At 48.1% G+C, this 72089-nt stretch overlaps 1 protein-coding gene and 2 long non-coding RNA genes across 3 annotated transcripts; 1 reads left to right on the forward strand and 2 right to left on the reverse strand.

Annotated features, from left to right (window-relative positions):
* Nucleotides 1–27025: 27025 nt before the first annotated feature.
* Nucleotides 27026–28576, reverse strand: LOC123987868. The gene is made up of 5 exons (XR_006829509.1): nucleotides 28292–28576; nucleotides 28006–28204; nucleotides 27519–27766; nucleotides 27189–27426; nucleotides 27026–27098 (listed from the first exon to the last, which is right to left on the reverse strand). It is a non-coding gene; the product is annotated as an uncharacterized LOC123987868 (long non-coding RNA).
* A 2703-nt stretch (nucleotides 28577–31279) lies between these two features.
* On the reverse strand, nucleotides 31280–32001 carry LOC123987869. Its single transcript, XR_006829510.1, has 3 exons — nucleotides 31976–32001; nucleotides 31434–31599; nucleotides 31280–31365 (listed from the first exon to the last, which is right to left on the reverse strand). It is a non-coding gene; the product is annotated as an uncharacterized LOC123987869 (long non-coding RNA).
* Nucleotides 32002–48503: 16502 nt separating this feature from the next.
* LOC123988053 lies at nucleotides 48504–50147 on the forward strand. Its single transcript, XM_046286787.1, has one exon. It carries the CDS (start codon nucleotides 48504–48506, stop codon nucleotides 50145–50147), a length of 1644 nt encoding a protein of 547 aa, XP_046142743.1.
* The last annotated feature ends 21942 nt before the right edge of the window (nucleotides 50148–72089 follow it).

Consider the following 72089-nt stretch of genomic DNA (forward strand, 5'->3'; position numbering starts at 1 on the left):
CGAGGTGGGGGTCGCCATCGTGTGAAGAGCGATCCGGGCGCTGGGTCTGGCGCTGGCTCCTCACAAGACCGAGGCCATGTGGTTCTTCGAGCCTCGGCGTGGGGTAGCCCCTAAGGCCCAGCTCTGGCTAGAGGTCGACGGGTGCCGGATCGTGATCGGCCGGGGTCTTCGATACCTAGCTCTGTATCTCGACAGCCACTGGCGGTTCGATGTTCACTTCGACCGCCTGGCTCCCCGATTGGAACAGGTGGCGACCAATCTTGGCCGCCTGTTGCCCAACCTCGGGGGGCCGAGAGTGAGGGTTCACCGCCTATACGTGGTAATCGTCCGGTCCATAGCCCTATACGGGGCTCCAGTATGGGCCGGCGATCTGGCGGTCAGCAGGCACAGCTGCATTCTGCTGCCGCGGGTGGAGCGCCGGCTGGCCATCAGGATCGTGCGGGGCTACTGCACGATCTCCTACGAGGGGGCGATGGTCCTGGCGGGTTTCATCCCACTCCGGTACCAGGCGGAGGTCGAATCCAGTACATACTGGTATTCGCGAGCCCTCCGCCAGACCGGGGGGGACCCGCCGGGGCCGACAGTCGAGGAACACCGGAGCCAGGCCCGACTGGTTGCGGCGGAAGGGTGGCAGAGATCCCTAACAGAGGGGGCTGCCGCCGGAACCCGCGCCGTCGGGCGGTCCTGCCGATGATATCGGAGTTGCGGGACCGCGGCCACGGCGCCCTGTCGTTCCGGGTCACGCAGGTGCTCTCCGGACACGGGGTGTTCGGAGAGCTCCTGTGCCGGAGGAACAGGGAATGGACCCCCCACTACTGGCTCTGCGGGGCAGCGCGGGACGCCGCACTGCACACGCTGGCGTAGTGCCCGGAGTTTGCGGTGGCCCGCCACGCCCTGACGGCAGAAATAGGGGAGGATATAGGGGCCCGCGTGCCCTCCCGCCTCCTGGGGATATTTTACGGGGGGTGTTTCTTGTGGGGGTGGGAGGGGTCGCGGTGTACCCTCCCGCCCCGAACGAAATGAGCCCGGACCCCGGCCGGACCCGGGGGCGGGTGGGTGGAGACCCCGTTCTCAATCGGGGGCCCTTCTCCGTCCGTCTCTGGGGGGCTGGGTGACTCCAGGCGGAGAGTGGCGTCTCCCTCCCGCGCTGGGAGTGGCGCTGGCCCCCGCAGGGGGGGTGAAGCGGAGTCGAGGGTGTACCCCTGGAGGGTGGCCGGCCACGGCTCACCGCAGCCCACAGGGGGACGACTCGGCGGGCCGCAGGCGCCCTGTTTGCGAGCTATGGAAAAATGTTAAAAGACCTTTTGTGTAGGAAATTAAATTTCCTACTATTTATGATGTATGACGTTGTTTGATCAGATGCGTAGTTTTTGAGATATATCAAGATATTTAAAAGCTCCGAAGCCGCACCAACATTATAACGATGAAGAAACATATAACGGCGTCGGGCGGTTCGGTGCGCACGGCGCTGCGCACCGCGGTCGGTTTCCCCGTGCCAGGGTTTGTAAGGGAACAGGTCGGTAAATAATGAGGCGGTGATATGTTAGAAGGATATAAATTTATTCAAAGTATACTGAAGCTCCTGGTGGACTACGTGGATACAGGGCGGCGGTCCTAGCCTCACCGCGCTGGAAGCCGGGCGGTGGTCTCCGGTTCGGATACTACAATCAAAATATCGTCTGGAGATTAGACGCGTGGAGCCATATTACTTAAGACTAGGATTCAGGTCTTACGTACTACGGTCGGAACCCTATCCGTCACAGAAATTACGCGGAAATTATGCCTAACGCTCTTACAAACTACTGCGGTCGCTACCGCCTTACAAGCTAAATGAGTACGGACGCACGCTGGTGTACACGGAGCGCGAACGCGAACAATCTAGCGAAGGCTCCGAGGCACTATCGAGTGCCGAGGAAGTCAGGAAGAGGAAAGACCCGATTGGGCCGACGGTATTTTATTCAATCGCGCTGCGGTGTTTCGCGCTGCGGTGTAGTTGTTGCCCGTTTGCCTCAAGCGGCTCGTCTTCTCGTACGCCGAGGTAGAACTGAGCAGCGAACGAGACGACGACCAATCCTGGCCAGCCTGGGTAGCGCCACGAAGCTGGACGGAATCGGCTGCCAAAGGCAGAATACGGTGCCGTGTAGGCTAGCGTTCGGAATCCCCGCGGAAGCACCAGCGGAGATTATGAACGCGCACTAGCTTGGTCACCCCGGGTCAACCACGGGTCTGACGAGGCTAGGCACCTACGGCCGCTGGACCTACAGGAGCTGCCAGGTCGTAGAGTAGTGAAATGCTACGGCCCGTTGACCAGAGGTCTCTTCGCCAGGAAACCCATGGCGTCGAGAGCTCTGGTGCTCCGGTCCGGACCTCCTAGGAGGTCCCCTCGGGGCCGAAGCCCCGAAGCAACTCATCGGTCATCGCATCGATCGGTCCTACTTATAGTCTAATCGCACGGGAGTGGGGATGCAGCCGCGGTGGGGGCCCGCGATGCGCGACGCCGATGTGCGGCTGTCGTCGCACCCCCCTCCTCCTCCGGGGAGACCAGGCGTATTCGGCTCAGTATAGACGCACCGGACTACGTTGCCCCGGTGGTCTGTGTTAATGGTCCATCGGCGGCCGTTCCTGGTGAACCGATGACGTCTGACACCCTTGTATAGTCTGACCGTGGTTCCGTCCGCCAGGGTGAAGGGAGTGGTGTACGTAGGATCCTTCGGATCCACGGTACAGGCGGGGAGCAGCGTCGGTGCTTGTATCGGTGTGGGGGATTCCCGGATGGTCGTCTTCTTGCGTGAGCACGGCTCCCAGGCCTTCCGTGCTCGCGTCTGTCTCGAGTACGAACATTTTGTTCCAGTCCGGCATCGCCAGGACTGGTGAGTCGACGAGTCGTTTCTTTAGCTCGTCGAATGCTCGCTGTTGTTATTCGCCCCATGACCAACGCACGTCTTTGCTGAGGAGGGACGTCAGCGGGGCCGCCTCTTTTGAGACTTCCGGTACAAAACGTCTGTACCAGGATAGGAGGCCTAGAAATCTCCTCAGGTCTTCGATATTTGCTGGCGGCGGTAGTTCAGCAACGGCGGATACTTTCTCTGGGTCGGTTCGCAGGCCTTCGTTGTCCACGATGTGTCCAAGATATTTTAGACTGTTTCGTGCAATGTGGCACTTTTCCCAATTCGGGCGTAGTTTTGCCGCCCGAAGTCGCCGGAAAACCTCGGTCAGGACCCGTACGTGTTCCTCGAACGTGGAAGTGACTACGACGATGTCGTCTAAGTAAGCGAAGGCGTGCGGCGCCAGTTCTGCTGGAATTACTCGGTCCAGGAGTCTCTGGAACGTTGACGGTGCCGAGTGAAGTCCGAATGGCATGACGACGAATTCCATCAGTCGTCGCCCTGGTACGGTGAATGCGGTTAGCGGCCGGCTTTCTGGTGACAACGGAACTTGCCAATAACCGTTTTTCAGGTCGATCGCGGAGAGGTATCTTGCTCCACGTAATTTATCCAGTGTCGCGTTGACGTGCGGCAGTAGATACGCGTCTTTACGCGTGACCTGGTTCAGTTTCCGAAAGTCCAGGCAGAAACGATATTTCCCGTCTTTTTTCTTCACCATGACGATGGATGAACTCCATGGGCTGCTGGATGGTTGAATTACTCCGTCTTCAAGCATCTTTTCGATTTCCTCGTCGATCAGTATCTGCATGGCCGGGTTGCGTGGTCGGTACCGCTGCTTTATTGGTGTTGTTTCCTCGAGCCGGATCTCGTGCTCGATTAACGGGGTGAGCCATCGTATCCCCTCGAACGCTCTTTTTTCGCGCCCCAGGAATTGGTCTAGCTGCTCCTGGTCGGCTGGAGTGAGCTGTACTAGGCCAATTGGCGCTTTTACCGTGCACTGGACAGGTAGACTTGTCGGCTGGTTCTGGTGGTCTGTCCTGTCCACGCGTTGTTCTCCTAGCCATACTTGCAGGCCCATCCTGCGTAATAGGTCCATGCCGATTAGCATAGGATAGGCTAAATTTGGCATAACGTAAAATTCATGTTTTCTACGCATGCCATTGTAAAGTCCCTGCCCCCTATAGCTGGCATAGATTTTCATCTCCTGACCATTGGCTAAGGAGGAAGATGGTCTGGTGGTCTTCTTTCTCCCATCCGGCCTGTTTGCAAGCCTCGGCCGTCTCGTCGCTATTGTACGACGCGGCGGCCCCTGTGTCGAGTAAAGCTTCTACGTTACTTTTGCCTACTCGGACGGTGATAATTATCCGGTCGTTTGCAACGGCCATTAGCCGTTGATCCTTGGTGATCTTGCAGTGGATGGTGTTCTGGTCCTCTTCTGGCTGGCTCTTCTTTCCTTCCGGTTTCTTCTTCTTTTTCTTCTTTCGGCGTGTGATGTTATCACGCGGGTCGGGTTCTTCTGGGCTGGTCAGCCGGTTTACTGGGGCCTGGGTTTTCCGGCCCCTCTGGCGTTTTCCTGCCTCGGACATAGGCAGGTTCGCGTCATTTCGCTTACTTTGCCGCAGTAGGAGCAGAATCGGACAGCCGAGTTCGGGCATTTGAATCGGTCGTGTCCTGATTGCCCACAACGCCAGCAGTGCGTTTCTCGACTATAATTGGCCGCAATTTTGCTGCCGCGGGGTTGGTTGGAAGGTCCCGCGGCTGGTTCGCTTGATCTTGCAGCGCGTCTCTCTTCGGCCTTTGGTGTGCTGGCTCGTTGTATGGCGATGAGCTCGGCCACATTTTCTGCTCGGGTTATCAGGTAACTGATGTCCTTGAGCTCAAATCGGTTGATGTAGAGCTGCAATTCTGGCTTTAGATTAAAGAAGATGGCATCGAGGAGTTCCTCCTCGGTGTACTCTCCTCTGCGGCGCATTAACGTCGTTATTTCGTTAATGAAGGTCCTTATCGGTTCGTCTGGACCTTGTTTGCGGGCGGCGATTTGCTGGTCCAATCGCCACTTTTCTCCGGCTGGTACGAAGAATTTTCGTAGCTGTTCCTGGAGTTCCGGCCACGAACAAACTTTGTTCGCTGTATTCCTGTACCATATTTGGGCTTGCCCTCGTAACAATTGGGTGAAGCCGGTACGCATCTGGTGGTCGGTAAGGCCGTACGCAGCTTGTAGTTCTTCCAACTGCTTCAGGAACGGGTACGGGTCTCGTCCGTCAAACTGGCAGTTCCATTTACTCATTATCTCCATCGTTTTTGACCGGTCTTCGTGGTTTCTGGCGGCTGGTTCTGGTGGAGGGAATGACCCTGCTGGAGACGCCGTCATCTCGGCGTTCGTGTTTTCCCCGCGGTTCGGTGTTGATGTGGCCGCGGTTTGACGGCTTCCGAGGTGTGTGTTTGGAGCCACTCACGGGCCATCTCCGCGTGGAATTCTCCATAGTCTCGGGTACGGTCGAGTTCTTCCTTATATCCCGGCTCATCGTTCGGTTTGTCTGAAAACTCGTCCTGGTTTTCTCGGACGTAGTCTGCCAGACGCGTCCGGAGCTGGACCCATGTTTCCAGGGTTGGCTGCTGTAGTCTGCGTAGCTCCCTGACTACCTGGTCCTTCTTTAGGCGATACACTCAGGCGACGCCTGCCATGTCGGTTCGCTTCCTCGGAATCGATTTGGCCAACTGTTAACAGCCACTGGATCTGGCTGGATTGACTGTTTGCAGTTGCCTTGTCGAATTAGTCGGCAAATTCGGGAAGGTAGGCCGTCCGTGGTATATCCCTCTGGTCTGGTCTTTTTCAGCTCGGTCTTCTAGCTGGATTCGTTTCCGGCTGGTGTTCTAGTTCTGGTTTCTCGTTCTGGATTCTCGTTCTGGATTCTCGTTGCTTCGCTGTGTGTTCGCTTCGATTGCTCGGTAGCTTCTGTTCTGATATCCGTTTGCTCGTTCCTTATATACTAAGTCTTAATTCTAGTGGCTCCACCGTCCTGATTCCGAACTGTTCGGGCGCCATGTAACGGGGTCGTACGGTTCGGTGCGCACGGCGTTGCGCACCGCGGTCGGTTTCCCCGTGCCAGGGTTCGCAAGGGAACAGGTCGGTAAATAATGAGGCGGTGATATGTTAGAAAAATATAAATTTATTCAAAGAATACTGAAGCTACTGGTGGACTACGTGGATACAGGGCGGCGGTCCTAGCCTCGCCGCGCTGGAAGCCGGGCGGTGGTCTCCGGCCTCGGATACTACAATCAAAATATCGTCTGGTGATTAGACGCGTGGAGCCATATTACTTAAGACTAGAGTACAGGTCTTATGTACTACGGTCGGAACCCGGTCCGTCACAGAAATTACGCGGAACTTATGCCTAACGCTCTTACAAACTACTGCGGTCGCTACCGCCTTACAGGCTAAATGAGTACGGACGCACGCTGGTGTACGCGGAGCGCGGGCGCAAGGAGAGCGCGAACGCAAACAATCTAGCGAAGGCGCCGAGGCACTATCGAGTACCGAGGAAGTCAGGAAGAGGAAAGACCCGACTGGGCCGACGGCATTTTATTCAATCGCGCTGCGGTGTTTCGCGCTGCGGTGGAGTTGTTGCCCGTTTGCTTCACGCGGCTCGTCTTCTCGTATGCCGAGGTAGAACCGAGCAGCGAACGAGACGACGACCAATCCTGGCCAGCCTGGATAGCGCCGCGAAGCTGGACGGAATCGGCTGCCAAAGGCAGAATACGGTGCCGTGTAGGCTAGCGTTCGGAATCCCAACGTTACCACCGGTCCCGTACAGGGGCCTTCTTTCTGTTGTTTCGGGTCCTCCGCGGGCCCTACAGGTCCCTCCCTAAAGAGGGCCCTTCGCATTCCCACGTGGACCTCGAAACCTAATCTTTTTATGAGGCTATGTGAGGCTGGGTCAATTCCCAGTACTAGGGTGACCGAATTCGGCCCCTCCCTCCTGCTCCAGATCCTCCAGAGCTCGGTGCGGAGGCCTGGGGTTTGACCCTCAATGAGTCTCAGAATAGGCTCCGTTTTTGTCGGAGGGCCGGGGATGACGGTCAGCATCCTCCTCAATTTGGGAAGCCGCTGATCATCAATGACCTGGAGGTTTGCTCACTCCCAAGGCTTTATTGCGGCTACAGTTGTTTTTAGCCACTCTATTGATTTTGCATCCGCGCAGGTGACTAGCAGAATGCCCCCGCCGAACCGGCACTCGTCAAAACGCGGCATGGTGTCCCCTTTGGGGATCCCGCACAGCGCTTCCACGATCGCCCGCTCGACGTTGGAGCCCTGCTCTTCTGAGAGTGTTGCCTCTGGATAGTTGGCCGGCGCTATGGCCAGCCTCCTCTCCGTCGTCAACGCCTCCTTGTAGCTTACCGGCGACGGGAACACCTTCTGTCGCCGTTTCGCTAGAGGTTGGGTGTTTGGGGATATGGACGGCCGGGACCTTTTGAGCCCCTTTCCGTCCGCTCCCTTATGGCCTCCCTTTGACGTTCCCGCGATAGGTTGCCCGATTGCCGAGCCTCCCTTCGCGGTCGCCGTCGCTGGGGCCTTTCCAGCCTCGTATTTCTTGTCCGTGCGGACAGTCCCGTCAGAGTTCCCTTCGCGAGCTGCACGCTCCCTCCGGGCCCTCTTCCTGGCTGCCCTACAGCGTTTCATCTTCCGCTATGCTTCCGGGTCCAGAATAGGGATTTCTCCCTGTACGTCCCCGGTTACATTGGAGGAGAGCTCTTCATCGAGCGTGAGCGAGTCTAGGGCTGGCAAGGCTATAGCTTCGCCCGCCTCAGACGCTCTCCTGCTTGTGTGGCTCGTCAGCGGTGCTTCGGGGGTGGTGCCCAAAATTGGGCCCCTTAACCCTTCCGTCACACCGCTTCCGGGCGCGTATTCGTTAGAGTCCGTGACTGTTTCTGTCACGTCTCTGTCTGTTTGTTTTTGTGTTGGTGTTGTTTTTGTTTGTTTAGTAATGTCCATATAGATCCCACGAGTGGTCGGGAAATAAAAGTCCGCCCCTGCAGAGCCCGCTTACAGGGGTAAGGCTAAATACCATGGGGGTGCGCCTGGTACCCCAAGGGCATCGTTCGAAACACCATTACCCCGGTGCCATCCAGCTCTCGGCACGATAGCTTACACCTTAGTTTGGGGAGCTGGTCCGCGACGGGGCTTTAGTTCTCCGCCGAGGGTTTTTAGGCCTTCAGGGATCCCTTATAGCACCCGCTGGCCAGGGCGCTCCATAGACGCTCCTTTCCCGTATCCCGGTCACCTGAGGCGAGCCGTTCTGCGGTGCTCGGGGTCCACTTCACGCACCTGGTCGTCCTCCTATCCGCCACCCGGAGACGCGCTCGGTTGGCGCTCAGCCTGGATCCACCGGTGGTCGTCCTGGTTCCCCGCGCCCCTTTCGGGGGTTAGGGCACTCCGAGAATGTTAAACATACTATAATTTAATGCATACTATAATTAAGAATTTAACGGAATTATAAATTAATCGCTATCAGTTAGTGATTCATTATCACTAGAATCACTGTCCCCAATATCATGTTCACTACTGTTAAATCTGTCAGAATCAGTTAATAGGGAAAAGACTTCAGTTGATAGCTTCGAATTTGACTTAATTGTTTTTTTTCAATGATTATTTGCAAAAGGGTCAGAGGAAACCAATAGCATCTGAAATATATCTCTCATTGTGGACTCCCGTGAAAATTTTCTACTATTTCCTTCTCTATACTTTTTTATTTCTTTATGTCTACACTCCTGTGCCTCCTCGGAGAGCTGACCAATTGGTAGCAAAGTATTTTTAATAACGTCAGAGCCATGCACAAGCAATTTATGGACGGTTGGTGGGAGGAGATACCAAGGATATAATTGTACAAATTTTTTTAATGTGTCTGTGGCATATTTTTCGAATTTATCTGCATTTACTTCATATCCACATGAAATAGCTTGTAACAATATACAAAAACGGGTTATTAAATTTTGATCTATGACTGTTATGGCACTTGATTGCACTGGATTTTCAAAAAATCGACGAGCCATATTCCCGTCATTTGAAGTACCATAACCAGGCTTCACAATATCAATTAGCAGACCCATTTCATTCCAAAATCTCTTCTGTATTTTGTCCTTTCGTTTTGCTACTTTTTCTTTGTTCTCTGATTTTATTGTTTTTTGTTTGATTTCTAAACGATATGAAATTTTTAACAAGCACTCAAAGCATCGAATTCTCGTGTGCAGAGGGGATAGTCCGAACCTGTAAGTTGTTGGATCGATCACGACCGAGGATGTAGCTGAGTTAATCGATTTATTCATATCACGTGGTCCACATCCGCATATAAAACATTTTTGGGTAGACATATTCATCAAACTGTTACAAATTTGACCATCAACCATAGTAAAAACGAGAATTGGTTTTATTTCGATTGGTTTCGCTGCTATCATTAATTTTGTGGAAGTTAATGTTTTTATTGCATCTTCTATTTTTTTTGTTTCAGCTTTTATTAGTTCAGATTTTTCAGATTGTAATAGTAATTTTATTGGCCTGCAAAATCTAGTGCTCGATGGTGTCGTGTTTTGCCATAATATTAGTTTATTACCATCTTCTTTATAATACATTTGTAATGGTACCAATGAGACAACCAACATCCAGCTGTCTTCTTGTGTTGGAAAATGATGTCAACAACATACAATTTGTAACGCGTTTATTTTCTAAGATACACAAATAAATGAATTCAAGTAATTACGATTACATGCGACAAAACCGCCGACGCGAAGGAGGAGGGACGTACCTGGGTCCCCCCGTCCTCCGGCCCTTCGTGGGTCTTTCGTGACGTAACCTACATACACAAGTACGCGGCTCTCCGATAATGACCATAAAAGGTAACAAATAGCAATGTACAAAATTTAATTGGAGGTCGCAGAGCCGCTGAAACAAATACGTGTTACCCGCGATGAGTCACCGGGCACAGAAGCTATAAAGGTTGCGCGACAAAGCGGCACGTATAGATACAATCAGTATACCTCTGTAACGACCGCGGCAGTCAATAAAGTTAATTTTACCTTTCGACCAAAGAAGTTCGTAGTCATTCCACCCGATTATTCCCGCATGATATTGTGGCTGAATCAGCATTCGTCTTAAGTTAACTCAAAATTAAACATCTTGTTTTTCATTGGATTCTTTGAATCGTTGTTTATACTTACTCATGCCAGAGGTACCATCACATCCCCATTTGAATATAATTTCAATATCACCCATAGTGTCTTTTGCGTGGTGTAATACTGGTTCTTGTACCTTACAAATTCGTTTAATGGTATGGTCAATGATAGATTGTAACGGCACCTCAGCAGAAATTTCCGTAACTTTAATTTCGTCCGGATAGCATTCCTTTTTTGCTTCGAGAACAAAAGCATACGAAGGAAACGCTTTAAAACCATGCATTTTTAAACGTAGTTGTACCGCCTCATATGCCCGTTTCGTCATTTTCCCATGTAAAAATGCAGCTAGCGCTTCTTCCTTATTAAGTTTTTCTGGTTTAGCCAGTGAAGTTTGAAAATTCTTTTTCATTCGTTTTACCCTTCGCCCTTCAGGAGATCTACATGCTGCTGTTTTCACTAGAAAAGCAGCATCACGCTTTCCTTCCGATGTTAAACTTACTTGTGCAGCATACACAATTTCGTCATTACTATATGTTTCTAATAATGATTGTATTCGGCGTTTTTTGGTTTTTTCACTTCCTTCATGAAATATTTTTCTAGGGCGACCAGGACCTTTAGATGTTGAAGGCTGCTGTTCTGTCTCACTTTTCTGTAATTCAGGAAAGTATGTGAGACCTTCCAACCACAACGAATTCTTTTTTATAAATTTTTCTTTCACGCGATGGCTCTCCGTCCATTTTTGGGACATAATATAAGCTAATTTTCTAATACGGTCCATTATAACGGTTTCCATATTCTCTCGAACGTCATTAATATTAAAATAATTTAAAACATGATAAACAAGTTGTGAAATTTTCGCCTCTTTCTTCGATTCGTTCAGCCATACATCGAACAAGTGTTTCCGCGAAATTGCGTATGCACCTGAAATTGATAATTTTTTCAGTAAGGTGCAGATTGTAGCAGCTAATTTTTCTTGGGCATTGTTAAGTAATTCATATGGAAACAATATAAAACAGTTATACAACTTGAGCATGCTTGAGTCGAGATATAACCTTATATTACATTTCACTGAGTAAAAAAAAAGGTTGCAATTGCGGTTCATTTAATTTACATCTTTCTATAAGTTTTAAGGTGAAAAAAGGAAATGCGCATTAATTTTACATTTACTTACCTTCCATTTTGCTACGTGTAATAAAAAAATTCACTTTATATAACTATTTCAATTAATAACACGTTTGTGTTGTTGCGTGTTTATTACCATGGAGCAATTTGCCTACAGCATACACTGCAGTTTCAGACATTTGGATGGTAATAATGGGTGAAACAAAGGAAAGACTGAGATATTATTATTGAAATTATTTATTTCAGTATATATGTTAATACATCAATTCATTCAAATCCATTTTGAATTAATTCAGAAATATCATTTTTGTCCATCTAGAATTAGAAATTTTACCACTGTGCGGCGCGGCGCTGAAGAGGCGGCACAGCCTCGGACCTAGGACGCCGGACGCGATAACCCAGGCACGGCCGGGGATGCCGTCCAAGCCCGGGGCGTTGTTCTTGGCCCCGAGCCTTCTGACGGCATCGTCCAGCTCCTCCCCTGTGACCCCCAGGTCGGCTGACCAGGCGACGGGCTCCGCCGGCCCTTGCTGGTGGCGCGGGTGCGACGTTCCCCCGGAACAGGGGAAGAGGGTGTCTATTACCCGCGTCAGCAGCTGGGGGTCCAGGCTCTCCGAGACCGGGGGCGCCCGTGCGCGGAGCTTGCCCATGACCATCCGGTAAGGGCGCCCTCACGGGTCCTCGTCCAGAGAGCCCTGGAGCTCCTCCCACGCCTGGGATTTAGCGTCCCTGATGGCCTGCCTCAGGGCTACCACGAAGACCTGGTATGTGCCCCTCAGCAGATCCTCCCTCGCCGGGTGGCGGACTTGAGCCCTTCGGGCGCGCTGCCACTGGCGCCGGGCGTGCTGACACTCGGATCGGAGATCCGCAATGTCGCCCGACCACCAGTACACCGCCCTCCGGGGGGCAGGCGCGGAGCCCGGGGCATGGAGGTGTCGCATATTGCGGTCATCGCCTCCCGGAACCACTTGGACTTCCCCTCAACGTCCGCGACCGGCCCGGCAAGGGCTGCGGCCATCAGCATGTCCTTGTCCAGCCTCTTCAGCACCCAGCGACGCAGTGGCGGGCCACGCGGAAGGGAGTAGCTGAAGGTGATGTATAGATGATCACTCAGCGTCTCCCTCGCCGTCACCCTCCAATTTTGCACCATGCGCCCGGCCACAGGGGACGCTCAGCCCAAATCCACAATGGATTCTCCCTGAAACCTTTTTTTTTCACGTAGGGGAAATCTTCGAAAGACGCCCCCAGCCCTCCTGGGGAGGAGAAGAGGGTAGTGCCGGATTTTTACCGGCTAAAATCCCCACGGTGGCCTACGCTGTGTGTTTGGGAGGGCCCCGGGACCTCTGCGTTGACGCCGCCTTGCTCAGGGGAGGTTCTAGCTTTGCCAAACTTTCTATGTGCCAAACTCCGCCGCCATCGGGGGCCACACCCGGTGACGGCACTCCTCGGGCCGCGTGCAATAGGGACCGAGGTCCCAGCCCCGGCCCCCTACGGCCCTGCGGCGCCGCATACGTTTCGCGGGGCCGCGCGATCTGTGTTGGGGGAGGGGCGTTCGCCCCTCCTCGGTGCTCCTCTTCCGGGGGGTGACTGGTGTCCCCCCACAGAACTCCTCTTCAGGGGGAGAGGGTGCTCCCTCCATCCCCTTCACCCCGTTGGGGGCGGTGGGCCTGGTATGTAACATCTTCACGGCCCACCGTCACGGATGACCGTCTCGCAGTAATCGGTCACCGCCCTCCACTGATTCTCGCCGGCGAGCATCTCTTTGACAAGTGCCGCCGGCGGGAGATCACCACCAACTTCGCACCGCAGGGCGTGACGGGCCCGCGCAAACGCTAGGCAGTGCTCCAGGGTAAGTTGCGCGGTGTCCCGCCCCGCCCCGCATTGATGGCATGCTGCCGTCCCCTCCGCCCGGATCCAGTGCAGGAACTCACCGAAACAACCGTGTCCGGTGAGCACCTGTGTGGTCCTAAACGTGAGCCTTCCGTGGCCGCGGTCCCTCCATTTCTTGAGCACTGGAAGGACCGCCCCGGCTACGCGCTGGGCGGTGGCGCCTCTCTCGACGAGCTCGCGCCCCCACCGACGCAGGGCTCTCTGCCGGGCCTGGCGCCTAATCCTAGCAACAGGTTCGGTCATCTCTTATGGCGGGATCCCGTCCAGACGAAGGGCACGCAGACGCCAGAAGACTTTGGCGTCACCCTCCGCCTGCAACTTGAAGGGGACAACCCGCGCCAGGGTCATCGCCGCTTCGTAGCGGACCGTGCGGTAACCTCTGATTACCCTGATGGCTATCCTCCGCTCAGCCCGGCGCAGCCAGCAACTGCTGCGCCGGGAATCCATCAGGGAGTTCGCCCATATGGGCGCACCATAGAGGGCCATGCTCCGCACGATCCCCACGTGGAGACGGCGAACCTTCTCGTTGCTTGCCCTGTCTAGTCTAGGGGCCAGACGACCGAAGTGCTCCTCGAAGCGCCAGTGGCTGTCCAGGTGGGTGCCCAAGTACCTGTGGACCTTCCCCAGCTGGACGTCGACTCCACTCACATTGACCACCGACTGGGGCGGTGGCGCAACACCACGCCGAGGCGAGTAAAACCACATCTCCTCGGTTTGGTGGGGAGCTAGCTGAAGCCCCAACCGCCGGATCCCCGCGGCAACGGCAGCGATGCCAATCTCGGCGAGGCGGCCAGTCCTGTTCCACCCCCGACCGACGGCCAACACGTGCGTATCATCTGCGAAGTACGTGAGGCTCACACCGGTTGGGAGCTCGACCCGCAAGACCGGGTCGTACCCCAGGTTCCAAAGTGTGGGACCTTTCGCAGAACCCTGCGGTACGCCACAATCCACGTCCCTCTCGTGCATCTGGCCATCCCGGCCCCTGTACACAATCTTCCTGTCCCGGAGGTAGTCGCCGACGATCCTCCTCATGTAGGGGGCGCCTTGTGGCGTATCAGCGCCCCCCTTATCGTCCAGTGAGGTAGGGTGTTGAAGGCGTTGACGATGTCTAGACTAATGCCTAACGCCACCCTGTCCCAGGACGTGGCCGAGTCGCAGCGGGAGCGCATCGACTGGATTGCGTCGATAGTGCTGCTCCCCCGCCTGAAGCCATATTGAGACTCGGCCAAGTCGGGACCCTCCTGGGACAGGTGCTGGACGAGGCGGGATACCAGAATCCGCTTGAACAACTTCCCCACCTCGTCCAACAGCACGATGGGCCGGTAGGCCGAGGGACTGTCGGCGGGTCGCCCATCCTTCCGGATGAGGATTAGCCGCCCCGTCTTCCACTGTTCTGGGAAGACTCCATCCTTAATGCTGGCGCTGAAGAGGCGTCTCAATCTCGGACCGCGGACGCGTAGAGCCTTCACCCAGGCACGGCCGGGGACGCCATCGGGGCCCGGGGCTGGGTTTCGGGCTCCTATCCGTTTAATCGCCCCGGCCAGCTCCTCTTCCGTGACCCCCAGTTCGTCGGACCAATCCACCTCCTCGTGGTCCGGCGGCGGGCGGGTGTGTTCCCTCTCTCGTGGGAACAAAGTGTCGACTACCCGTCCCAAAAACTGGGGGTCGAGGCTCTCCGTCACCGGGGGCGCCCAGGGCTTAAGCTTGCCCATCACCATTTTGTATGGGTGCCCCCATGGGTCCTTCTGGAGAGAGCCTAGGAGCTCGTCCCATGCCCGGGATTTAGACTCCCTGATGGCTGCCTGTAGGGCAGTCTCCAAAACTGGGTACTGCCCGTACAGATCCTTCTCCCTCGCTGGGTCGCGGAATGTCCTTCTTCTGCGGGCCCTTTGTCACTGGCGACGGGCTGCGAGACAATCTCGTCTCAGATCACCAATTTCGCCCGTCCACCAGTAGGCGGCCCGCCTGGGGAGGTTCTTGGCCCGGGGCATGGCGGCGTCGCACACCGCCTTCATGGCTCCCCGGAACCACTCTACCTCCTCCCCAATGTCCGCGACCGGCCCGGTAGTTGATGCCAGCGAGGCCAGAGCGAGGGCTGCAGCCATCAGCACGTCCTCGTCCATCCTCTTCAGCGCCCATCGTAGCGGTGGTGGTCCACAGGGGCGGCAGGCGGTGGTGGTAAGGAAGAGGCGGATGTATAGATGGTCACCAAGTGTGACCGCCTCTTCTACCACCCTCCATCTCTGCACCGTAGGCGCGGCCAGAGGAGTAGCGAAAGACAGATCGACTATAGACTCCCCCTGGGACGCACGCAGGTGCTAATGGACCCCACATTGAGCAGGTGGAGTCCTAGCCCCGCCGCCCAATTTACGACCGCCCTGCCTCTCGCGTCTGTCCTCGGGGAGCCCCAAAGTGACGCATGGGCATTAAAGTCCCCGAGGGCTAGCACTGGACGGGGGGAACAACGGGAGGCACAGTCCCCCACCCGGTTCAGGTACTGTTCATATTGCGCGAGAGGCCATCTGGGCGGGGCATAGAGCCCCGCCACCGCTATTTCAGTGGGGTGGGGTTTGGGGGTACTGCGGTGCCAATAATCGCCACGGAGCGTCCTCTTCCCCGAACCAATCTGGTCTGTCGAGGACTCGGTACGGCTCAGCGGCCACCGCCATCCCAGCCTTCCACTCGGCCAGGGTTTGGAACAACACGTCCTGAGCCCTGGCCGAGTGGTTCAAGTTGGCCTGAGGTATAGGGCCCTTGGGCTCCATACCTAGGCTTTACGAGCCGCCTCCGCGGCATTTTCACTCGCCGACTTGGCGGGGGGATTTTTCTTGCCGCCCTTTTTCGACTCCGCAGGGTTGATCCTTGATGCCTGTTCCTTGGGGGCTGTTCCTGCCCCTTCAACGGCACCCTTCTTCTTCCGCTGGGAGGAGGAGGGGGCATAACCTTTTGCTCCCAATCGATGCCCCGCGGGCCGCCCAAGGTCCGCACAGAGGGGGCACAGCGGGGTGGCGCTACACTTGCTGGCCACGTGGCCCGACTCTCCGCACGCATAGCAGCGGTCGGACCTATCAGCTTTGCAGGAGCATCGCTGCCTAACATGCCCTCTTTCCAGGCAGCGATAGCACTGCAATGGCCGCGGTGGTAGCGCCTGTATTCTGGCCGAGGACCACTTGACCAGAACCCTCTCAGAGGGGGATAACTTTTTGAGTGCCGCTAGAGGGCATCTCGCCCAGACAGTCCCCATCCGTTGGGGGCAGGTGCGAATCTCCCCCATTTTAATTTCTTCAGCGGAGCAACCCCCCGCAGCGGCCAATGCGGCCGCCACCTCCGCCGGGGTGACCGAGACGTCGAGACCATTTTTATGGGGCCGGCAACCCTCACCTCGGTGCACCTGGCGGACACCTGGCGGAGTCGGTCAGCCAACTTGGCAGCTTTCTCCGTCCTGTCCTCCCCAGGTAACTCGAGGACCAAGCCACCGGTCCGAGCTCTTCTGGGCATCAACGCCGTGATGCCCAGCTCCTCCAACTTGACCCGCTCCCGGGCCATGAGCATGGCCTCGGCGTACGAAACCTTAGCCTCGGCAGCTAGGTTGATGGTGACCGCCGCAGTACGAGGAGGGCGGAAGGCCTTCTGCCTGGCAGGTTGGGCCCCTTGCCCCTTAACCGCCGGGGCCGCCCCTGTCTTCTGCCCCTTCTGGGCAACCACCTTGGAGCTCTGGGTGGGGGGAGCCTTGGCCGCTGCCGCCTTCTTCTCTGCAGCTTTAGCGCGGCGGCCGACCACCGTCACCCAGGTCCCATCCGCCGTCCTCCGATGTTCTTCGACAGTCCGGGCCATTCTAGCCTCCACAAATGGTGCCGGTTGATCGGGTGTTGATGAGGGCCCCGGCAACGGCTCCGTGGCAGGCAAGGTCCTATTCCGCACCCGCCTCTCAGCTTCCTTCCTCGATGCAGTGGGGATGGTTGCAGCCGCAGCTCCCCCGTTAACATGCTCCGCCCTCTTAGGCGGGGGCGGGATGGCTGCAATAGCGGCTTTGAACTCCGCCCGGAGACCCGACGGGCCCTTTTCGAGGAGAGCCGCAAATACCCTCATCAGGTCGGGCTCGAGGTCACCAACCTACCCCTCCTCTTTTCCAGGTGCAGCAGCTGGGATTGGGACTTGCACCACGGGACATTCAGGCGGGCAAGACGGTAAGTCGGAAGCTTCGACTGTGTCCTTCCTCCTTTTCCTGCCCGCCTCTTCGCCAGACAACGGCGAGCCGGGCCTCGCCGACCTTTTGCATGGTCCGGGTCATTCAGGCGCCGGGGCCTTCAGGCAGCCCACTGTGGCAGCGACCCTGCACGTAATGTCTGCCAGGCTATTTTGCAGGATGTTGATTGGGCCTCCTGGACAGCCACTTGTTCCTCCCGCAGCTTCAGCTGTTCGCGAAGCTCCTTCACCTCTTTAACGGCCCTGGCAGGTGCAGCCCTGATACCCGCTTCCGTATGGATGGCCTTAAGGTAGCGGGAGGCCATCCTCAGCTTGCGAGCAAATGTCCCTTTCAGCCCCTTGGAGACGCCCGCGACCTTGTCGATGTTGCGACAGAACTCCAAGGACTGCGCAATAAGGTCGCGCGTGGGGACTTGACATCCTCCGCCAGGTCCTCAGGGTCCGGGAGGGACCTGCTACCCCGACTCGGTTCTATAGGGTCCTCGTTAGGATCGAGCACCCTCCTCTCCTCCAGTAGGTCAAGTTCCCGGCGCTGGACATCCAGGACTCTCTGCTTAGCCGCCGCGAGCCACACGTACTAGCCCGTGGTCGGCGGGCGACCCCTCTTGCTCGTGCGCTGTGCCTCCAGAGATACTGCCGAGGAGAGTGACCCGTCCGAGTCCAAGTCCTCCTCACTCTCTCTGGATGCGGGGGCATCAGAGGCCGCCGGGGAAACTCCGGCCCCTCCTCGTACCGGCCTCGGGGGGGGGGCACTCCACATCCGCCCTAGTTAATCGGACGGATAGGCGGCGCGCATCCGTTACCGTGCTAGTGCTGGGCTGCGCCATATCCTCCGCGCCCGTTTCCCGGCTCGCGTCCTGTTGAACAGCCGCAGTCGTCGTCGGTACATCCCGTCCAGTGTTTGTTGTTGTTGTCGGCGTTTTTAGTTTCACGTCATCCATAGTGTTCCCAAGAGTGGGTCGGTCTGTGGGTCCACCCGGGCAAAGCCGCCTTACCCGCGTACACCCGGGGGGTCGCCAGTTACCCCGGCGTTGGCCGCTAGAGACTGATGCACCCATCAGCCACCCCTGGCGCTGACTCCAGGGTCGCCCTCATCACCGTGTACCGCAGCTTGGGGCTAGAGATTTTTTACAGCGGTTGTCAGCCTCGCGGGCCGGCCAATGAAGGCAAGCCCTCCGTTCCAGCGAAACGTGACCACTGGGTTACGATGTAATTGCTTGGGCACTCCGGGTCCGCTACACGCACCCGACCGCCACGCAGCCTGGCCCATGGAGAACTGTACGACGCTGCAGCCACCTTGTCGCCTCTCCGACCCAGGCCTTACCGGCAAGGGAGGCCCTGCCAGGATCCGTAGATATCACCGGCATTGCCCCGGGTCATCTGCGAGGCTACTTCGACAGCAGCAAACGCCCCCCTTTCAGTCGCCTTGTACGACAGGCAGGGGTTACCGTGTCTGTATTCTATCCCCCAGTCACAGGGGAGGTTTTGATGGGTTTTCCTTCCCTTAGTGTTTGGTCCGCGGAAGCTATTTTATTTCATTCCTACCCTCCATGCACTCCGAAAAGTGCATGGCGAGCATTCCCCTATCCGCCACCTGGGGACGCGCCACGTCGGGGTATCACCTCCCCGCCCAGCCAGTACACTTGGCCAGGTCCGTGGGTCCCCCTGAAACCTTTTTTTTTTTTTTTTTTTTTTGGTTCAGTTGGAATAGGAAATGCGTTTGCGCACGCGCGGGTTGGGTCCCCTTTTCGTCTATTCGGCTAGAGGTGACCCGGGCAGTGTGGAACTCATGTCCGCCCTGAAGGGGCAGCCTGGCGCCCGTGAGGTGAGGGCAAACCCAACGAGGCAACGCCAGAAGGTGGCAATCTGGCAACCCAACCCTTAAGGGTTGAGTTTAGCCCAAGATTAGGCCACAGCCCTGAAGGTGCGACCTAGACGGGCAGCCCAGAGTGGGCACTCCCGAGGCTGGACATACTACCCACTAAAACCTCTCCCCTTACGTGGCCCGCCGGCACCTTTTCACTCGTTAGAATTCATAAAGGAATACCAGCGTATAGCCACAACGACGCTTCGGCACTTCAACGCATTTCGCGTTATTGCGGCCGCCCGCAAAAACGCCATGCGCTAGGCACGTGGGGCATCTGCGGATCCACGCCGTTGCACCTCCGATCCAGCGGTAGGACATTTTCAACCTGTACGGTAAGGCACAGGATTTTTCTTCGGCCACGACCAGGAACCGAAGTAAGCCCATTCCGGGTGGTCGCGCCATGTGTTTACCTGCCAGGGCAGGAGCTTGCTCTTCGACACGGCCAGGAACCGGGACATCGTATCTCCACGGCTGACCTTGTCCATCTTCGTCCACCATGGTTGGTTGATAATGATGATGTGGCTTATCCTATATGTCATCACGCCCACCTTACCTTCCACGAGGACAGGCCATTTTTCGTCAGCAACGATCGGCACCGGGGGGACATCTTCCCGGCGTGACGCGCCACCTCTTCGCCTACCTAGCACTATTGCCAGGACATGGGTTCCTCTTCGGCCACGACCAGGAACCGGAGCTCCTGCTCAACGGGTGATCGCGCCATGTGTTCACCTGTTTTAACAGGGCTTGCTCTTCAGCACAGCCCGGTTGACTGTGCCACATCTTGGTAGGCTGCAATCCTCGATGACTTGTCCCATACATACTTTACACACACACACACGCTCATGACAAGCGTAGCGCTTCGAGTAGCGCTTCGAATGCCCCAAATATGCAACGATAAATAATGAATAAATAATGAGTTGTTACGAGCCGGAGGGGGCGGCTGCGTAGCCGGGGCTTAATTTAGGTAAATGGTAATTGTTAATGGCTTGACCAGTGTTGTTATTAACACTGGGAGCCTAAGGAAGTAGACGTGGAGACGAACCTACGTATGGCTAACGTAGGGAGCTCCAGGAGGTTGGCTATGGTGGACGAACCTACGTATGGCTAACGTAGGGAGCCTCAGGAGAGTGATATGCGGACGAACCTACGTATGGCTAACGTAGGGAGCCGCAGGAAACGTTAGTATTAGGTCTCGTAACTTGATTGATGTACCTCGAGCGGTAAAGGTACACCTTAGTGGGATTCTGGACAGTAAATATAATTGTACAATAGTATGTAAATTAAACTAGTATGAGTTTATTCTCTATTCCGGACCTTACAATTGTTGTGTGTAATTGTCGCGGTATTCAATGAATTGAACTCTAGGTTGCACGTTTGAAATGAGTTGAATAAATAAAGTTAGTTTCGATTCCGCGAAGCAAGAATCTAATCCTTCTCGGTTTTCACGAACACGAGCAAACGGGGGCGGATTACAACGATTATAATAATGCTTAACAGCCGACAACGTACTGTATAGTTACTGTGAGTGCTTGAAAGGGACTTGAATACCCGATCTCGCAGAGTTTCCTCGTTGCAGAGATTATCCGAAAAGAACGTACTGACGTGTATCGAACTGATTCTAGACTTCAACTAGACCCGAGGTGCCCTTGTCGCCACCCTTTTTATACTCAAAAACTAGAGTAAAAAGGGTGGTGGGGACTGACTCTACGTGACCCGTAGGACCGCGCCCTTGCTTTGCGTTGGTCTCGAATTTTCTAGAAGACGGTTGGTGTCGGGTGCACACATCCGATTCCATATAAGGAAATTTCTTGAGAAGGGTTTGTAACACCATATAAGGAAATTTCCAAGACGGATACGTAACAGAGTAAAGAATAAATGAATAAATAAATGAATAAATGAATGAGTGAATGAATAAATAAATAATGAATAATGAATAGGAATTAATAAGCACATGAAGCCCATGAATAGAATAGAGGAGCCCATTCATTCAATAACAGCTGTCATAATAAGCATACTAAACATACTAAACATACTAAAACTGGTTAAATCAAATCACAAATACAACGGGAAATAAATATATATATATGCATCTAATGCATCTAATGCAATAGAGCAGTTAACGAATAGTTAACAGTAAAAGAAACAGTAAGCAATATGAGAACGTGAGAAACTGTGAAGTAAACATAAGTAGTATTGCACGCAAGCAGGCAAGCGAGCATATGTGAACTGGACATAAGCAAATGACCAACAAAACCTCCAAAACCTAAAACGTCAAACATACATACACACAGCCGAGCAGCCAAATAGCAGAAGAGGAATATTTAACATTCAACACTAGAACACAATATAATCACATAAAATTAAACTCAAGATAAACCATAAATTTGAGATGAAATAAACCAAGGATGTGAACCGTAAAGTAAAATAAAGTCGCCAGACAGATAGCAAATAGCAAGCCAGCCATGAGAGAAGAGAAGCAAACATAACATAACATAAAATGCTATTAATTATTATCAGAGGTAAAGGTAAATAAGGTACAGTATAAAATATAGAATACAGGGTAAAACCAGAAAGTAAGCTGGGAAGAAAATAAATAGGTGAGCCTAATGTAATACTAATAATTGAAACCATTCATTGAAACTATTAAGTTACTTAAATTTACTTGCAGGAACATTTACGCGACCACAACATCAACGTGGTTGGCAAGCGAACATGATGGAGTACAATCAATGATCAAATGAAGGCAATAAAAAACAATTAGCAATTATTGCGAGCAAATCATCAATAGAGATAAGTAGCAACATATACCTCATAATGAGAATAATAGGAAGAGACAGAACAGTTAACATTAGAAATTAACCATAGTATTAAATGTAAAATGTAACATAATCCTAGTCTATTTGCAGGAAGCCCTAACGCCAGCCAATAGAAGTGGAGGTAGAGTGTAATTAACGGATAACAGGACAAGAGAATACCCATCTGATATAATATGGGGAGCACATGAGACCTAAATCGGCATAAACCATAAGGCAGATCAAACAATTCAAATAGTTATAAGTTGAGTAGATCAGAATGTTACTGGATTATAATACCGCTCCGATAAGTATGGTATTAATATTAATACTGATACAGGTAAGTCGATGCAATACAGCGCGTGGTGAAAACTAATCAATAATAAACCCCACATACAACCATATTACTACTAAATCATAATATAAAGATACAAGAAAACTAAACTACACTACAATAGATCAAAATTACTATGAACATTTGTGTACATATAATATGTAACGAAAACACTCCAAATATAATCAATTTTATAAGTATACCGATGTAGATAATTAATTAAACTCCTCATACCATAGTCAGTTTAAATGATGCAGTTCCATTAAACCCCCTTTAATACCAATTAATAGAAAATGCATATAGGTGCTAAACCGAGCCATACACTTCTATAAGAAAGTCATATGAGATCCATGGTCAAGAAATTCAAAGAATTTAAGGAACCATAACGCATATATGTATGTATAGAAAACCATAAAGACATTGTATCATGCAGGACGGACTACTGCAGCGTATGCCTCCCTGAGCACCAGCCGTATTAACCAATACTGAACTAACACTTTCCAAATCAGAATTAAAATCAGAATCAGGATTGTAATTAATGTACAAAAGATTGCATAAAGTACCGTAAGTATTCAAAATACACAGATTCACAACTGTCACAGCTGCACTAGAATTGAATTAAACATAGTATGCAAAACATTATCCTGAGGGGGGGTACGAAGAGCTACAAAAGAGCAGTGAATAATATTATAGGAACATGGAACGTAAAACGTAACACTCAATTGAAGAAGAAGTCACTGAAACATGTCAAGTGACCAAGAATAAAAATAAGAAAAGAATAAGGATAGTGAACTACAAACCAATAAACCAATAAACCAATGTCGTTACACGTCATTCATATCAAAATTGCTAAAGGATATATGATACATCTTATAGTCTGCAATTAATTGACAATGCCTGGGAGCCCAAACAACCCCCGAAAGCTTTGAAACAATGCATGATACTACAAGAGGAACTAAGGAGCTAAGAACTAAGAAACAAGACACCACAATCAGAATCAAACCCACCCTTAAAATATGCAAAGGGATTATAAACACAATATACGCATATGATATAAACCCATTAATCTATCCAATCCAGATAGACTCTTCTAAATTCCATAATACAAGACCCATTAAACTCAGTCAAATAAATATAACCGCAAATATAATCGCATATATAATCATCACAGATATAACCACAGCTATAATCACAGCAGGTATAATAAAGCAGACACATATTAATAATCTGTATCAAGTAATTTAATTCAATGCAATTCGATATGCCATATGCCATTGTTAATTACTCTGTACATTTACTTACTCAATTATAATAATATAATGGAATAGAAAGTTAGGAAGTTATATAATAATAATGCAATACAATACAATTTAATACAGAATACTGGTTAAGTATAGCCTAACATAGCTAACTAATATAGCTGAATAACTGGACACAATCCAAGGTCTAAAATAATAATATTATAATATAACATATAATATATTCAATGCCTAAAATGGTCACAGATTGAACGCAGGCTGAACGCAATTGAACGTAGATTGAACGTAGCTTGGATGTAATAACATTAATAACATAAATAAAATAATACCATATGATCATGGTATAATACAATACAATAACAATACTATAATACAATATTATAACATAATACAATATAACCTAATATAATATAACATAATACAGCATATAATATATAATAGTAAGTAATATAAATGCACCGAATGCATAAAATGCACAAAACGGAGCTAATGACACCACATTAACAAATACACTGCAATTACACTACAATACAATACCTCCGAGCGTAGCACATTAGTACGCGCACTGTCACAGCAATCACATCCGCACGAATATATACAAAATTTAAATTAGAAAATTCAAACTTCAATAATTTCAATAAATTCAATTCAATTAATTAATTAATTCAGTTCAATTGACACTTATCACTTAACACTTCGTATCACATCACATCATAGATAACCATGTCAACGTCAACTAAGATAGGAAACCGGGCGAAGTAAAATAAAGAGCGCGACCATAAACCATAAAGAACATAGATACTGTTGCGAACCTCGCTTGTATGTATGTGTGTGATATCGTGTGAATTTAGCCGCAAGCTTGTAATCACTAGCACTGTGTTGCGAACCTCGCTTGTATGTATGTGTGTGATATCGTGTGAATTTAGCCACAAGCTTGTAATCACTAGCACTGAATGAAATGTAATATGGCGACGATGGCATAAGAGTATGACTGCAGCATGTCTGCATAATGTTATATCAATGCTCATAAATTAGGAGCCAAAATTCAAAGGAATGTACAGACAAAAGATAAGATACTGTAAAACTCTCAACACGGGTGATCGTGCTGGGAGAGAGTTGGAAATCCGGAGAAATAAGACTGTCACACTTGAAATTTCTAAAGAGCTAATTTATTGCGGGCTGTATCTAATTCGTTACTCGTAACGAAAATCATGTTGGTTGTTGAAACTGTCGAAGTCTCTTCGACATCCTGTTTATTTACAGAGGGTCGTAAATTCTCTTAAGGGTTGCCTTGGCTCGCTAGCGCGAGACCTTTTGTTGTCTTACGTTTTCTCTGGATCCCACGCTTTCTCTTAGCACGTGTGCACAGAATCGTTCTCGAGTCTTGGCGGAGCACCACCATCTTCCGCTCGCTCAGGGGTGGACCGAAGCCAGGGAGAGGGACCGCCTCCGCACAGGGATGGGCCCCACCACCATTGGACCAGGGATGATCTTGAGGGAGGATTCAGGATCCAGCGAGGAGGGGATGGCAGCCAACTTCGATCGAGGATCTTCACCGCCAAGCTCAGAACGATTCAAAGCTTCAACCCGCTTGCATACATTCTCCATAAAAAGATAAAGTTTAAAAATAAAGAAACATAAACTATTATTCTTCCTTCAAAATAAAGTGTACTTTATTAAAACCCGCGCCGCGAGCAGAGTGCTTTAGCACTCCACGGGCACCTTACCCACGTAACATTTATACAAAAATCCCTAGACACCTGAAATCCACGCGCAACAAATTGGTGACAGCGGTGGGATGTTTAAAAAAGGGATAATTCAAAAAGGGATAAACTTTTAAAAGTGATAAATTCAAAACGGCATAATTTTAAAAAGGTGTATTCAGTGTAGTAATTGCAAATAACGCAAAACAAGACAAAGTGACTGTGTTAGACTTGTGTACGCTTTAATAACTTTGCCGGCTCGCGGGCGTGTGTTAAATAAATAACTGAACGTTTTACGGACTGCTTCATTCAGCTTTTATAATATAAGTGAACATTGTTAACATTAGTGCAACTTCTCCCTCTTGAGTTTTGGCACGGTTTCCTCAAGAGCATAGGGTGAATACCGGAGACAGGTGATTTCGGCTGCCGTGCAAGCCATCCACCGGAATCACATGCACCTTGTTCACATCATCATTGGACCTCTCCTCGACTTGGAAACAGAGGTAGATTAAAATAATCCGGAGACCTGAGGGATCTTCTCACGAAGCCGAGGACAGTCAGAAGCAGCGGACCACGGATGAATTGGATGAGAGCGTCTATTCCGGAGCAGATCATCATCAAATCACAGAACCAGAGGATCTCCCCGTGATTCAAGGCCAACCGAGATAACGGATTACCGACGGAAGAAATTTGGTGTTTGAAAATAGAAAACTCGTTAAGTGAAACCTAAACGTGATTTATTGCGAAGCGTTAGCCGATCGCCTTACCAAACTGTAAGTCTATCTTATAAGTAATTGGACTATAGAGTATTATTTTTATAATTACCGTTAGAAATAATTTGACAAAATGCCGCCGTATAAGTTAAAGTACATGCGCGCCAAAAGGAGTCGCAAAATCGGCCTGCGGGAAAATACATTTTTGGTAGAGGAGTTAAACATAGATTCATCAAATGCAGAATCTTCTTCATCTCCCGGGGCATCTTCTACCGATCTGCAATCGAAAGAATTAGGATTAGTTCCAATTCGACAACTACCCCAGGGGATTGATACAGTTATGACGGATAGTACTTCTATCCCCTTTAATAGCACAATAACTGATGTACCTTTGTCCTCAACTGTGGTTGCTGCTGCTGTTTCTAAAAATACTCCAATCTCTATAGAGTCATCTAGTACGCTTCCAGAGTCATATCTTCGTCTCTCTTTAGTGAAGGATTTGATACCTCAGTTTGATGGAAAATCTTGTTCTCTGACTGAATTCATTAAGGAGTGTCAATTAATTAATTCCAAAGTAAAGCCTGAGGATAGAGCTGGTCTTCTGTTTTTAATTCGTGGTAAAATCGGGGGACATGCAAAATTAGTACTTTCAAATCGCCGGGAACCAAGTACATTAGCTGAATTAATTGGATTACTTAAAAGGGCATACGTGCGTTCGTTTAATATGCATAGTATTAACGAGGAATTCATGGGATTAAAACAGGGAACTAACGATTCGGTAGAGGTTTTTGGATCGCGAGTAAGCAAAATATTAAATACCGGAATAGAAGTAGCCAAGGACACATACAATTCTGAACAATTAAGCGGAGTTGTTGATTTATTGAACAATACAGCTATAGCTACATTCATTAACGGCCTTCGGAACGGAATGTTAAGAATAATGCTTAAAGACAAAAATAGTAAAGAAGTACCGGACCTTGAAGCTGTTATTGACATTGCGCGCAGATTAGAATCGGTAACGGTCGAAGGATCTTCACAGCCTCTTGTCGGGAACGCGAATGTCCGTAAAATAGATTTTGATGACCGCCGATGTTTTCGGTGTAATAAAGTGGGACATCTGCAAAGTCATTGTCCTCAAATTCAGGAAACACGACGAAATCCTTTAAGACAAGAACAAATTAGATGTCGATATTGCAAAAAAACCGGTCATATGGAAGCGCGTTGTTTTAAGAAACAAGGCCAGAACTCACCTCAGCCTCAAGGTGTTTCTTCTTATAAAATCAGGGATCAGGGACATTTAAACTCAAAGGGCGTTCCACGTCGGGGAGTTGCGCGGAACGAACCGTGGATTGCTCCCTTCAAACCCGTCGGGCCTGCTCCCAGGTCGAAATAAAAAACATTGGGCATTCTCCGGTGATAAAATTAATTCACAGCTGTTTCCATGGAGGATCTGCTGACTTCCTCATTGATACGGGCTCACAATTGAATCTAATAAAACACAAGAGAATAGTTTCTAATGTAGTGATAAATACTAGTATCGTTTACAATCTTACCGGCATAGGTTCAGGAGGAGTGTTTACCTGCGGAGAGGTTAGCATTAAAGTTCGTGACATTAACGTTAAATTCCAAGTTGTTCAGGATGTTTTTCCCATCGCCGAGGCAGGAATTTTGGGGATGCCATTTTTAGAAAATCAAGATGCGGTATTAAGATTTGGAAATAGTATGCCAAATAGTCTACAGATTGATGATGAATTTTTTGTTCTCTCATCATCCTCTTTTAAATTGTTTCCTCGTACGAAAACACTCATATCCGTCCCAATTAAAGAATCTAAAATCAAAGTAGGTTACATAAGGAGACTAATTACAGATCCAGGTGTTTATATAGGAGAAGCTTTAGTTACACAACGGAACGGGTTTGCAAAAATTTTCGCAATCAATACTAATCCAAATTGCGTAAATGTAACCATACCACCGGTTGAGTTAGAAGAATTTTCAGAAAGCTCATTATTACCCCGTTCAGGTTGTGCAACAGATTCAAAGCTAAATCGGGAAAAAACCAATGCTCACAGGTTGGTTCAAATAGCTGAACTTTTAGAACTGAATGATCTCAACGAAGTCGAACGTGCTAGCATCCTGGAGATTATCAATGAATTCCCTTATCAATTCCATTTGCCAATAGAAAAACTAGGTTCCACTAAAGTTCTTCATCATGCAATCGTCACAACAGATGAGATTCCTATAAATACTAAGCAATACCGTTTTCCACCTATTCATAAAGAAGAGATACAGAAACAAGTTTCCTCAATGTTACAAAATAATATAATTCAACCATCGGCCTCTCCTTACAACTCACCTGTTTGGGTGGTCCCGAAGAAATCCAGTCCGTCAGGCAAACCACGTTGGCGCATGGTCATCGACTATCGCAAATTAAATGAAAAAACTATCAGTGACGCCTATCCACTTCCTAATATTACTGATATACTGGATCAACTTGGAGCAGCAAAATATTTTAGTATCCTTGATTTGGCTTCTGGTTTTCATCAAATTCCAATGGACCCTAAATCAAAAGCAAAGACCGCCTTTTCGACCCCTCATGGCCATTATGAGTTTAACAAAATGCCTTTTGGGTTAAAAAATGCTCCTGCCACGTTTCAGAGGTGTATGGATTTAATATTGTCAGGTTTACAAGGGATTGAACTTTTCGTCTACATAGATGATATTGTTATATATGCCGATTCACTGGAGGAACATTCACGTAAACTAAGAACTCTTCTGGCGCGTTTGCAGAACGCTGGTCTAGCTTTGCAGCCTGAGAAGTGCAGGTTTCTTCGCCACGAAATTGGTTATCTGGGCCACGTTATTTCCTCAGAAGGTGTGAAGCCTGACCCTGGAAAAATTAGTGCCGTGAAGTTATTTCCTTTACCCAAAACAAAGAAAAACGTTAAACAGTTTTTAGGATTAATTGGCTATTATCGTCGCTTTATCCCTCAGATGGCAAAAATCGCTAAACCATTAACTCGACTTTTAAAAAATGACGTACCTTTTGTATGGAATGAAGTTACTCAATCTGCCTTTGAAAAATTACGCGATACTATCTGTTCAGAACCTTTGCTTCAATTTCCGAACTTCAATCAACCATTTCTTGTAACTACAGACGCTTCGGACTATGCAGTAGGAGCTATTTTAAGCCAGGGACAAGTTGGAAAAGATCTCCCCATTGCATATGCATCCCGTACCCTAAACAGTGCAGAAATAAATTATTCCACCATAGAGAAAGAGTTATTGGGTATTGTGTTTGCTGTTGAGCATTTCCGACCCTATCTATATGGACATAAATTCACAATAGTTACCGATCACCGACCATTAATCTGGCTACATAACGTAAAGGATCCTACGTCCCGAATCATGAGATGGAGAATCAAACTAAATGAGTATGACTATGACATAACATACAAACCCGGGAAAATAAATTCCAATGCCGATGCTTTGTCTCGAAATCCTCCAAACTTTTCTCGGGTTGTACAAGTTTCCTCCTGTCCGAACAATGCTCATTTAACAAATTATACTCCGACGGACAACACGGACGCCTCTCCTTTTGAGCGGTTGCGGGAGGATGTCGTAGGCGCCAACGATTTGCCTCCCGTAAACTCTGGAAAGGTTGAGAACACGGACTTAGATGATGCATCAGGAAATAATGAAAAATTAATAGCCGCCGTTTTCTTTACACGTGGACAAATTGGGACTGTTATGGAAGCTGACGATTCTGACATTAGTTCTGTTGACAGCGACGCATATTTAACAGCAGACGAAGGGGAAATGTCGTTTCCCTTAGAGACAGAAGTGTCTGGAAAGAATGAAACCCCTTTTGATGCCGCTAGTGGATTTAGGAAGGATTGGTTGAATAAAGAAAGGACTCCGTTACGTGGTTCGGCACCGGCAGGTACTCTTATCGAGAACCGGATAGGCGATACAAAAGCACCCCGCTCGGGAGTCGGTCGGAATGTCGTCCATGTGGTAAAGGGTGCTCAGGACCGGGTGAATCCGTTGGAATCGGATAGGCTATATAATAGTACCCCGCTTCGGATCTCCCACCTGAGTCACGCTGGTTATAATACGGAAGGGGCTTGTTGTGATTGGGGTGCCCGGGCTCTGGTGGGTTCGTTGATATCGGATAGGCTATACCACAGCACCCCGCTTCGAACCTCCAGCCCGGGACCTGTTGTTGGTATCAGGATGGGGGCTGAGGAGCCCAGGTTTTTGCAAAGCGGTATCATTGGGGGTGAAACATCGGGGACGCCCGATATGAATGAGACACGAATTAATAGGAATTGTTATTCGATAGACAGTAACTTACACAGACGAAACGACGTAACAGTTTTGTTGACAAATACATCTTCACCAATACCAGCAACTCACCATCCTAATTCCCCCACCATTCTCTATACAAAGGACCATCTTCATATGCGTAAGGATAATTTTATCCATTTCTTCTCCACAGACTATGAAATCACGTCACAAACAAGTAGAGACCTTATAACTCACGGAAAATTCTCTGTAGAAAGAATAAAACAGTACAATCTTAATGTTGGAGAAACGTTAGTTTTCACAGATGAAAGGTTTCGTGTTTTTCACCTTTTGGTAAAAGCATCCTCGAATGAACAAGTAGATCCTGTTCACCTTGAATCTTCTTTAAGCTCCCTTAAACATCTCATAGACTCTTTAGATATAAAAGACATCAGCATCTCTAAACATAATAATAATATTGAACCGATTAGTTGGAATTTTCTTGAATATCATTTAAAGCAGAAATTAAATAATCCCGAGTACACCATTACAGTTTGCACTGGAGAAATTATATTACCATCACTAACAAATAGGCCTCTCATTATAAAAGAGTACCATGAGTCCGCCGTAGGTGGTCATCAAGGTGCCCATAAACTTTATGAAAGAATTAGAGCAGATTTCTTTTGGCCAAACATGACCAAGGAAATCGCTAATTTTACACGTACTTGCCCCAGTTGCCAAAGGTATAAAATGCTCTCTGCAAAAACAAGACAACCCATGAAAATCACAGACACCCCAAAACAGGCTTTTGAAAAGGTTCAAATGGACATTGTTGGTCCACTACCTGTGACAAAAAACCAAAACCGCTACTTACTTACTCTCCAGGACAACCTTACAAAATACTCAGATGCCATTCCACTTTCTAATATAGATTCCACATCTGTAGCAATAGCCCTTGCCGAACAGTTTATTAGCCGGTTTGGTTGTCCTCGCGCAATTCATACAGACCAGGGAACAAATTTCGTGAGCAGAATCATGAATAATTTCTGCAAAATATTCAAAATACAGAAAATAACCTCCACTGCGTTCCATCCGCAGTCATTAGGCTCATTAGAACGGGCACATCGTGTTTTCATAGATTACCTAAAACATTTTTGCAACAAGAATGATTGGGACGAGTGGATTAGATTTGGCATATTCTCCTATAATACCTCAGTACATGAAGCCACTGGGTTCACCCCACACGAACTGGTGTTTGGTGTGAAAGCTACCATTCCATCTGAATTTTCTAGGCAGGAACCACCACGTACTTTCATAGGTTATTTGGACGACTTATTCTCCAGAATTACAAAAACTCAATTTACAGCAGCAGTAAACCTGGAGAGGGCAAAACAAAAGAGCAAACTATTATATGATAAAAATACAAACCCTCGCAGATTCGTTGTAGGTGACAATGTGTATCTACTTAAAGAACCCAGAACCTCGAAATTTGATCGCACCTGGGCAGGACCATTCAAGGTCACTAGAATATGTAACGACTTAAATGTCGAAATAGAAATAGGAATAAATAAATTTAAAATAGTACACACCAATAAACTTAAGTTAGCTTGTATAAGACTAGATTCTCCTTAAGAAAATGCGTGCGTTAAGTATATTATATTTTTTGGTAGAATTAAGAGAAAAAAAAACAAAACAAAAAAAAAACAAACAAAAAGTAAAAACAAACAAAAAGAAAATTATTATCTATTCTTACTTTAGAGTTTAAATTATGTATTATGAGAACTTACATCTACAACGTATTATTAGTATATGATTAATGCGACGTTAGAAATGCTTCACTGAAGAATCACTTGTATGGAAGGGTGTGGCAACGTGAAGTTTCCGTACGGATAATGTAATTCAGGCTAGCGTAAACACATTAAGGAAACATCTTTTTGATAAGGGGGGAGGTGTTGCGAACCTCGCTTGTATGTATGTGTGTGATATCGTGTGAATTTAGCCACAAGCTTGTAATCACTAGCACTGAATGAAATGTAATATGGCGACGATGGCATAAGAGTATGACTGCAGCATGTCTGCATAATGTTATATCAATGCTCATAAATTAGGAGCCAAAATTCAAAGGAATGTACAGACAAAAGATAAGATACTGTAAAACTCTCAACACGGGTGATCGTGCTGGGAGAGAGTTGGAAATCTGGAGAAATAAGACTGTCACACTTGAAATTTCTAAAGAGCTAATTTATTGCGGGCTGTATCTAATTCGTTACTCGTAACGAAAATCATGTTGGTTGTTGAAACTGTCGAAGTCTCTTCGACATCCTGTTTATTTACAGAGGGTCGTAAATTCTCTTAAGGGTTGCCTTGGCTCGCTAGCGCGAGACCTTTTGTTGTCTTACGTTTTCTCTGGATCCCACGCTTTCTCTTAGCACGTGTGCACAGAATCGTTCTCGAGTCTTGGCGGAGCACCACCATCTTCCGCTCGCTCAGGGGTGGACCGAAGCCAGGGAGAGGGACCGCCTCCGCACAGGGATGGGCCCCACCACCATTGGACCAGGGATGATCTTGAGGGAGGATTCAGGATCCAGCGAGGAGGGGATGGCAGCCAACTTCGATCGAGGATCTTCACCGCCAAGCTCAGAACGATTCAAAGCTTCAACCCGCTTGCATACATTCTCCATAAAAAGATAAAGTTTAAAAATAAAGAAACATAAACTATTATTCTTCCTTCAAAATAAAGTGTACTTTATTAAAACCCGCGCCGCGAGCAGAGTGCTTTAGCACTCCACGGGCACCTTACCCACGTAACATTTATACAAAAATCCCTAGACACCTGAAATCCACGCGCAACAATACCTAGTGTTCAAATTCCCTAGTCCATACCATAATGATTATTATTAGGTTTGTTTGGTCAATAAAAATAACATTACTTTTAAGGATAAATCAAGATATATATATTAAACGTGAAAAAATAACTTAACATTATTAACTAGAAAATACAAAAAGAGAAACGTAAACGCAGGTGCCGATCATGGCGTAAAACCAAAGAGAACTAAAAACAAAAAACTATATAGAACAGAAACTGCACGCATCGATCCATACTGATCGGCACGCCACCAACATGTCGCAATATCGATCTAGCTAACACCCCCCTTATCGATTTGCGCCATAAATTTTTTATATTAACATATGTTTAACATTTTTACACATCGTTCGTGCTTATCTCTAGATAACGACTTTGTAAACACATCCGCAATCATCAAGTCGGTTCTTACATATTCTATTACAATTTCCTTTTGCTCGACTAACTCTCGAGTAAAATGGTGTTTTATGTCAATGTGCTTGCTTCTTTTATGAAATACAGCGTCCTTTGCTAACCTTATCGCACTCTGATTATCGCAAAAAATTTTAGTTGGACTCGGTACATATTTTTCAAAACCCATATGAATTAAAAGTCTCTTAATGTAAATGACTTCTCGCGATATTTCAGCTAAAGCCGCATATTCCGCTTCCATTGTCGACAAAGCAACGGAAGCTTGCTTCTTCGATTTCCAACTAATTGCACCTCCGGACAATATCAAAACATTACCGGTACACGATTTTCTATCTTCCGTATCCCCGGCCCAATCCGAATCCGTGTAGGCTTTAAGACTTTCTCCGTCTTTGCAGTATGTAATTCCGTAACTTGGCGTTTCTTTCAAATATCTTAATACACGTTTCGCCATAGTCCAATGTACCTTTCTTGGATTGGAACAAAACCTACTCAATGCACCAGCGGCGAATGCAATGTCCGGCCTTGTTGCATTAGCCAAATATACCAAGCCACCAATTAATTCCCTGTAAGGTCGACATTCCATTTCGCGTTTTTCTTCTTCTGTCATGTGACCATCTTCTTTTATTATTTTCATATTTGGCTCCATTGGGGTTGGTGCTGTTTTTGCGTCTTGCATGTTAAACCTTCTAATTAATTCTTCAATGTATTTCTTCTGCGTTAGCCGTATTTTACCTGTAGGGCCATCTCGTTTGATATTGATTCCCAAAATGTTACTTATTTGACCAAGGTCTACCATCTTAAATGCTGACATTAATTTCGATTTGATTTCGTTCAGTACTTTAATATTCTTCGATGCCAATATCAAATCGTCTACGTATATTATTAGGATAACTCGGTCCATATCCTCACCAAACACGTACACACACGGGTCAGCTGCTGTGCGTTTACCATCAATTCTTATAAGGTAACTATCGAGCTTTTTGTACCATTCGCGTCCCGACTGTTTCAGACCATATAGTGGCTTCAACAATTTACATACCTTGTCTTCGTTTTTGTGCTGAATAAACATTTCTGGCTGCTCCATATAGATTTCGTCGCTCAGTTCACCTTGTACATAAGCGGAAGTAACATCCATTTGATGTACATACATTTCTTCATTTACTGCAACAGCCAGTAACGTACGGATCGTCTCGTATCTCGCCACAGGAGCGAAAACATCTTCATAATCAATCCCATATCGCTGGGTATGTCCTCGAGCGACCAATCGTGCTTTATATTTCTCCACTTCACCATTTTGGTTAATTTTGGTCTTAAATACCCATCTATTACTCAATATTTTCTTATCACTTGGTCTCGGAACAAGAATCCATGTTTGATTTTCCATCAACGTACTATATTCTTTATGCATGGCTGATAGTCATGCTTTTCTATCTACTCGATTCATTGCTTCATCTACTGATATGGGATCCATTAATTCAACAAATTCAGTATTATAAATTTTTCTTGGTCTTCCTATCTGACCAGTTCTCAATAATCTTGGTCGACTTCGTCTTCGTTGTGGCTCTTGGTAACTTTCTTCAGTGTTGCGTTCATGTATATCTTCGTTCCCGGATTCTTCATTGGCCAAATCTTCTACATCTTTAGGCACTTCAAGTTCATTTTCTTCCGATACATCGGGTACAGAATTTGGTATCACAAAAATATCTTCTGACGGTTTTTCATTAGGTATAATTTTTTCGAAGAACTTCACATCCCTTGCCTTTATTACCGTCTTAGTACCTAATTTCCAAAGTCGATACGCTTTAGATTCCTGCGAGTAACGTACCATTATATATTCTTCACCATTTGGTTGGAACTTTCCCCTATTTCGACCTTTGTTTAATGCAATGACTTTACTTCCGATTGTTCTAAAGAAGCCTACGTATGGCTTACGTCCCGACCACGCTTCAAAAGGTGTTACTCCGTTTAGGGATTTCGTTGCACACCTATTCCTCAAAAAGGTTGCTGTATTAATCAGTTCAGCCCATAACGAGTCTGGCAAATTTGCTTGTAATTTCATACATCTTGCCATTTCAACAAGAGTACGATTAGCCCTTTCGGCTACACCGTTTTGTTGCGGTGTGTGTTCTACGGTCAATTGTCGCGAGATTCCTTCCCCCTCTAGGAAATTTCTAAAATCGTGAGATGTTCAATGCCTCAAATTTACGTTCGTCATTACACATATGCCTTGTGGCACCGCTGTCAATGCACCACACGTCCGATTTTACAGGTTCGGTATTACAAGCAATCGTGGTCATAGCATCGGACACATTATTTCATTCATTGCGTTTATTTTTCACTCGACACGTCGTACTTTTGTGTCCTAATTTACCGCAGTTGAAACACTTAATCACAAATTTACGCGGACCTCGCCTTGTATCTACGTATTTTGAGTTCACTTTTGTATATTTTTCACTGTTAACGTTTCCTTTTGTTAAGAGCGCATCACTTTTATTTTCACTGTCACTAACCTTATCGTCGCGGTCTCGCTGTCTTGCTTCCTCTTCTTTTAGTTTAATTTTAAGGTTTTCCAACGTCGGCACATCATCGCGTGATTCTATTACTACGCTGCAATTTTCATATTCGACCGGTAAAGAAGAAAGCAGCATAATCGAAAGAAGTTCGTCCGGTAGCTTTATTCCTGCTTCTTCAAGTTGTTCAGCCTTACTGCTGAATTCGTTCACGTACTGCGTCATCGAAACGTTTTTCCTTTTTTCCATTCGCAGCAGTTGCTTGTACAATGCTGCTTTCCTTATTGGACCACGTGATTCAAAAATATCTTTGAGCCCTGTCCATGCTTGTTTTGATGTGGTGGCCTTTTTTACATGGTTTAATTGGCCATGCGTAACGCTTAAATTTATTAAGGCTAGGGCTTTCGCATCCTTTTTTGCCCATTCCTGTGCGTTTTCTTTCGTCATTTCAGCACTGCCTTCAACATATTGCCATAAATCATTAAATACGAGAACACTTTTCATTTGTACCTTCCATAGCTCGTAATTATTCTCGTTTAACTTCTCAATGTTTCCGAAGGCGTTTGCAGCAGCCATATTTATTCTTCTTCTTTTCACAATCAAAACGTATCAGCACAATAAACTCAATTCGCGGCCTGGGCCCATAACCTATTAGGTTTGTTTGGTCAATAAAAATAACATTACTTTTAAGGATAAATCAAGATATATATATTAAACGTGAAAAAATAACTTAACATTATTAACTAGAAAATACAAAAAGAGAAACGTAAACGCAGGTGCCGATCATGGCGTAAAACCAAAGAGAACTAAAAACAAAAAACTATATAGAACAGAAACTGCACGCAACGATCCATACTGATCGGCACGCCACCAACATGTCGCAATATCGATCTAGCTAACAATTATCGACCATCAAATTAACCACCAAATCATCAAATTAATGAACTAATTATACAGAATAGATAAACGATCAAAAGCGAAAAGCGGAAATAAAAGCGAAAACACTTCAACAACTTTCAATAAATCACCGCGATGAAAACCAGAAGTAAGGTACCTACGAAAGATAACGATAGCAAAACGCATCGTAGTAAGTAAAGCATGCAATACTGCCCGAAGATAAGCCGTAAAGCTATCCCTAGTAGGTAACCAACCGCAGCATCAGAGATATTACCAACCGCAATTATTCCATCCACCACACATAATACTCGGCCGCTCGCTCCGTAACGGTTCCGTAACGGTTATCCACAGACCAATTATCTGCCACGCAGCAATTACCTACCGCGCGCCAGTTACCCGGTACACACAGTTATCGACTGCAAAACCATCCATCGTGCTGCCGCGCAATCCTAGGAATCCATACTTACCATCAAACTTATCATCAAAGATAAGTCTGATATACAGTACTTTCACGAAGGTATAAAGCACACGGACATCAAATCAAGCTTCCAGACAGATCAAGATGGATGATAAATCAGTTAGTAAAATCAATACTACGGTTATTTATTATATATAAATATGAATCATACGTTTGTAATAGGGTGGAATGAAATAAATATAAATTACATATAAACTACAAATTACAAACAATAAGGAAAAATAAAATGAAATCAAATGAATCAACCCAAATAAGACCCGCAGATTGCGCAGATTGCAGGACACACTGTATTACTACATATCGCGCCGCAGAAAACAGATTATACAAAACAACACAACAACAGAAAAACAGTATCAACGGAATCAGCAATCGCCACAGAACGAAGGGCCGAATAAATAAATAGAATAAAACATTTACTTAGACAAAATCAACCAGTAAAGTCAAACAACGTCAACAACGCATGCGACCAGGAAAGTCCCGTGAGCCCAATAAAAACAACTCTCGGTCAAATAATATTAGTTAGTAAAATAAAATAATAAATCAATGAAACTAGAATAAATCATGGTAACAGGCAACTAGCAGAAATGAAATATGAAGCAGAAATGAATCAATAAATCAAGAAAAATCGAATCAGATCAATGTGTAGCTTTAATCAATCAACATCAAAATGAAGGAATGAATGAATAATAAATGAATGAATGTACGTAAACTGAATGCAGGTAAAACAGCTAAGGATATTCACAAATTGGGAACTACAGAAAGTGTGTAACGCGCGACATACGTAACCAACATAACCGACATACATAGCCGACATAATGTAATGTAATGTAATGAAATGTAATATAATGTAAAATAATAAATACAGCAAATGAGTTATATTCCAACTAAATATAACCGTAGGTCTTATAGCCTCAATCCCCCCTACTTTATAAATTATAGATTATACGGTTGTAAGTCATAGTGTTCGAAAATGCGTTGATTTCAACCGTCGCCGCACGAACCGCGGCAGCACTCTTCAGCGCGACCGGCAGCCAACTTGGATGCCGGTCAGGCTGACCAATCACCGAGCTTGACGTCACCGGGAAGATGCCAACGGCTCTTGCTACGACGAAGCCGATGGTTCGGCCATTACCGTCTTGTATCGTTACTGTAACATCCAGCAGGAAGAGGAATAAATAAGAAAAAGTTCAATAATTAATATTTATTAAAATATTTATTCATTTTTCGTTTTTTTTTATAATTACAAACATGTAACAGTTCATTTTTATTTATTTTGTACGACATTGATTTAAATAATTATATTTGTAATTAACAAATAAACAGAATCTTATATTTATTAATATTTACGCTTAACAAATATTTTATATACTTCAGAATATACGTCGATAATTCTACCGCGTCGATAATTCTACCGCGTCGATAAAAGATCGACACAGCGCGCGAAATAAATAGAGAGAGATAGCAATAGCGAATAGAAAGAGATAGGAACAAGCGCAGAGTAGAAAGAGACGGCAATAGCGCGTAGACAGAGATAGCGATACGCACGGAGTCACGTACGCGCAGGTCAAAGTCCGAACACTTCCGGTATCGAAAACACAGGTAGAAAAAACTGCTACGTCAGCAGTTCTCCGGTATAAATACGAGCGTGCCGCGCAAAGAATTTTCACTTCGATTCTGATCGTAGTCCGAGACGGGTCTATGATACGATTTATATAGAATTCAGTAATCTTAGACTCTTTTGTCGGCAAAGCGGCAAAGGTACCGCGTCTGACCCGGGGCGTTCAACTATCGGTTCGCAGCGGTTCTCCTACGTGTCAGGTTCGCACCCAAGCTTAACGAGCGAGCGAAAGCAGAAGCTCCTTGGATGCGGCCTATCAGTACACTGGCTCTAGAGCGACGATACCGTTTTGCAGAGTTCGCTACCAAGCTTAACGAGCGAGCGAAAGCAGAAGCTCCTTGGATGCGGCCTGTTCATTGACGGCTAAGTTGCCCAGAAACCGAACTGCGGCCGAACGAGCCAACTCCTACAGCGTCGGAACGGATCTTGGCCAATTTCCCGACAATTCTTTCGAATCATTTATATTGTATTAAATTATATTAAATTATATTAAATTATAAATTCAAGTTTTATAATCGTATCTAGAACCGCATTTGCTAATCAATTTATTTACTCTGTATTTTTATTTTAGGTTGAATTATTTTTGTAATAATCTAATTTTCTTTTATTGTATTCCAATTTAGGCACAAACACGATTGTTAGTTTCTTTGTATTTTTCAATCCAGGGCGTACTCATTGTACATTACTAATACCATTATTTTCTTTTGTATTGCAAACACAGGGCGCAACATTTGTTACATTAATTCAATTCAATATTTAATTACTTAAATTCATTATTTAAATTCAATATTTAATTACGTTCAATAATATTCTTTTATATTACTTACCTACTTTTTTTATTTTATTTTTATATTATACACAAGACACCACATTTAATTTCTTGAATAAACACTCATATTATTATTTTTGAGAAAGGAATTTAGCGTTGGATTTTACTCCTTTACCGCGTGCCACCCGAACCTATTATCCCTTCCATTAAAATATATTAATATATAAAAAATACGAGTCGCCTTCTCATAGGGAACCGCTCTCCCTACGCGTCGGTGCAGTAGCGTGCTCGCGTATAATTCCGGGACGTTACATTACGGTAAACACGTGCAGTACTGGTTCCGAAAATTTCTAGCGCAATTAACGAATTTCGATTCTAAAGAACTCAGCATCGCAACGCGAATTCTGTGCCGACGGCCAACGCGAACTCGCGGTTAATCTAGTTCATGCAAATCCACGAAATTAGTAGAATTTCGTGGTGACCACGTGTTGAACCAACACGTGGTTTTAATACAGCGCAATCTCAATCGCAAATTCTCCGCGACGCGGGTGAATCTTCACGATCTACGATCATCATAAATTCGTGCAACGCACAATTTATTGTAAATACTGTACACAGTGTGTTTGTGCCTGTAAATATACATTGTTTGTTTTGTGCAATCTCAAGTGCATTCATTTTCAATTGCCGTCTTACTGCCGATCCTACATTCCGAACCGGTTCACAATCGCAAGCTCAAGACATCCTTACAATCTCGAACACTTTTGAACACATAGATTGCAAATTGTAAATTGCAAATTGTAAATTGTAAGCGATTGCGTCCATACAAATGCAAAAGGAATAAAAATTTACACCGAAAGATGTATAAGGATAAATCAAAGCACGCCTCGCAAGCATCCAAGTTTCCGCCACGCGCGCAAATCCGGCCGTAAATAAACAGGCTTGTATGCACTCTCGTACAGGGACTTTCCAACAACCAGGCAACTGGGCAGCATGCATCGATTCTGAGAAAAGAAGAGAGATCCATATTGGGGCCTTGCAAGACAACACAATCGGCCAGCGTCGTCGCTCCAAACGACAATAAACAGCCGTTCAAAACGAACGTCTTACCGATTAGGTAAGGAAGAAGAAACACTGTGCCCCTTTCTTTGAGGCAACTCTGCACTATTCTAAGCTGTATTCACTATTCCGTGCTGTAAATGCCACTTCCAGCGCAGCTGTGCAGAAGAAGAACAAGAAGAAGAAGAAATATCTCGGAATATGTGCGTGACGCCCCTTTCCATGAGGTGAATCTGCAAATATCTCGGAAACGGTGCGACCAATGGCAAAATGTTAAGAGACCTTTTTTGTAGGAAATTAAATTTCCTACTTTTTATGTTCTATGACATTTTTTGATCAGATGCGTAATTTTTAGAGATCTATCGAGATATTTAAAAGTTCCGACGCCGTACCAACATTATAAGAAAGAAGAAACACTGTGGCCCGTTTCCTGGATGTAACTCTGCGCTATTCTAAGCTGTGTTCACTATTCCCAGCTGTAAATGCCACTTCCAGCGCAGCTGAGCAGAAGAAGAACAAGAAGATTTTTATGTAACAATAAATGTCATAGAACATACATAGTAGGAAAATATAATTTCCTACAAAAAAGGTCGGTTAATTTTGCCATAGCTCGCACCGGTTCCGAGATATTTGCAGATTTACTTCAAGGACAGGGGCGTCACGTACATATTCCGAGATATTTCTTCTTGTGCTTGTTCTTCTTCTGCACAGCTGCGCTGGAAGTGGCATTTAGAGCTCGGAATAGTGTATACAACTTAGAATAGTGCAGAGTTACCTCAAAGAAAGGGGCCACAGTGTTTCTTCTTCCTTACCTAATCGGTAAGACGTTCGTTTTGAACGGCTGTTTATTGTCGTTTGGAGCGACGACGCTGGCCGATTGTGTTGTCTTGCAAGGCCCCAATATGGATCTCTCTTCTTTTCTCAGAATCGATGCATGCTGCCCAGTTGCCTGGTTGTTGGAAAGTTCCTGTACGAGAGTGCATACAAGCCTGTTTATTTACGGCCGGATTTGCGCGCGTAGCTAATTGCACTAGAAACTTTTGGATTCAGTACTGCCCGTGTTTACCGTAACGATACAAAACCGTAATGGCCGAACCACCGACTTCTTCGTAGCAAGAGCCATTGGCTTCTTCCCGGTGACGTCAAGCTCGGTGTTTGGTCAGCCTGACCGGCATCCAAGGTGGCTGCCGGTCGCGCTGAAGAGTGCTGCCGCGGTTCGTGTGGCGACGGTTGAGATCAACGCATTTTCGAACATTATGACTTATAACCGTATAATCTATAATTTATAAAGTAGGGGGGATTGAGCCAATAAGGCCTACGGTTATATTTAGTTGGAATATAACTCATTTGCTGTATTTATTATTTTATATTATATTACATTTCATTACATTACATTACATTATGTCGGCTATGTATGTCGGTTATGTTGGTTACGTATGTTGCGCGTTACACACTTTCTGTAGTTCCCAATTTGTAAATATCCTTAGCTGTTTTACCTGCTTTCATTTTACGTACATTCATTCATTTATTATTCATTCATTCCTTCATTTTGATGTTGATTGTTAAAGCTATACATTGATTTGATTCGATTTTTCTTGATTTATTGATTCATTTGTGCTTCATATTTCATTTCTGCTAGTTGCCTGTTACCATGATTTATTCTAGTTTCATTGATTTATTATTTTATTTTACTAACTAATATTATTTGACCGAGAGTTGTTTTTATTGGGCTCACGGGACTTTCCTGATCGCATGCGTTGTTGACGTTGTTTGACTTTACTGGCTGATTTTGTCTAAGTTAAATGTTTTATTCTATTTATTTATTCGGCCCTTCGTTCTGTGGCGATTCCTGATTCCGCTGATTCTGTTGTTCTGTTGTTCTGTTGTTTTGTATAATCTGTTTTCTGCGGCGCGATATGTAGTAATACAGTGTGTGCTGCAATTTGCGCAATCTGTGGATCTTATTCGGGTTGATTCATTTGATTTCATTTTATTTTTCCTTATTGTTTGTAATTTGTAATTTATATGTACTTTATATTTATTTCATTCCACCCTATTACAAACGTATGATTCATATTTATATATAATAAATAACCGTAGTATTGATTTTACTAACTGATTTATCCTCCATCGTGATCTGTCTGGAAGCTTGATTTGATGTTCGTGTGCTTTATACCTTCGTGAAAGTACTGTATATCAGACTTATCTTTGATGATAAGTTTGATGGTAAGTATGGATTCCTAGGATTGCGTGGGTGCACGATGGATGGTTTTGCAGTCGATAACTGTGTGAACCGGGTAACTGGCGCGCGGTAGGTAATTGCTACGCGGCAGATAATTGGTCTGCGGATAAGCGTTCAGGAACCGTTACGGAGCGAGCGGCCGAGTATTATGTGGTGGATGGAATATTTGCGGTTGGTAATATCTCTGATGCTGCGGTTGGTTACCTACTAGGGATAGCTTTACGGCTTATCTTCGGGCAGTATTGCATGCTTTACTTACTACGATGCGTTTTGCTATCGTTATCTTTCGTGGGTACCTTACTTCTAGTTTTCATCGCGGTGATTTATTGAAATTTGTTGAAGTATTTTCGATTTTATTTCCGCTTTTCGCTTTTGAACGTTTATATATTCTGTATAATTAGTTGATTAATTTGATAATTTGGTGGTTAATTTGATGGTCGATAATCATTATGGTATGGACGAGGGAATTCGAACACTAGGTATCTATGTTCTTTATGGTTTATGGTCGCGCTCTTTATTTTACTTCGCCCGGTTTCCTATCTTAGTTGACGTTCACATGGTCATCGGTCATCTATGATGTGATGTGATACGAAGTGTTAAGTGATAAGTGTCAAGTGAACTGAATTAATTAATTAATTGAATTGAATTTATTGAAATTATTGAATTTTGAATATTGTAATTTAAATTTTGTATTTATTCGTGCGGATGTGATTGCTGTGACAGTGCGCGTACTAATGTGCTACGCTCGGAGGTATTGTATTGTAGTGTAATTGCAGTGTATTTGTTAATGTGGTATCATTAGCTCCGTTTTGTGCATTTTATGCATTCGGTGCATTTATATTACTTACTATTATATATTATATATTATATGCTGTATTATGTTATATTATATTATGTTATATTGTATTATGTTATAATATTGTATTATATTATTTATGTTATTAATGTTATTACATCCAAGCTACGTTCAATCTACGTTCAATTGCGTTCAGCCTGCGTTCAATCTGTGACCATTTTAGGCATTGAATATATCATATGTTATATTATAATATTATTATTTTAGACCTTGGATTGTGTCCAGTTATTCAGCTATATTAGGTAGCTATGTTAGGCTATACTTAACCAGTATTCTGTATTAAATTGTATTGTATTGCATTATTATTATATAACTTCCTAACTTTCTATTCCATTATATTATTATAATTGAGTAAGTAAATGTACAGAGTAATTAACAATGGCATATGGCATATCGAATTGCATTGAATTAAATTACTTGATACAGATTATTAATATGTGTCTGCTTTATTTTACCTGCTGTGATGATAGCTGTGGTTATATCTGTGATGATTATATGTGCGATTATATTTGCGGTTATATTTATTTGACTTATTTTAATGGGTTTTGTATTATGGAATTTAGAAGAGTCTATCTGGATTGGATGAATTAATGAATTTATATCATCTGCGTATATTGCGTTTATAATCCCTTAGCATATTTTAAGGGTGGGTTTGATTCTGATTCTGGTTTCTTGTTTCTTAGTTCTTAGCTCCTTAGTTCCTCTTGTAGTATCATGCATTGTTTCTAAGCTTTCGGGGGTTGCCTGGGCTCCCAGGCATTGTCAATTAATTGTAGACTATAACATGTATCATATATCCTTTAGCAATTTAGATATGAATGACGTGTAACGACATTGGTTTATTGGTTTATTGGTTTATTGTTCGCCTTTCACTATTCACTATCCTTATTCTTTTCTTATTTTTATTCTTGGTCACTTGACATGTTTCAGTGACTTCTTCTTCAATTGAGTGTTACGTTTTACGTTCCATGTTCCTATAATGTTATTCACTGCTCTTTTGTAGCTCTTCGTACCCCCACTCAGGATAATGTTTTGCATACTATGTTTAATTCAATTCTAGTGCAGCTGTGACAGTTGTAAATCTGTGTATTTTGAATACTTACGGTACTTTATGCAATCTTTTGTACATTAAATACCCTTTCTTAATTACGATTCTGATTCTGATTTTGATTCTGATTTGGAAAGTGTTAGTTCACTATTGGTTAATACGGCTGGTGCTCAGGGAGGCATACGCTGCAGTAGTCGGTCCTGCATGATACAATGTCTTTATGGTTTTCTATACATACATATATGCGTTATGGTTCCTTAAATTCTTTGAATTTCTTGACCATGGATCTCATATGACTTTCTTATAGAAGTGTATGGCTTGGTTTAGCACCTATATGCATTTTCTATTAATTGGTATTAAAGGGGGTTTAATGGAACTGCATCATTTAAACTGACTATGGTATGAGGAGTTTAATTAATTATCTACATCGGTATACTTATAAAATTGATTATATTTGTAGTGTTTTCGTTACATATTATATGTACACAAATGTTCATAGTAATTTTGATCTATTGTAGTGTAGTTTAGTTTTCTTGTACCTTTATATTATGATTTAGTAGTAATATGGTTGTATGTGGGGTTTATTATTGATTGTTTATTATTGATTAGTTTTCACCACGCGCTGTATTGCATCGACTTACCTGTATCAGTATTAATATTAATACCATACTTATCGGAGCGGTATTATAATCCAGTAACAATCTAATCTACTCAATTTATAACTATTTGAATTGTTTGATCTGCCTTATGGTTTATGCCGATTTAGGTCTCATGTGCTCCCCATATTATATCTATTATTCTCATTATGAGGTATATGTTGCTACTTATCTTGATTGATGATTTGCTCGCAATAATTTCTAATTGTTTTTTATTGCCTTCATTTGATCATTGATTGTACTCCATCATGTTCGCTTGCCAACCACGTTGAGGTTGTGGTCGCGGAAATGTTCCTGCAAGTAAATTTAAGTAACTTAATAGTTTCAATGAATGGTTTCAATTATTAGTATTACATTAGGCTCACCTATTTATTTTCTTCCCAGCTTACTTTCTGGTTTTACCCTATATTCTATATTTTATACTGTATCTTATTTACCTTTACCTCTGATAATAATTAGTAGCATTTTATGTTATGTTATGTTTGCTTCTCTTCTCTCATGGCTGGCTTGTTATTTGCTATCTGTCTGGCGACTTTAATTTACTTTACGGTTCACATCCTTGGTTTATTTCATCTCAAAGGGTATAGCCGGATAAGATGGTCAAAAGTGCCCCCAAACCAAATTCGACTTCCAATGAACCATTCGATAGGTGATAAAAAAAAACTAGTCTGTGCCAACTTTCAACGCTGTATCTCATCTGAGAGGGTACTTACGGGTAAAAATGTAATCGCGAGGTTTTTGGCCAATTTCTCCTATTTATTAACATTCGAAAATTCTGAAAAAAATCAGGGACATTTATACTTGTGAGGCACATATTACAGAATTTTTTCAGATTTGTAAATTGAAAACTAAAGCCATGAAAAATCAAAAACGTCAAAAAATTCTGAAAAATGGCGATTTCGTATTGAAGGAGATGAGGTCCTACGATCATACTTTTTCTATAAGTGTATATTATTGATACTATTATCCTCAATTTTTTTCAGATTTTTGTCAGAGATGCGCCATAGTTAAAAAAATTAAAAACCGATTTTTTCGCTGTTTTTTGCGTGTTAGAGTTACTTATTGGGCGATTTTTGGTCTGTTATTTATGGTATATATACTGTTCAATGTTTTTACATGCAGTGGAATAGAATAGGAATTAAAAAAATTAAATAATCCTAATTGATAAAAGTACGTTACGAGCGTTATATCTCAAAAGATTGAAAGTATTTCCAACGGCGTCGGTGGCCCAGCGGTAAAGCGTCTGACTGCTGAACCGCTGCAAGCTTTTTTCGTAGGTTCGAGTCCGCGCAGGGTCAACTTTTTTTTTTTTTTCAAAATACATTTTTTCATGCTTCTACCTAAATGACAATCGTTAATATACTTGTTTACAAATGTTTCAATAATATTTGTTTAATATTATCAATATTATGTTATTATCAATAGAAAGAAAGGATCAGATTTGAAAGGAGCCACGGGTTTTTCCCTATGCTGTAAACCACCAATTTGTACTCAATACTTCAGCAGCTCAGAAATATTAGGAATTGAAACGTGGTAACAATAAGTTTATGAGGCCATCGAACAGTTTATTTTGCTAGAAATAATTTTGGGTTCATTGCCTGCCTTTATTGCCTTGTTATTAGTTTCTTTCATACTTGCGGCCAGTTCTCCAGTGCAGAAGCACCGTACAAAGAATTTTAGAAATTATCTATTATGCTAAAAGCTCTCAAAAATACCGGTGTTCCCAACGACCTTTTTGATACCTGTACCATTCGGGAGTCGCTACAGGTTTATTATTTTATTACTCATGCTCGGGATCGGTACAGTTCCATGGTTGATCAGTCCAGAAGTTAGCGATTACCTGCGAAATAAGTTTTGTCCTGTAAAAGGTGGTCGCACGGCTGGTTACCCTGTTTAAAATCAGCCAATTAAAAAAGGGAAACACTTCACCCACCAAAGCCTTCCACCTTTTTCCATCCCCACTATATTAGAAAATATTTTCCTTGGACAAAGTATGAACAGAAAGTGGTCATTCTTGGTTGAAACACCAAACAGTGCGTCGAGTGTCTGTTCATTGTTGTGTTAACAGTGTTTCGTTTCTTAGCGTGCTGTAATTTCTGGTTTCATACTTACAATATGTCATCCGTGAATACACAATTTCTTGACAGGAAATCCTTGCTTGGTAGATGTGTTCGTTGCAACATCATTGTTCGTAAAGCCCGCGGTCAGATACGTAAAATCAAAACGGCGCGTGATGCGGTGAAGTGCGCTAAAGTTTTGAATAAAGTGGTATATGTTGGTGACAGGTTGTGCGATAAGTGTGGATTATACATTCGCAAAAAATTTCATGATTTTCAACAATTTTTTTCCACTGAGGAATCTATAGTTGGTGTACCTTCTGTAGCCGGAACTTCTTCTGAAACTCCGTTTTCACCCACACGTTCGTCCCCTATTACAACCTCTTCATTATACTCCTCTTCCTCAGTCCAAGCAGAAAGCTCTGTTGTAGTTGAAACTGCTTGTTCTCCTCAACCTTCCACTTCTGCAGTTTCTTCTTCAGCTGCTGATGTGATCGAACTGTTTTTATCACCTGAACCTGTATCAACTGGTATAGTTTTGGAATCTTCTGTTAATTCTGGAGCATCCTCAACTGAAACATCCCTACGCGAGGAGACTAGTACATCTTCAATGCAATCTAGTATTCCATCCGATTCTTTAACACAGGATCCATCATTTGTCATGGATTTGAGTCACGTTGAAGAAGTATCGACGGAATGCGTAGAAATGCCATTTGCAAGGGTTATTTCAACCCATAAATATTGTTTCGTCTGTGGGTCAATCAAAAACATCATCAATGTACCAGCTGAAACCAGGAAACAGGTATTTCTTTTCAGAAGGATGTATGTTCCTAAAGGAAATCGGTGCTGTCGTAGCCATTTATTAGACAAGTGTTTATATGAGCAAGATATGTACAGTTTAAGAGTATATTCAAACAATAGTTTAATCGATGTTAATGAATTGCGCACTTATTTCGAATACCTTTCCGTGACTAATGGTAGCAGCATTAAAGATAAAATAGGCAATTTCACTCTTTCTGAGGAACGGTTAAAAGCATTTACGGGTTTAACGTGGGAACAGTTGATCCAACTTCGCGAAATGATGACTTCCATAAGGAAGTCAAAACAACGGGACATAACACAAGCACTTGTAGTATTTTTATTTAAATTGCGCACCGGAAATTCTAACAGCGTTATCGCTGCGATTCTCGGATTAAAACGGGAGCAGCAAGTGTCTGATTTTTGTACGGCTATAGTAAATTCATTTAAAAAGGATATTTTACCATTGCATTTCGGATTCGCGGCAGTTTCACGGGAAAGTCTCATAGATAACGAAACATCCATCGTCGCTAAAAGATTATTTAACTTAACTAACGAGCTAGCGCTGATCTTCGATGGGACGTATATCCGTCACCAAAAGAGTTCCAATAACGAATACCAACGAAAATCCTATTCCGGTCAAAAGAAGTCCCCGTTGTGTAAACCTTTCACGGTTTGCACGACAAACGGCTACATCGTCGACGTGCTGGGTCCTTTTTATGCCACTCAGAACGATGCTGAGATTATGCGAATCGTGATGCAAGATGCAAATGGTTTACAAACCATGTTACAGCCTGGGGATGTTTGTGTAGTTGACCGTGGATTCCGAGATGTAAAAGCGCATTTGGAAGAACGCGGTTTGACAGTGCTTATGCCTGCTCTGAAAGGTAAGCGCAAACAATTAACTACTGCAGAATCAAATGCATCTCGGTACGTCACCAAAATTCGCTGGGTTGTGGAAGCTGTTCACGGCATAATAGGCCAAAAATATAAATTATTACATCACCAAATGAGTAACAAAATACTACCTAAAGTTAGCCTATTTTGTAAAATAGCATGTTTCCTACATAACACCTTTGGGAAACGTTTAAATTCAGATGTAGGTCTTTGTGATGACATAGTACAGAGAATGTCTTTCCAAAAAAACACAGAAAATTCATTAACTCAACAAGCTGAGAACCACCACTGGAGCAGACGCAAAACTTTGTTTAAATCCATATCAGCTTCCGATGTTTTAGATTTTCCGAAATTAACAGAGAGAGATCTGAAAATCTTTTTTACCGGATCATACCAATTTTCACAAGCAGTATCATATTTAGCAGAAGTTATGGATGAGCATAATAACTTACATTTTAGTTGCAATAGACAGAATAAGAATATACTTAAATTCGAAATTAGATCACGTCATATTAATAGTAGAACTTACAAATGTTACATTGATTATACGCCAAATTCGATCGGATACTCCGGCATAAAGCGCTATTGTTGCGAATGTGCGAACGGTAACCGTACCGTCGGTTGTTGTTCGCACATAGCAGCCATAGTATATTACTTGTCACATGCAAGATTCCTGGCAAGAATTGTGAGGCCCGCGGAAATACTTAGTACGCTATTTAACAGTGAACAAATAACACCTGTAATTGAGGAAGACAGCGATGAAGATTAAGAATCTTATTCTGATTCTTTACTGCTTTTCCTACTTCCGAAAAAAAGATAAGTATCGTTCAAACTAAGACTATAAATGTGATTCACATCAGAAAATACAAACAATTGTTTAATTATTACAGCATGAAGAAACGAAAGCGAAGACCATAACAAACACCGAAGACATGAGGGGCTATCTTCAGTGAGACTACTTGTCCAGAATTGTTAAAGATAATGAAAAATATTAACAAATGCGGTAACAGACAAAATACATGACAAGAAAAACGGTAGAATAGTAAGTACTCCAAAATGGCATTTACGTATATTACAGATTAAAATATTAAACAAATATTATTGAAACATTTGTAAACAAGTATATTAACGATTGTCATGTAGGTAGAAGCATGAAAAAATGTATTTTGAAAAAAAAAAAAAAGTTGACCCTGCGCGGACTCGAACCTACGAAAAAAGCTTGCAGCGGTTCAGCAGGCAGACGCTTTACCGCTGGGCCACCGACGCCGTTGGAAATACTTTCAATCTTTTGAGATATAACGCTCGTAACGTACTTTTATCAATTAGGATTATTTAATTTTTTTAATTCCTATTCTATTCCACTGCATGTAAAAACATTTAACAGTATATATACCATAAATAACAGACGAAAATTCGCCCAATAAGTAACTCTAACACGCAAAAAACAGCGAAAAAATCGGTTTTTAATTTTTTTAACTATGGCGCATCTCTGACAAAAATCTGAAAAAAATTGAGGATAATAGTATCAATAATATACACTTATAGAAAAAGTATGATCGTAGGACCTCATCTCCTTCAATACGAAATCGCCATTTTTCAGAATTTTTTGACGTTTTTGATTTTTCATGGCTTCAGTTTTCAATTTAAAAATCTGAAAAAATTCTATAATATGCGCCTCATAAGTATAAATGTCCCTGATTTTTTTCAGAATTTTCGAATGTTATTAAATAGGAGAAATTGGCCAAAAACCTCGCGATTACATTTTTACCCGTAACTACCCTCCCAGATGAGATACAGGGTTGAAAGTTGGCACAGACTAGTTTTTTTTTATCACCTATCGAATTGTTCATTGCAAGTCGAATTTGGTTTGGGGGCACTTTTGACCATCTTATCCGGCTATACCCTTTATGGTTTATCTTGAGTTTAATTTTATGTGATTATATTGTGCGCTAGTGTTGAATGTTAAATATACCTCTTCTGCTATTTGGCTGCTCGGCTGTATGTATGTATGTTTGACGTTTTAGGTTTTGGAGGTTTTGTTGGTCATTAGCTTATGTCTAGTTCACTTATGCTCGCTTGCCTGCTTGCGTGCATTACTACTTATATGTACTTCACAGTTTCTCACGTTCTCATATTGCTTACTGTTTCTTTTACTGTTAACTATTCATTAACTGCTCTATTGCATTAGATGCATCAGATGCATATATATATTTATTTCTCGTTGTATTTGTGATTTGATTTAACCAGTTTTAGTATGTTTAGTATGTTTAGTATGCTTATTATGACAGCTGTTATTGAATGTGTGGGCTCCTCTATTCTATTCATGGGCTTCATGTGCTTATTAATTCCTATTCATTATTCATTATTTATTTATTCATTCACTCATTCATTTATTCATTTATTTATTCATTTATTCTTTACTCATTATTTATTCATTATTTATCGTTGCATATTTGGGGCATTCGAAGCGCTACTCGAAGCGCTATGCTTGTCATGAGCGTGTGTGTGTGTGTGTAAAGTATGTATGGGGCAGGTCATCGAGGATTGCAGCCTACCAAGATGTGGCACAGTCAACCGGGGAAAGGACTCGCCCCGGGCCCTGGCTGTGCTGAAGAGCAAGCCCTGTTAAAACAGTTGAACACATGGCGCGACCACCCGTTGAGCAGGAGCTCCGGTTCCTGGTCGTGGCCGAAGACAAATGGCCTGTCCTCGTGGAAGGTCAGGTGGGCGTGATGACTGCAAGGATAAGCCACATCATCATTATCAACCAACCATGGTGGACGAAGATGGACACGGCCAACTGTGGAGATACGATGTCCCAGTTCCTGGCTGTGTTGAAGAGCAAGCCCTGTTAAAACAGGTGAACACATGGCGCGATCACCCGTTGAGCAGGAGCTCCGGTTCCTGGTCGTGGCCGAAGAGGAACCCCTGTCCTGGCAATAGTGCTAGGCAGGCGAAGAGGCGGCGCGGTCACGCCGGGAAGTTGTCCCCCCGGTGCCGATCCTGGAGGATGTCCCCCCGGTGCCGATCGTTGCTGAAGAAAAATGGCCTGTCCTCGTGGAAGGTTAGGTGGGCGTGATGACATCTAGGATAAGCCACATCATCATTATCAACCAACCATGGTGGACGAAGATGGACACGGTCAGCCGTGGAGATACGATGTCCCGGTTCCTGGCCGTGTCGAAGAGCAAGCTCCTGCCCTGGCAGGTGAACACATGGCGCGACCACCCGGAATGGGCTTACTTCGGTTCCTGGTCGTGGCCGAAGAAAAATCCTGTGCCTTACCGTACAGGTTGAAAATGTCCTACCGCTGGATCGGAGGTGCAATGGCGTGGATCCGCAGATGCCCCATGTGCCTAGCGCATGGCGTTTTTGCGGGCGGCCGCAATAACGCGAAATGCGTTGAAGTGCTGAAACGTCGTTGTGGCTATACGCTGGTATTCCTTTATGAATTCTAACGAGTGAAAAGGTGCCGGCGGGCCACGTTAGGGGAGAGGTTTTAGTGGGTAGTATGTCCAGCCTCGGGAGTGCCCACTCTGGGCTGCCCGTCTAGGTCGCCCCTTCAGGGCTGTGGCCTGCCCTTGGGCTAAACTCAAGCCTTAAGGATTGGGTTGCCAGGTTGCCCCCTTCTGGCGTTGCCTCTTTGGGTTTGCCCTCACCTCAAGGGCGCCAGGCTGCCTCTTCAGGGCGGACATGAGCCCCACACTGCCCGGATCCCCTCTAGCCGAATAGACGAAAAGGGGAACCAACCCGCGCGTGCGCAAACGCATTTCCTCTTCCAGCTGAACCAAAAAAAAAAGGCTGGGCGGGGAGGTGATACCCCGACGTGGCGCGTCCCCAGGTGGCGGATAGGGGAATGCTCGCCATGCACTATTCGGAGTGCATGGAGGGTAGGAGTGAAATAAAATAGCTCCCGCGGACCAAACACCAAGGGAAGGAAAACCCACCAAAACCTCCCCTGTGACTGGGGGATAGAATACAGACACGGTAACCCCTGCCTGTCGTACAAGGCGACTGAAAGGGGGGCGTTTGCTGCTGTCGAAGTAGCCTCGCAGATGACCCGGGGCGACGCCGGTGGGATCTACGGATCCTGGCAGGGCCTGCCTTGCCGGTAAGGCCTGGGTCGGAGAGGCGAAAAGGTGGCTGCAGCGTCGTTCAGTTCTCCAGGGTCCAGGCTGCGTGGCGGTCGGTTGCGGGGCGGTCGGTTGCGGGTAACGAACCCGGAGTGCACAAGCAATTACACCGTAACCCAGTGGTCATGTTTCGCTGGAACGGGGGGCTTGCCTTCATTGGCCGGCCCGCGAGGATGACAACCGCTATAAAAAATCTCTAGCCCCAAGCTGCGGTACGCGGTGATGAGGGCGCCCCTGGAGTCAGCGCCAGGGGTGGCTGATGGGTGCTTCAGTCTCTAGCGGCCAACCCCGGGGTATCTGGCGACCCCCCGGGTGTACACTATGGATTCCCACATTCGTGGGAACACTATGGATGACTTGAAACTAAAAACGCCAACAACAACAACAAACACTGGACGGGACGTACCGACGACGACTGCGGCTGTTCAACAGGACGCGAGACGGGAAACGGGCGCGGAGGATATGGCGCAGCCCAGCACTAGCAGGGTAACGGATGCGCGCCGCCTATCCGTCCGATTAACTAGGGCGGATGTGGAGTGCCCCCCCCCCCCCCGAGGCCGGTACGAGGAGGGGCCGGAGTTTCCCCGGCGGCCTCTGATGCCCCCGCATCCAGAGAGAGTGAGGTGGACTTGGACTCGGACGAGTCACTCTCCTCGGCAGTATCTCTGGAGGCACGGCGCACGAGCAAGAGGGGTCGCCCGCCGACCACGGGCCAGTACGTGTGGCTCGCGGCGGCTAAGCAGAGAGTCCTGGATGTCCAGCGCCGGGAACTTGACCTACTGGAGGAGAGGAGGGTGCTCGATCCTAACGAGGACCCTATAGAACCGAGTCGGGGTAGCAGGTCCCTCCCGGACCCTGAGGACCTGGCGGAGGAAGTCAAGTCCCCACGCGCGACCTTATTGCGCAGTCCTTGGAGTTCTGTCGCGACATCGACAAGGTCGCGGGCGTCTCCAAGGGGCTGAGAGGGACATTTGTTCGCAAGCTGAGGATGGCCTCCCGCTACCTTAAGGCCATCCACACGGAAGCGGGAATCAGGGCTGCACCTGCCAGGGCCAATAAAGAGGTGAAGGAGCTTCGCGAACAGCTGAAGCTGCGGGAGGAACAAGTGGCTGCCCAGGAGGCCCAAATCGACATCCTGCAAAATAGCCTGGCAGACATTACGTGCAGGGTCGCTGCCACAGAGGTGCCGGCGCCTGAAGGCCCCGGCCCATCCAAAAGGTCGGCGAGGCCCGGCTCGCCGTTGTCTGGCGAAGAGGCGGGCAGGAAAAGGAGGAAGGACGCAGTCGAAGCTTTCGACTTACCGTCTTGCCTGCCTGAATGTCCCGTGGTGCAAGTCCCAATCCCAGCTGCTGCACCTGGAAAAGAGGAGGGGAAGCTTGGTGGCCTCGAGCCCGACCTGATGAGGGGATTTGCGGCTCTCCTCGAAAAGGGCCTGTCGGGGCTCCGGGCGGAGTTCAAAGCCGCTATTGCAGCCGTCCAGCCCCCGCCTAAGAGGGCGGAGCATGATAAGGGGGGAGCTGCGGCTGCGACCAGCCCCACTGCATCGAGGAAGGAAGATGAGAGGCGGGTGCGGAATAGGACCCTGCCTGCCACGGAGCCGTTGCCGGGGCCCTCCTCAGCACCCGACCAACCGGCATCATTTGTGGAGGCTAGAATGGCCCGGATTGTCGAAGAACATCGGAGGACGGCGGATGGGACCTGGGTGACGGTGGTCGGCCGCCGCGCTAAAGCTGCAGAGAAGAAGGCAGCAGCGGCCAAGGCCCCTCCCTCCCAGAGCTCCAAGGTGGTTGCCCAGAAGGGGCAGAAGAGAGGGGCGGCACCGGCGGTTAAGGTGCAAGGGGCCCAACCTGCCAGGCAGAAGGCCCCCCGCCCTCCTCGTACTGCGGCGGTCACCATCAACCTAGCTGCCGAGGCTAAGGTCTCATACGCCGAGGCCATGCTCATGGCCCGGGAGCGGGTCGAGTTGGAGGAGCTGGGCATCACGGCGTTGATGCCCAGAAGAGCTCGGACCGGTGGCTTGGTCCTCGAGTTACCTAGGGAGGACAGGACGGAGAATGCTGCCAAGATGGCTGACCGACTCCGCCAGGTGTTCAGTGGCACCGAGGTGAGGGTTGCCCGCCCCATAAAAATGGGCGAGGTTAGGGTGACCGGTCTCGACGACTCGGTCACCCCGGCGGAGGTGGCGGCCGCATTGGCCGCTGCGGGGAGTTGCTCCGCTGAAGAAATTAAAATGGGGGAGATTCGCACCTCCCCCCAAAGGATGGGGACTGTCTGGGCGAGATGCCCTCTAGCGGCACTCAAAAAGGTATCCGCCTCTGGGAGGGTTCTGGTCGGGTGGTCCTCGGCCAGAATACAAGCGCTACCACCGCGGCCATTGCAGTGCTATCGCTGCCTGGAAAGAGGGCATGTTAGGCAGCGATGCACCTGCGAAGCTGATAGGTCCGACCGCTGCTATGCGTGCGGAGAGTCGGGCCACGTGGCCAGCAAATGTAACGCCACCCCGCGGTGCTCCCTCTGTGCGGACCTGGGGCGGCCCGCGGGGTGTCGATTGGGGGCAAAAGGTTGTGCCCCCTCCTCCTCCCAGAGGCAGAAGAAGAGTGCCGATGAAGGGGCAGGAACAGCCCCCAAGGAACAGGCATCAAGGACCAAGCCTGCGGAGTCGAAGAAGGGGGGCAAGAAAAATCCCGCTGCCAAGTCGGCGAGCAGGTAAGGCCTAGGTATGGGGCCCAAGGGCCCTATACTTCAGGCCAACTTTAACCACTCGGCCAAGGCTCAGGACATGTTGTTCCAAACCCTGGCCGAGTGGAAGGCTGGGTTGGCGGTGGCCGCGGAGCCGTACCGAGTCCTCGACAGACCAGATTGGTTCGGGGACGAGGACGGCTCCGTGGCGATTATTGGCACCGCAGTACCCCCACACCCCGCCCCACTGGAACGGGGCCGGGGGTTCGTCGGCGTGCTGTGGGGTGAAATAGCGGTGGTGGGGCTCTATGCCCCGCCCAGATGGCCTCTCGCGCAATATGAACAGAACCTGGACCGGGTGGGGGACTTTGTCTCCCGTTGTTCCCCCCGGCCAGTGCTAGTCCTCGGGGACTTTAATGCCCATGCGTCACTTTGGGGCTCCCCGAGGACAGACGCGAGAGGCAGGGCGGTCGTAAATTGGGCGGCGGGGCTAGGACTCCACCTGCTCAATGTGGGGTCCGTTAGCACCTGCGTGCGTGCCCAGGGGGAGTCTATAGTCGATCTGTCTTTCGCTACTCCCCTGGCCGCGCGTATGGTGCAGAGATGGAGGGTGGTGGAAGAGGCGGTCACACTTAGTGACCATCTATACATCCGCCTCGACCTTACCACCACCGCCCGCCGCCCCTGTGGACCACCACCGCTACGATGGGCGCTGAAGAGGATGGACGAGGACGTGCTGATGGCTGCAGCCCTCGCTCTGGCCTCGCTGCCAACACCTGCCGGGCCGGTCGCAGACATTGGGGAGGAGGGAGAATGGTTCCGGGGAGCCATGAAGGCGGTGTGCGACGCCGCCATGCCCCGGGCCAAGAACCTCCCCAGGCGGGCCGTCTACTGGTGGACGAGCGAAATTGGTGATCTGAGACGAGATTGTCTCGCAGCCCGTCGCCAGTGGCAAAGGGCCCGCAGAAGAAGGACATTCCGCGACCCAGCGAGGGAGGAGGATCTGTACGAGCAGTACCGAGTTTTGGAGACTGCCCTATGGGCAGCCATCAGGGAGTCTAAATCCCAGGCATGGGACGAGCTCCTAGGCTCCCTCCAGAAGGACCCATGGGGGCACCCATACAAAATGGTGATGGGCAAGTTTAAGCCCTGGGCGCCCCCTATCACGGAGAGACTCGACCCCAGTTTTTGGGTCGGGTAGTCGACACATTGTTCCCACGAGAGAGGGAACACACCCGCCCCCCTCCGGACCATGAGGAGGTGGATTGGTCCGACGACCTGGGGGTCACGGAGGAGGAGCTGGCCGGGGCGATTAAACGGATGGGGGCCCGAAACACTGCTCCGGACCCCGATGGCGTCCCCGGCCGTGCCTGGGTGAAGGCTCTACGCGTCCTCGGTCCGAGATTGAGACGCCTCTTCAGCGCCTGCATTAAGGATGGAGTCTTCCCAGAACAGTGGAAGACGGGGCGGCTAGTCCTCATCCGGAAGGATGGGCGACCCGCCGACAGTCCCTCGGCCTACCGGCCCATCGTGCTGTTGGACGAGGTGGGGAAGTTGTTCGAGCGGATTCTGGTATCCCGCCTCTTCCAGCACCTGTCCCAGGAGGGTCCCGACTTGGCCGAGTCGCAATATGGCTTCAGGAGGGGGCGCAGCACTATCGACGCAATCCAGTCGATGCGCTCCCGCTGCGACTCGGCCACGTCCCGGGGCAGGGTGGCGTTAGGCGTTAGTCTAGACATCGTCAACGCCTTCAACACCCTGCCTCACGGGACGATAAGGGGGGCGCTGATACGCCACAAGGCGCCCCCCTACATGAGTTGGATCGTCGGCGACTACCTCCGGGACAGGAAGATTGTGTACAGGGGCCGGGATGGCCAGATGCACGAGAGGGACGTGGACTGTGGCGTACCCCAGGGTTCTGCGAAAGGTCCCACACTTTGGGACCTGGGGTACGACCCGGTCTTGCGGGTCGAGCTCCCGACCGGTGTGAGCCTCACGTGCTTCGCAGATGATACGCACGTGTTGGCCGTCGGTCGGGGGTGGAAAAGGACTAGCCGCCTCACCGAGATTGGCGTCGCTGCCGTTGCCGCGGGGATCCGGCGGCTGGGGCTTCAGCTAGCTCTCCACAAAACCGAGGCGATGTGGTTTTACTCGCCTCGACGTGGGGTTGCGCCACCGCCCCAGTCGGTGGTCCATGTGAGTGGAGTCGACGTCCAGGTGGGGAAGGGCCACAGGTACTTGGGCCTCCACCTGGACAGCCACTGGCGCTTCGAGGAGCACTTCGGTCGTCTGGCCCCTAGACTAGACAGGGCAAGCAACGCGCTTGCCCGTCTACTGCCCAATATCGGGGGGCCCAACGAGAAGGTTCGCCGTCTCTACGTGGGGATCGTGCGGAGCATGGCCCTCTATGGTGCGCCCATATGGGCGAACGCCCTGATGGATTCCCGGCGCAGCCAGCAACTGCTGCGCCGGGCTGAGAGGAGGATAGCCATCAGGGTAATCAGAGGTTACCGCACGGTCCGCTACGAGGCGGCGATGACCCTGGCGGGGGTTGTCCCCTTCAAGTTCCAGGCGGAGGGTGACGCCAAAGTCTTCTGGCGTCTGCGTGCCCTTCGTCTGGACGGGATCCCGCCAGAAGAGATGACCGAAGCTGTTGCTAGGATTAGGCGCCAGGCCCGGCAGAGAGCCCTGGGTCGGTGGCGACGCGAGCTCGTCGAGAGCGGCGCCACCGCCCAGCGCGTGGCCGGGGCGGTCCTTCCAGTGCTCAAGAAATGGAGGGACCGCGGCCACGGAAGGCTCACGTTTAGGACCACAGAGGTGCTCACCGGACACGGTTGTTTCGATGAGTTCCTGCACTGGATCCGGGCGGAGGGGACGGCAGCATGCCATCACTGCAGGCCGGGGCGGGACACCGCGCAACATACCCTGGAGCACTGCCCAGCGTTTGCGCGGGCACGTCACGCCCTGCGGTGCGAAGTTGGTGGTGATCTATCGCCGACGGCACTTGTCAAAGAGATGCTCGCCGGCGAGAATCAGTGGAGGGCGGTGTCCGATTACTGCGAGACGGTCATCGCCCTGAAGGAGGAAGCGGAGCGGGGTCGGGACAGAAACGACCCCATCCGCAGAAGAACGAGGGGGCGTCGTCGGGGGAGACCCCCTAACGGCCACGACCAGGAGGGAGGTGGGGCGGTGGGCCGTGAAGATGTTACATACCGGGCCCACCGCCCCCATCGGGGAGAAGAGGATGGGGGGAGCACCCTCTCCCCCTGAAGAGGAGTTCTGTGGGGGGACACCAGTCACTCCCTGGAAGCGGAGCAATCCCCCCAACACCGATCGCGCCGCACCGCGAAACTTATGCGAGGCCGCAGGGGGTCGGTCCCCATTGCACGCGGCCCGAGGAGTGCCGTCATCGGGTGTGGCCCTGTATGCCGGCGGAGTTTGGCACGTAGGGGGAGGTCATAAGCTAGAACCTCCCCCGAGCAAGGAGGCGTCAACGCGCCATGGGTGTTTGGGCCCCGGCGTTGTTCGTCAGAGGTCCCGGGGCCCACCCCAACACACAGCGTAGGCTACCGTGGGGGTTTTAGCTGGTAAAAATCCGGCACTACCTCGGCTTCCCCCCAGGAGGGCTGGGGGCGTCTTTTGAAGATTTCCCCCACGTAAAAAAAAAAGGTTTCAGGGGGAATCCATTGTGGATCTGGGCTGGGCGTCCCCTGTGGCCGGGCGCGTGGTGCAAAATTGGAGGGTGGCGGCGAGGGAGACGCTGAGTGATCATCTATACATCACCTTCAGCTACTCCCTCCCCGCCGCGCCCAGGCCGGCGCGTGGCCCGCCACTGCGTCGCTGGGTGCTGAAGAGGCTGGACAAGGACATGCTGATGGCCGCAGCCCTTGCCGGGCCGGTCGCGGACGTTGAGGGGGAGGCCAAGTGGTTCCGGGAGGTGATGACCGCAATATGCGACACCGCCATGCCCCGGGCCCCGCGCCTGCCCCCCCGCAGGGCGGTGTACTGGTGGTCGGGCGACATTGCGGATCTCTGATCCGAGTGTCAGCACGCCCGGCGCCAGTGGCAGCGCGCCCGAAGGGCTCGAGTCCGCGACCCGGCGAGGGAGGATGTGCTGAGGGGCACATACCAGGTCTTCGTGGTAGCCCTGAGGCAGGCCATCTGGGACGCGAAATCCCGGGCGTGGGAGGAGCTCCAGGGCTCTCTGGACGAGGACCCGTGGGGGCGCCCTTACCGGATGGTCATGGGCAAGCTCCGCGCACGGGCGCCCTCGGTCTCGGAGAGCCTGGACACCCAGCTGCTGACGCGGGTAATAGACACCCTCTTTCCCCATTCCGGGGGAACGTCGCACCCACGCCACCAGCAAGGGCCGGCGGAGCCCGTCGCCTGGTCCGCCGACCTGGGGGTCACAGAGGAGGAGCTGGACGATGCCGTCAGAAGGCTCGGGGCCAAGGACACCGCCCCGGGCTTAGACGGCATCCGCGACCGCGCCTGGGTTATCGCGTCCGGCGTCCTAGGTCCGAGGCTGTGCCGCCTCTTCAGCGCCGCTTTGGAGCAGGGGGTGTTCCCCTCGATTTGGAAGGAAGGGCGGCTGGTCCTCCTCCGAAAGGACGGACGGCCCGCAGATTCTCCCTCTGCGTACCGGCCCATTGTGCTGTTGGACGAGGTGGGAAAGCTCTTCGAGCGTGTCATCGCAAACCGCCTCGTCCACCACCTGTCGAGCGTTGGCCCCGATCTGGCCGACATCCAGTTCGGGTTTCGCGAGGGTCGCAGCACCATCGACGCTATCCAGCGGGTGCGCACCCTCGCCGAGTCGGCCACGTCCCGGGGTGGGGTGGCGCTGGGCGTCTCCTTGGACGTTACAAACGCGTTCAACACCCTGCCCCGTGGGACGATACGGGGGGCGCTGGTTCACCACAACGTCCCCCCGTATCTGCAGAGGATCATCGGGGCCTTCCTGGATGGCAGGTGGATACTGTACACGGGCCGGGACGGTACGCTGCACTGGAGAGAGGTCGACCGCGGAGTGCCCCAGGGGTCCAAGCTGGGCCCCCCCTTATGGAACGTGGGGTACAACGCGGCGCGGCGGGTGTACCTCCCGCCCGGGGTGTGGGCCACGGTATTCGCAGATGACTACTACCTGCTGGCCACCGGGCGGGACTGGTTGAGGACCTGCCGTCGTGCCGAGGTGGGGGTCGCCATCGTGTGAAGAGCGATCCGGGGGCTGGGTCTGGCGCTGGTTCCTCATAAGACCGAGGCCATGTGGTTCTTCGAGCCTCGGCGTGGGGTAGCCCCTCCAGCTCTGGCTCGAGGTCGACGGGTGCCGGATCGTGATCGGCCGGGGTCTTCGATACCTCGGCCTGTATCTCGACAGCCACTGGCGGTTCGATGTTGACTTCGACCGCCTGGCTCCCCGATTGGAACAGGTGGCCACCAATCTTGGCCGTCTGTTGCCCAACCTCGGGGGGCCGGGACCGGGACGAAATGAGCCTGGACCCCGGTAGGACTCGGGGGCGTGCGGGTGGGGAACCCGTTCTCAATCGGGGGCCCCTCTCCGTCTGCCTCGGGGGGGCCGGGTGACTCCGGGCGGACAGTGGCGATTTCCCTCCCACGTTGGGAGTGGCGCTAGGCCCCGCCGGGGGGGTGCAGCGGAGCCGAGGGAGTCCCTCTGGAGGGTTGCCCGCCACGGCTCACCGCAGCCCACAGGGGGACGACTCGGCGGGACGCAGGCGCATTGTTTGGGCGCCATTGCACGCGGACCCGGGAGTAGCCGGCACCGGAAGCCGGCGGAGCGAAGTGCTGCGCCTGATCTTCCTCGCGGGCGGGCGGGGGTTGCTCCTCCCCGTAGCCTGTGAGGAGATCGAGGCGCGGGGACTGCAGGCGGTACGGGATGGGGGGCCCGGCCGCCATTGCACGCAGTTCCCCCGCGATGAAGCCGGCACCGGGTGCGACCCCTGGTGCCGGCTGGGGGAGTTGTTACATCCTCGGTGAGGTGCGCCTTCAGCGCACGGCGGGGGAGGCTCCGGAGTTATAGTAATCAGGTCCCGGAGCCTCTGCCATACGCCAGAGGAGGTCGCCGTGGGGTTTTAGTCAGTAGGAATCTGACACTCCCCGGCTGCCCTCCCCTAGGGGCGCGGGGGGTCTTATGCAAGATTTCCCCACGAAAAAAAAAAGGTTAGGTTAGGTTAGGTTAGGTTGGAGTCTCGTGCTGGCTGCCGAGCTGGTCGGACGTGTCGTTCGAGGGTCCCGTGGCCTGCCAGGCATCTGGCGCTGCGGGGTTGCATCGTTCTTTGTTTCCTTGATTTTTCTTGATTTTCTACAACTTCTTCGGTTTTTCTTCGGTTTTGCAACATCAGTAATTCCTACGATTTCGCGACCTCTGCGGCCCTTGCTGTGCTTCGCGGCGCCTCACGACTATGTGGATACTAAGTGCTAGGTTATCTTCTTTGGTGCATGTGTGTGCGCGTTCTTTTTGTGTCTCCCCGTAATCTGTGCGGTTCTATAAGTGTTACAGAAGTGTACCAGTGATACGAGCTCGGTTCACTAATGTTTTACTGCAAGCGTGCTTTGCGGTTCTATTTCGTGGCTGCGACGTACATTCATCGAGGACCTCGAGTGTTATGGGCATTGCTGATGCAGCCTCCTTATCTTGGCGACTGGTCCACCCTGATCTGCCTCACCAAATCTAAATTGACATCTACCCAACCCGACTCACGAGATGAGAACTGTGACATGAGGTTTTGAGAGAACCAAAGGAAGGTTACGTGCACTGCTGCCATTGTTGATGCTGCCTTTTATCTGGACGGCTAATCAACCCTGATTTGGCATATCAATCAAGTTTGACACCTTCTCAGCCTGTCTTACGAAAGGGCAACTGCAACACACATTGCGAGCCGCCCACGGTTGTCATAATGGTATGTCACTCCCGCACAAATAACCGAAGGAAGGGTAAGTTTGAACCAGGAAATTTTAATTTCAATCCCAGCCTCAACCCTAGTCTCAATTTCAGCTTCATACATTATAAACTAATCAAACGCAAACACAATTGCATAACCTAATTCAAACATAGTTTGCTCTCTGTTAATTACAAACCGGCGATGGCTTCTGGAAGCTGTCGTCTGCTCACCAAGTATCGGGCTCTCTGTCAGAAATATGCAAACGATTGTGCTAAACCCTCATGTAACCAAGTATAGCCTAAATCTATGAATGCTTCTTTCATATCTCTTATATCTCCTGTGGCACTATGGCTCGTCTGTCCGACCAACTAGCAAAGTAGAGAACTGTATTAATTGAATTGAACTCCCTTTGGAGGCGGGGATTGTAGATCCCGTCCCCAGCTTCCTTGGCCCGTCGTCGTTAAAAATGAAGCAAAAGGGGTCGCGCGCGAAGTCCTTATTATAGCTAACGGCGGGTTTCACGTGCATGGGCGCGACTTGGCCACACTCCTTGGACGTTGACTGATGGCTGATCCACTGACCTGTTTTTATCATCACCCGCAAGCGGGCGTCGGAATTCGCTCGTCGCTCGTCCGCATGTTTCTCCCATCTCTCGATGAGGCGCTTCGCCTCCAACGAGTGGCTCACGCGGTTCGGCTGATCTCTGACCTGCTGAAGTCTCAATTATACTCTAACTTCAATTGTGCAACTGCTTGGGCAAGCAGCTAGGGAAATAACCAACTGCGATTACCGGCTCATCAACGGTTGAATCCATCCAATCTTAAATCTAATTTCTAGCTCACATATGTACCTAAAACCAGAGTACGAAACCTCTCATAACTCTAATGTAACCTTTCACTCTGCGAACATCGTTTCTAGCATTCTGCTGATCCTAAATCCTGAAATAGTGATCAGCAGCCTATTTTGTGAACTTACATTTATGGCCCCTTAGCTTCAACTCCCACGTTAATACAAAACTCAATTTACGAATCCCTCTCAACTTCTAATCACTAGTATAGATTCATAATTATGAATTATGAATTATCAACTCTAGCTCCCTGTTGTCCTTAATTTGGAAATGTTGAACTATAACATACTCTTTTATGCAAACTACATTCTATCAACCTAAATATAATTGCATTTCCTGCGCTGCACGACTGTCAATCGGCAACCTCAAACTCCAGGCTCATCACGTTCGTGTCCTGGTTCTTTGCTGGGCTATGATTTGAAATATGGAATTGAATTTCCCCTGGAGGCGGGGGTTACAGAATACGTCTCCAGCCTCCCTGGCTTGTCGTAAAAGGCGACTAAAAAGGGACCTCGCGCGGAGTCTCTCCAGATTGGCGCCTTCAGGCCGTCGTACAAGGACGCGGCTCGCTTGCAGTTCTTCTTACATCGGCCGATGGTCGTCTCATCGACTTAGTTCTGGACATTACGTGCGAGTAGGCGACTTAATACGCTCATCGCCCGCCGGTGCGCGCCTTTCACCCGCTTGACGAGACGCTTAAAACTTCTAGCTCTCACGTCTAATTTTAAATCCAATCATGAAAACTCAACTCTAATACATGCTTCATTGTTCGAATACCTACCTATCTCCCTGGCAACGCTTAATTTTGAGAAAGATTCGCATCAATTGCCGTCGCGGGACTGTATTAATTGCCTCTTAATTTTATTCTTATGATAAGTTAATTCAAATCTACGATTCTTCTCAATTCTCAATCATAATACTAACATAGTCCTTCAACTACGAATCATTTACCCTGGTTCCTTGTCAACTTTAGAATTTTTGACTATTTCAAGATTGCGTTTCATCAATTTAATCATAATTGCATTTTGCACAGCACGATTTTCAATTGATGACCTCGAGTTTCAGGCGTATTAAGCTCGCGTCTCGACCCTCTCCCGGACTCCGATCCGCGGTTGATTTTCCTTACCGTACTCCCCGTGTGGGCCCTTCCCAACTGCTATTTGCCAAAGGTGACGGAACTCGTTAACCCGGCTTCGGACTGCCTGGCCTGCATACTGCACCCATTAAATTTTTAAGTCGGATTTTGTATGGCTTGGCAAGTTGCCCGTGCGGAAGTGCTCCTTCGCGGCTCCCCTTCCTCCCTGCTCTCGCTCAGCGTGGCCTCACGAGTACGACTTCGCCTCAATTTTCCAGACACGCGAATAATATACTTGGCATCGATTGTGCCGGTAATGATCAACTCAATGAGTGAACCCTACCTTCGAACTTCTGTGTATGTGCCCTATTTTATGACACGAGTACAGCATTCCTATTACTGGACTGGGTAAACACAAACATTAAGTTATGATCAAGCAATAATGCCTGCAAGGCGTCCATTTATTAATAACATTCTACGTAACTCCTTACCTTCCCTTACAAATGTTTTCTTGACATATAAATTCACAGATAAACTCGCAGATACAATAATACACATACTAAACTCACATACTTAACTCACATACTCGCAAACATAATTAGGTGGTCGGGTTGAGTACGTGCGTGCGTTTGGCTTGCCCTCACTAATGCCATTAATTTCGCCGGCCTGCCTCACCGGCGCCCACGGCCACCCCTCGCCCGGGATCCGCGTGTGCCGCGGGAGTGACGGGAGCCTCGCCGGCGGACTCGACGAGGCACCATTAACCCTGCGCGTTCTCTTGCTCTCTCCACACTCTCCTTTTTGGTCATCACCTCGGTTACAAACGATATAAGAGAGCGTCGCCTTCGTCTATCCAGAAGACAGCTTGCAAACTACTCTGGAGTCAGCTCCCCTACCTCCAGGTATAGAAGTGTTCGTTGCACTGCCCAACGATCACACACAAACACTGTGTGGCACGCATCATCGTCCACTGGAGGATCGCAAAACCAGCAGCTCGGGGACGGACTTCTTCCTATCCGATGGAGATAATGAGCAAAGCATCCGTGACCTGTCATCACCTGCGCCAGATTATAGGTTAGGTAACGTGCTCCATTGCTCTCCACCCACGCCTCGATGTTGGGAATCAGCCTGCGAGTCCAGGCGCCGCTCTCCGAGGTTGTCCATCGAGTTTGCCAGCGATCAAAGGTGTCATATTCCACCACCTGCGGCAGATTCACGCGCTCTTCCGGATCCTCCGCCTCCTCGTACCCATACAAAGCGGCCCTGGCCCTTATTAACAAGTCCCACGGCATGCAACCTGACAGCGCGCACAATGCCTCTGATGAAACGGTACGATACGCGCGTGTCACGCGCAGTAACCCCAACCGCTGTGTCGATGTCAATCGCTGTCTCACACATCCGTACTCCACCGCCTCGCTCCATACCGGAGACGCATACAAAACTATAGATTCTAGCACTCGGTAATACAGCAAACGCGGTTTCGGACCGCATCCTCGTGGATTCGGTAGCAGCCACGAGAGGTGCTGCGCTACTTTCACTGCCTTCTCACATACCCGGCTCATTTGACTATGAAATAGTCTGCTATTACTGAACATCACACCAAGGTACCTAATCGAGCGCGATGTCCTGATTATCGCGGCCTCGTACGATAGTACAAGTCCGTCGGGTACGCGCCGCCCAGTTAAGAGCACTGCTTCAGTTTTCTCTTTCGCGAGAACCAGTCTCTCTCTCTCGTACCACGCCCCCACCACACGTAAGGCATGTTCTGCCAGCTCGCGCACTCTGTCTAATGATCGGGCTACTATAAGCAGCGCCATATCATCCGCGAAACCCACGGTTGTCACGCCTGGTGGCAGCAGCACCTCCAGCAGCCCGTCGTACGATAGGTTCCACAACAGTGGTCCCAACACTGATCCTTGTGGCACCCCACCAAATACAGCTGCTTCCACCCACTCACCGCTTGGCGTCCGGGTTCCCACTCTTCGCTCGCTTAAATAGCTACGTAGCATGTCCATTATTATCGTCGGAAACACACGGCGCTCGGCTGCAGCCAGGATGCGGTCCCAACGCACTGTATTAAATGCATTTTTCACATCCAGGGTAATTAGCAGACAGTGATTTCGCCCTCTGCGCGCACGATCCCACTCCGACATGACCACCTTCATCGCCTGATGAGTTGATCTGCCCTCCGTGAACCCAAATTGACGCACCGACAGCCCTCCAGACAGGCGAATCGCTTCTAGCATTAACACGCGCAAAGCATATTCGAAACACTTCCCCATGTCTGACAGCATGCAAAGCGGTCGAAGGTCGGAAAGAGAATTACAGGCTTTCCCGGCCTTCGGTATTAAAGCCAGACGCCCTACTTTCCAAGCCCTTGGAAAGTATCCTAGCCTCAGACAGGAATTGAAAAGGGCACAAACCCAGCCGGATGCAGTGTTACGCAGAACGTGAACGGCCTCGCCAGGGATTTCATCTGGACCCGGAGCTTTTCCTTTCTTCAACATCCCCATTGCGTACCTCACATCTTCGTTCGTGAACACGTCCCCCTGGCGCGAGGTGCCCTCCCCTGGGCTTCAGCATCTCTTTCTGGTGTTAGGAGGAACAGCGCTTGACCCTGCGGCTACCCCCGCGATCTCGCGTGCGTTGGATGCCGACGACGTTGACGCTCCTTCCTGACGAGGCCAGATCAATGAAGCCTGCGCTGCTTCTTCTCCTCTTGCTTCGTCTTCCTCCTCTTCTTCTGCTGCACTACTCCTTGGGATGGCAGCCTCTTCTTGTCGCTCCTGCTCCACCACGAAAAGCGCGGACACCGTTGCGTGGAACTCCTCTCGGTTGAGGCGAACCAGGGGCGACTTCCCCTTCAGACGATTCATGACCGCTTTGTAGGGTTTCCCCCACGTATCTTCTTCGATAGTCGAGACCATCTCACTCCACGATGCCTCTTTAGCTCGACGCAATGCCAAGGATAAGGCACGTCGGCTTTCCAGCATCTCCATGCGAAACGGGTGCGCCTGCTGTCGTGCTGCCGTCGGGCTCCGGCGAGCTACCTTCTGCCAGCGGCGGCGGAGACGCTTTGCTTGGAGACAAAGATCTGCTATCTCCTGGCTCCACCATGGTACATTTTGTATTTTCCTCCTCTTGCGGGTCGGCAATGGTGGACGGGTTGACTGAAAGAGCGTCTCTAACTCCTCAATCACTTCATCAATTTCGGCTATAGTGCACAGCGGCGGTAGCGCGGACTGTTCCGATGGACCGGCTGCTGCAGCTCCTCTCTCTTGACTACGTTGAACTGAGTCTCCAATGCCACGCATCCGTCTGTCTCAAACAGCTTTCTAATCACCCCCATGTCGCAGCTAGGACGATTCGTATACCACACGCAGGCTGAGCTGCTCCTGTCCTGATGCCAACTCGGATGAGGATTAAACGGCTCACTGATGACGACTATATCCGCGCGAAACTCGTTCACGGCCTGCCACAAGAGATCCTGTGCCGCGCGGCATCTGTTTAAATTGATCTGCAGTACGCTGAACGCAGACATGTTTTCCTCTTCTCTTTCTTCTTCGGCTCGGAGATTTAGCAGCACAGTAACGTAGCTATCGGAACAAAAGGAAACGGGCACTCTTAAGTACAAGGATCTACATTTAAGTCGAACTGAACTGACATGGCAGTGATCAACACTTACTGCGACTTGTAACGGCAATGACAACCCCGGTTATGATCCTCACGGTACAAGGATCCTAAACCACAGCAAGCAATGAGTAACATGGGTTCGGAAAGCGAAGCAAATGACATGATCTATAACTTAAATCTGAATCAAAAGGGGGAAAAGAAAGGAAGGAAAAGAGAATAAGAGAAAGGAAGGAAAAAGGGAAGGGAAAAAAAGGGGGAAAAGAGGGGGAGAAAAGGGAACAACTGTAGCAGGGAAGGGATTGTTTCAACTGACTCGCATCAATCTGCGTGCATCGCCCTCCCTCTCCGCCCTGCCCTATCAACTTAATTCAACTCACGCAACCCAATCCAAGGATGAAGCGGGACAACGGGCTGACCTGACCCGACTTAGAAACAAGTCATGGAACCACTCGACAAGCGAAGTCAAGCCAAGCCAGGATTTAACTGAATATATTTAATTAATTAAGCTAGTCAAGATCGAACTAATTCAATCAACTTCATCAAGAGTAAGGATAGAACTAAGCAATTAGTATCAGGACACCGGCAAACCGAACAGCCATTTACAGTCGGCATTCGGCCAATGTCCAGCATGGTTGACAATCAAGGACTAACCAGCTACGTATTAATAGGAGCAACGGCAGCGGAACTAACACCAACATCAGCAACAATAGTAGTGTTTAAACGGGCAGGCTGAACAAACAAGGATGGTGCGATAAACGTTAATCGACAAATGATCACTCAATACTTACTTACTCAGCGATGCTTGTCGTAGGATGACTGATAGTGATCGGCTGCGTCGCTCTTCCTCTGTTTTACTCCTCCTTCCTCTTCTTCTTCACCCGCCTCTGCTATAGACGCGTTGGCGCGTGGGCGTTGTCGGCGATCAGCGGGATCCTTTTCGCTGCGAGGATGAGCAATGTGCTGTGGTGTGCTGTGCTGATCTGCTGCGCTTAGTTATGCACAATAACCCCTCACTGCACCACGGCGCACGTATCGACGCACGCGTATTGCTCCAAGCTTCGATTCGGAGCACCACAAACAGCGCGAACTAGCGACTTCCCCAGTTAGGAATGTACTAAATGAAGGCCCCTACGAGGTGCCCCAATTTATATCCAGAGCGGCCGGCAATCGTTGTGGCTGGGGGAACCTGCGAGGGGTAGTCCCTCACCCTTGAGCCCCGCTTTCGAGACACGCGCTTCGGCACACTCCCCTCGCTTTCTCGCCACCCCTCGATCGAAGCAGGGGTCTCGTGGTCGTCTTCAACAAAGCCCGGCAACCCAAAACTTACCAAGCCTTCGATGAAAGGACCTAATCAAGTCAACATTAATAACGTGAATAAATTACAATTAAATCAATTGCACTCACTGATCAATAACGGTCAAGGGTGTTAACTTAATAAAGTATAGACCAGACTTTCGATTATATCAGATCCTATTTGCTGTGGAAGTATATAATCAAGTCTCCCCTGGAGGCGGGGGTTACAGAATATGTCTCCAGCCTCCCAAGCCTGTCATCAAAGGCGACTTAAAAGGCACCGCGCGTTTAGCCCCTCTAGATAGGCAGCAACAAGCCGACATACACGGATGAGGCCCGTTCGCATCCCTTCGGACACCGGCCAATGGGTGACTCGTTGACCCGGTTCCGGCCGCTACCTGCGAGTGGGTGACGTAATCCGCTCATCACCCGTTAGTACGCGCCTCCCACCCGCCCAACGAGGCGCTTAAGGGGGTAGACACGGGTAATGCAGCGAGGTGACATTACCGGCAAAAATGGGCCTAAAAGGGGTTTACGGGAATACACTTTTCGTCCTTATATGAGAAGATTTGGGGCTGGGTGAGGGCTCATTCGAAAGAGGAAGGTCCAATGCAGGGCGGTCTGGTCATGGTTCAACGAGATTGTGTCGATATTTAATAATATGAGTGTCCAAAGTAGAGGAAGAATCGACAAAATACATCCGCAGATTCCAAGTATTTTTTAGGTCACTAAAACAGTTCTGTGACTCAAACGGTGACCAGACCGCCCTGCATTGAACCTTCCTCTTTCGAATGAACCCTTATTTAGATCAAAATCTTCTCATATAAGGACGAAAAGTGTATTCCCGTAAAAGCATTCCCAAAGACGAGTTCCGCCATTATCTGGATACTACAGAGCAAGTTACGTGACAAATTTAGTTCAGCTAGTAGTTATAAGGTGGCGTCTAAGTAGAAAGGCTGCCGATCTGGAATCGTAGCCAGAATCAAGCGTCAGCTTGATTACGTCACTCGAACTGTGCTGCGAAGGCAAGCGAAAAAGGCAACAACGCACGAACGCTGAGTGAGACGCACTACAGTCATGCTGTCCTTCTCTCATTCTGCATGTTGAGATTGTCCCTTTTCTCTAAGATTTGACTGCCGTCCGCCTGGATTTTTCACAGCGCCCCATAGCAAACCTCGCCTCATTCAAACTATATCGTGTTTGGTATCATTTTAATCAGAGAAATTTCACCAATGCGCTAGTAAAAATTTCGGTTAAAAAAGTCAAAAATAAAAAAGTTTCATAATTGATTTAGTATTAGTCACACCGATATGTTTCGGCTCTTTCCTTTGATCATTGGACCTCTCGCTCTCTCCTCCACTGTCTGTCCCTTTCTACGTTCACGCTTGGCTGGCTATCGCATATAATCCGAGATTCGACACCTCTGCTGAATATATGAATTGTTGCACAAATTCAACTTTTACTGTACAGACGCGAGGTCCCTCCATTTATTAGTTCTAATAGTACCATATTACTTTTTTATGCAGAATGTTTCAAGGAGTTGACACAAGTAAAAAAAAATGCAATTCCATTTAAATAAAAAGTGGATTTGCATTTTTTGAGTGCATCGTTGCATTCACGAAGAAAATGAAATCACAGAAAAATATACATTATCATACCATTGAACTTTTACATAAACAGCTTTTTCCTATCTCTTACCAAATTCAAGATATAACCCGTCCCAATTGCATGACGTATCCTGTATACTTTTATTAATTAAAAAACATTTATTTTAAAAAGTTAATAACTTCTTCTAAAAATAATTCTCAGATTGCCCGTTCCTTCGGAGCAGGCATATATTTTTCAGCAGCGAGGAGTGCTACGGTGTGCTATGTAAAATCCACGCGTTTGGTCAGTCAGAATTTATCGGAGCGTGACAATTCTATCATTTGGGTTGAAAGAAAGATAGCATGATCACCGTACATCTCACTCTAAACGCGCGCCAATGTTTCGCTTTCGTTCTTCAGGCGTATCGTGGCGATGCCTCTGGCGAGATGAGCGTTTGAATGTGTTTGTAAAAATACTTGAGGCGCTGTTGCCTTCCTAGATCGTGTTGCGCGCACGCTAGCTGAGAATTAAACCTTTCAAGTTCGTAACAAAACACGCAAGTGGCTCC

Source organism: Osmia bicornis, chromosome 1 (assembly GCF_907164935.1).
Source record: "Osmia bicornis bicornis chromosome 1, iOsmBic2.1, whole genome shotgun sequence".
NCBI classification, from domain to species: Eukaryota; Metazoa; Arthropoda; class Insecta; order Hymenoptera; family Megachilidae; genus Osmia; species Osmia bicornis.

Excerpts from the sequence above, each read along its gene's own strand:
- LOC123988053 (XM_046286787.1), top strand. The coding sequence starts at position 48,504 with ATGTATGTTCCTAAAGGAAATCGGTGCTGTCGTAGCCATTTATTAGAC.